Here is a 72,089-nt window from a genome sequence, read left to right as displayed (position 1 = left end):
CCCCAGTTTTCCCACATGTTCTCCAACTTTTATTATTTTCCTTTTTTGTCATATTAGCCAATCTGATAGGCATGAGGTGATACCTCAAGAGTTGTTTTTATTTGCATTTCTCTAATCAAAAGTGATTTAGAACACTTCTTTTTATGCCTAAAGATACTTTGATTTCTTCATCTGAAAAATGCCTATTCATATCATTTATGTTAATTTAAATGACTAGAGAATAGCATTGTTACCATTGAGTAGGCAACCAGAATAACGTGATTAAAAGTAGGTCATAGGGGAGGCCAGGTAGCACAGTGAGTAAGAGCACTGGCTCCAGTGTCAAGAAGACCTGGAGATCGAATCCCGGGCTCAGACACTAAGCACTCCACCCAGAAACACCTGACCGTGTAACCTTGAGCAAGTTACTTAACCCCAACTGCTTAGGGGCGTCCAGGTGGCTTAGCGGGTAAGAGCACCGCCTCCAGTGTCCAGGATGACCTGGATCAAAATCCGGGCTGAGATACCACACCCAGAAATAACTGGCCGTGTAACCTTGAGCAAGTTACTTAACCCCGATTGCTTAAAAAAAAAAAAAGTAGGTCATGATCCAAGTATCTCCTTATATGTTCCTTTGTGATCATTTGTTAGATTCCTAGATATAGTGAAGGTTTTTCATATTTGAACTTTCCATCTGCCCCAAGCCTAGTACGTTGAGCTGTAAAGAGTAGATATTTAATAAATAGTCCTTGAAATGAATGATATAATGAGCTCCTCAAGACAGAACAAATGGGCGCTTCTATACAGTAAGGTCTCAACTTCGAGTGTCTTCTAATAATTTGAAACTTTCTACTTATTTCTCAAAATACATAGTGTAGAGAAGAAAGAGCACTGGATTTACTCAGAAGACCTGGATTCTAGTACCAGCTCTAACACTTTGCTGTGGCCCCTTTGAGGTGAAGGGCAAATCATTCAATCTTTTTGACTCTCAATTTTCTCGTCTATAAAATTGGGATAATGTTTTCACTAGCTACCTGAGAGTTGTTATTTTTTGGGGGTGGGGGAATTGTAAGTCAGGAAATGCTGTATAAACTTGAGTTATTATCTGACCATGCTGCTTCCTTGCTCAATAAATTGCAGTAGCTCCCTAGAGAATAGCATACCTAAGGGTAATACCCTTAGCAACAAATACATACTTCTCTGTTTAGCATTTAAAAGTCCTCTACAACCTATCTCTACCATGCCAGCATGACTTTCAAGGCTTATTGTACATTACTCCTCTTCACATACAGTCTAATCTAGAAACTGGCCTTGCTGTTCACATGCACACACACACACACACACACACACACACACACCATTCTGTTTCCTATTTTTTTGTCATTTCAGTGGCCTGTACCTGTGACTGAAATGCAGTCCTTCTTTAACTCTGCCTTTTAGAATTCTTGCTTTCTTCAAAGCTCAACTGAAATGTTAATTCCTATATAAGACTTTTCCTGATTCATCAGATGCTAACAACCCTCTTCCAAAATATCATTGTGTTTGTTTTGTATATAGCTACATATGTATTTATTTTTTATATAGCTACATGTTTTTATTTTCTATAGAGCTATATATAAATATATTTTTCTATATTGCTACATATGTATTGGTTTTCTATAGAGCTACATATGTACTCTACTTTTGCTCCTTGAGGACAGGGAATCTCATCTATGTTTTCTATCAGCACTGAGGGCCTTGCAAATAATAGGCATGTGCTTGTTGATCAATTTTTTCTAGTTCATTTATAAACTCTTTAAGAATCACAATCTAAAAGCTGAAAGGAACCAGCAAATGTTGTCTAATCTAACCAATTCATTTTGCAGATGAGGAAACTGAGACCCAAAGATATTGTAAGCATGATCAAACATGTAAACATGATCAAAATCACACAGAAAGGTAATATCAAAGTTAGCCTAAGGCTTTTTATTCTGCTTCCTTTATAACCCTTGCAACTTTTCACTTAGTATTATTTTTGCACAAGATAATCAATACCAAGTGAATAGGGGAATAAATGAAGGAAGGGAGCAATGGCAATTTTTTTTGGAGGGGGAAAGCAGGGCAATTGGGTTAAGTGACTTGCCCAAGGTCACAGGGCTAGTATTTTGTGTTGTGTCTGAGGCTGGATTTGAACTCAGGTCCTCTTGACTCCAGGGCCAGTGCTCTATTCACTGCATCACCTAGCCACCCTGAGCAACGGCAATTTTAAAAGAAAAGCTATATTGTCTAGAATACTTCAAGCAGGAGTGAATTTGATCATAGAAAATATATTGCTACTAAGCACATTGAGTGAATATATTTACAACTGTGCCAAATATCTATGCTGTTGTATTTCTTGTACTTTCAAAACTAAATGCAAAATCTTTTAGAAAAATCAATAATTACTCAAAGATTTCAAGAGCAAAGTATAAATGCTCTCAGCAAGTAACATACTTTATAAATGTGACAGAACTAAGATGCTGTAGGAAAAAAATGGCCATAATATTTACTTTATGTCTCTTTTAGCCAATTTATCAACACTTATGTTAAATCTTTCTCCTGTTATAGCAATCACTAGTGCCCATAATTATTAGTCAAGCATAGCTTATGGGCTTCCAGCAGGAGGCTCTTCTTGGAAACCACAGGACCCTTCAAATATATGTGAAAACACTCAGCTACTGATTAAATCTGCATTCATCTAATAACTATCTTTCTCCTGAGGGGGAACAAATCTATCTCTTGGTCTCAATTTTAGCAAGTTTCAGTCAGAATGGTGAGTTGGTAGTATCCTATCTTGTTCCTACTGTGTAACAATTCCCAAGCAAGAGTCAAGAGACTGTTGCCAAGGAGACAAGTGAGGCAACGAAAAGAGAACTATGGTGGTGATGGTCAGAGCAGTGGTTTGTCATGCTTCTACATAAATTCTCCCCATTTTTCTCCCCTTTTTCTATCCGAAAGAGAGGGCCTGATTGTCAGCTAAACATTATCTAGCTAAGTTTCATGACATGGATCAGCAGGCTGACCACAAGGATATTACTAATTTCAGAGTTGAAAATTACTTTGAAAGACATTTAGTCTACCTTAAACCTTTATGAGAATCTTATCTGGAAAAACTCCCAAAAAGGTCATCCAACCTTGGTTTGAAGACCTCCAGTGGGGAGGGAAACCCACTACTTTCCAAAGGCAGTTGACTTCACCTCCAGATAGTTCCAATTGTTTGGAAGGTTTTCCTTGCACAGAGTCATAATCTGTCTCCGAGTAACATCTACACAAGGCTTCTAGCTCTGGTGAAGAAGGTAGAGAGTTGGACTTAGAGTCAGGAAGATAAATTCAAATCCCATCTTAGATATTTACTGTGTGGCTCTGGACAAATCCTTAACCTCCCTTTGCCTCAGTTTCCTCAGCTATAAAATAGGGGTGAAAATAGAACCTACCTAACAATGTCTGGAACTAGTAGACACTTAATAATTACTTGTTTCCTTCCTTCCTACCTTTCTTCCTTGCTCTCATCCTTTGCAGAAAAACAAAGCCCATCTCTGTTCCACATGACTTTTAAATACTAGAAAACAGACACCATTTTCTCCCTAAATTTTTTCTTCCACAAGCTAAATGTTTCTAGTTTAATTAGCCTATCTTTCTATGACATGCTGTCCAGTCTGTCCACTATGCTGGTTATTCTCCTCTGGATACATTCCCAAAGATCACTTTTAGGAAGGACATTATTTTGCCTAGAATGTATTATTTTTTCCAAGCAACAGAACCGCTCAAAGACTGTTCATTTAGTTGTACGGGTGTTGCAATCTGTTAGGAGAAAATGCCTAAAGTGATGAAAACATGACTCTTTGAAATAATGAAATAGATGTAAATTCTTGTACTTCAGATAAAACAAGTCAACTGATTCATTGAGTATAAGTTTAAGATGAAGAAGATGTGGTCTGACAAAATCATGTGTAAAAGACAGGGCCTTTAATTGACTTACACAAGCTCAATGATCCAGCAGTGTAGTGAGCAAAACAACAACAACAATGGCATTTTGGGGGGTCCATTTCTTGGAATGGAAGGAGAAGGAGAAAAGGAAGAAAATAATCATTTATTAAGTACTTACCATGTGCCAAGCACTATGCAAAGTACTTTACAAATATTATCTCATTTGATCCTCACAACCTTGAAAGATAGGTACTATTATTTCTCCACTTTACAATTGGGAAAACTAAGGCAGACAGAGGCTAAATTATTTCTCCAACATCAGACATCAAGTAATTGTCTAAGGCTGGATTTGATTATAAGGTCTTCCTGACTCCAATCCCAGTGCACTATTCATTGGGCCACCTTGTTACTTGGTGATTTTACCAATTGTTATTGCTATTGTTGTTCAGTCATTTCAATCATGTCCAACTCTTTGTGACCTCATTTGGCAAGGACAGTGCAATGGTTTGCCACTTCCATCTTTGCTCATTTTACAGATGGGGAAACTGGGGCAAACATGGTTAAGTGACTTGCCCAGGATCACACAGCTAGTATCTGTTACTTTACATTTTATCTAACCCTCTCAAAATGCTTACTTAATGACCCTGAAAGCTTGGTAGTGGTGGAAAGGAAAGTATAAGATGTGAAAAGTAGGAGATAACTAAGTCAAAAATTAAGTAAATCTCACTTCAAGGCTAGATAAAGACCCAGGAGGGTGATATGGAAGTGTCACACTAAGTGACAGCTATAGACCCCTTGTCCATGGTCCTTACTGCTCATAGAAAGTCATACCTGTGGGTTGATGTAAAATAAACAGAACAAGAAATTTATATAATTACCACAATAATAAAATGTAAAATAACTGAAAGAGTTCAGGACTGAGTGGTAATGTGGTAACCAATCATGATTTAAAAAAATATTTTAAAGGTTTATAGGTCATTTGGCCATCAAGGATGGCAGGCTAGACATTTTCTCCAGTCCTCACTAACCCTCAAAAGAAAAACAAAGGAGAATTATTTTCCAAAGGTAGAGCAACCACAGCTCTCTCCATAGGACGTACAATTGAAAGTCTCAGCAAAGTAATAGTCTTCTTAATTAAAAGTGGAGAAGAGTAATCTCCAGCATTCGCTCAGCACCAGCACCACCACCACTCTGCTTATAGCCTGACCAAATGGCTTAGGCTCTGACACCCACTCAGCAACTTTGTTTTGATGCCATTTCTGCTGGTATATGCCACCACCATACCCTAAAATTCTGTTGTTACAGGTAATGAACCTCAACTCTACATAGCCATGAGTAAAGAAGTGTAAGGTTTTATAGGAGGGAGTGACCATGCTCTGATCAGGGTAGCAATATTTAACCTGGGGTATCTCCTAGTTTAGAGAACCCCAAAGCAGCATAAACTTTCCTTAGATTAAATACTTCACTCTCCCCAAATATAAGAAAATGTGATACTCTGAAAATGCAACTAGAAGACTAAAATATGGAAGAAACTTGGGCAGGATACCAACATAATGGGGCTACACCACACCTGAAGGAAAGGGGACTTGAGGCATTCTCTATCTACCAAGAAGCTACATGGAGCAGGGACTTAGGTTAGTGAAAAGTGAATTTCCTAAAGTGGCAGGAAGCTGAGACCCAGCATTAAAGTCAAAGAAGTCAGAGATTGAAAGGAAGTATAAGGAGGAAAGACTAAAATCACTAAAGATCTAAGGAGAAATCAAATTCCATTAAAAACTTAAAGGCATAAGTGAATAAATCAATAGGAAAGATGCTCCAATTAAACATGAGTAACAAGACATCTAAAAATTGCAAATGTTTCTAAACAAATATTATGAAAGAAATTAAATAAACTCTCATTTAATCATATAATTCTGTATATTCACAAAGAGCATGGAAACAGACAGATGTCCCAAAATGGTATAAGAGAGAAGTAAGAATCTTTTTTTTGTTTTTTTGTTTTTGCTTTTTGGAGGGCAGTTGGGGTTAAGTGACTTGCCCAAGGTCAGATGGCTATTTTTTGTGTTAAGTGTCTGAGGCTGGCTTTGAACTCAGGTTCTCCTGACTCCAGGCCCAGTGCTCTATTCACTGCACCACCTAGCCACCCCAAGAGAAATAAGAATCTTAAGAGAAAAAATTTAGACAAAAACAAATGGCAAAATTTATGACCTGCACAGAAAATAATAACAGAATAGAAAGACATATCCATAGTGATGAGTCTCTTTAAAGAAGCAAAAGAGAAAATAACAAATTGGGAATAAAAAAAATATTGCAAACTTTCTTAATCACAAGCACAGAATGTGATGCAGTTTCAATCAAGGCCAATGCATTTTTCTTGATAATTTATCTTTTTCACAGACAAGCTGAACTAGTGGGTACTAGTCATTGATGAGAGACAGAGACAGAGAGTCAGAGACAGAGACAGAATCACATAGACACTGGTATCATACAATATCTTCTCTTTCATTATTTGCTTCTTAAAGATTTGACAAAATCACACTTTAAAACAGAGACAGCTTATTTATTCTTCCAAGTCATTTTCATGAGAAACAAGTCAAACTTTTTAATACACTGAAATGTACAGAGCAGGGTTGGCAAACTAAACCATAAGGAAGAATTATTGGCAAGAGCAGTGTTGGGTACTGGATGCCAGTTTGAATTTCCCTTCTCCTGAGAGAGGATGTTATATGTGAAAGCAAAAACTTTCAAACCATGTTCTTCCAGTAAACCAATTCCCATCTGATTAAGCCCATCAATTAAGTTCACAAACTTTACAGCTAACAACACATTTCTTCCCTATGGGAGTTATTTTCAGTAGAACATCCTCCCTTGATGTATTCAGCTTCCCTCTTTCATTTCCTCTAGTTTCAATCCCATCTACTCCTGCAATTCTCCTGCCATCCTTCTTGCTGAAAGACTCTGAAGGATCATTCCTTTTGCTGTTCACTCATGGGCTAGATGCAGGAATATTGCACATTCCCATTTATTTTCCACCTTCTTTCTCTACATTTATTGCGGTCTCCTAAACCACACTTTGATCCCACCAAATACATTGATTCACTGTAAGGGTTGGGGAATTTATTTCACATTTCTTCAGTTCCACTCCTCTTCTATCACTTCTATTTCTTTAAATTCTACTTAGGTCTTAATACCCTTGTGTGCTTTTTACACCTCTGCAAGATGCCTCTTTAAAATTGTGTGTGTCTCGATAATTTCTAGTCATGGAGTAATTCATTTCCATATTCACTCTTTCCTTTTGCACTTATACTTTCTTACATTTCTGTTGTTTGAAGTGTTTGCAAATTGTCATGTCTGTATTTGGTGTTTTGTGTTTGTTTTTTGCAGGAATTCATGAAGTGTCTCTTTTTATTGAATGTTCATCTTTTTTTATTAAAGATTGGGCTTTGCAGGTTTGCAGATTTGTTTTTGTTTTGCATTATCTTTTGCTTCTTTTCTGCCAGTTTTCCTTCTAATTAAGTATTTTTGTGTTTCAAGTTTGTTATTTTCTCTTTCACTTCTTTGTAGAAACATTGCCATAGATTCAGTTTTTTCGAATATTCCATATTTCTGATGGAATGAATTCTGACTTTTATTTAATTCTAATTTATTCTCACATAGATTTCATTTCCCTGTTTTTTTTTTGTGTTGTGTTTTATGTTGCTTTTTGGAGGGGGGAAGGCAGGGCAATTTGGGTTAAATGACTTGCCCAAGGTGACACAGCTAATGTTAAGTGTCTGAGGCCTCATTTGAACTCAGGTCCTCCTGACTACAGGGCTGGTGCTCAATTCACTATGCCACTTAGCTGCCACTTCATTTCCCTTTTAAAGCATTGTGAAATGTCTTATTGTTGCTGCATTCTTTCTTGGAAATCCACAGAACACTGTGTCTCATCACACATTATTTTCTTTGTCTTTTAATACTTTTTTTTAAGCAATTGGGGTTAAGTAACTTGCTCAAGGTGACATGGCCAGGTGTTTCTGGGTGGGTGCTAAGTGTCTGAGCCCGGGATTCGATCTCCAGGTCTTCTCAACACTGGAGCCGGTGCTCTTACTTGCTGTGCTACCTGGCTGCCCCTCTTTTAATACTTATTAAGAGAACTTATACTCTCTTTAAGGACAGTACTCATCCTTTTATTCTAATTTTAAGATATTCTCTGTAGATTTATCTGTTTTCACTTTATGTTTTTAATGAACTCATTTTCCTGTTATCTCTGTTGTTTCAGTTTTTCTTTTCTCCCTTTATATTCTCCCATAATTCACGTTATGACTCCTCCTCCTTTAATGGGGTTGGACTATAAAGCTGCCTCACCCACTTCCCATATTGGGGTTTCAGATCTCCCTGCCTTATCACTCTATTAAATAGATTAATGTGGGACAAGATGATTGAATTCATCTTTTTCTTCAGGCTTGGGCAGCCATCTACACTCCTTAGCCTCTTCCCATTCCCCTAGTTCTTTTCCAGGTTCTCATCTTTTTTCTCCCTTTGGCTCTCACCTTTTCCTTATTTGGAAACTTGTTGCTTTTATATCAGAGTTGGAGAGAGGTGATGGAAGATTTTTGGATTGATTCCTTGTATTATAGCATGCTTCTTGCTGCTGCCATCGCCATCCCCAACTCCTCATGGGGCTAGGCAGAATCATCCCTGACTGGGAAGAATCAATATCTTCCTTATTGGTTTTCATGCACGTTCTTGCTGATCCTCTTATCTGTCTGAGTTCATCTTTTCTTTTCATGGATCATCATTCAGATTCCCTAAGGCTGGGTGTATGCCAACGTTTCTTCCTTGACCCTCTTTTCTTCTCTCTAGGAAACACGATATGTTCCCCTGGATTTAGCCATCATCTCAGTGCAGATGATACCTTAATATCATATAACCCTAATCTCTCTCTTGAGCTCCACAGTCCTTTATCACAAATTGCCTCATATATTTCAGACTGTATGTCTTTTTAAAGTAAAACTTTATTGAAATGCATTTTATATCACTCAAATTTCTCATATATACATTTCCCTTCGTACTACTGGAGAGTGATTTCTTAATACATATATATATATGTATGTATGTATGCATGTCTTCTTTTCTTTCATTACTATGTATCTCCCACTATCTTGCCATTAAGGAAATTAAAGGAAAAGAATGAAGCCCTCAATAAATAGATTCAGAGTCTTGCAAAACAAATTCATATATTGACCTTATGCAAAAAATATCTGTCTCTTTTTGCATTTTAAATTTACAACATCTCTGACAGGAAATAATAATAATAAAAGTTAACATTTATAATATTTAACACTTACTAAGTACCAGGAACTGTGCTAAGCATTTTACAATCATTATCTCATTTATTATCTCATATATTAGCTTTCATCTCAGTTATTAGCCCTTTTATAGATGAAGAAACTGAGGCAAATATAGGCTAAATGACTTGCCCAGGGTCACACAACTAACAAGTATCTGAAGCTAGATTTGAACTTAGGTCTTCCTGATTCCAGGCCCAGAACTCTACCAGCAAATTCATAATATAAAAGGAAGTAGATTTGTATTGGGTCTTCATTCTTTTGGAATCATGGTGTATCATTACATTGATCATAGTTCAAAAATCTTTCAAAGTTGTTTTTCTCTGTAATGTTATCATTGTAGAAATTATTCTCTTGTCTCTGCTCACTTAACTATGCATACATTCATAGAGACCTCCTCAGTTTCTTCTGAAACTGTTCATTTCATAATTTCTTATGGTACAGTAATATTCTATTACATTCATATACCACAATTAGTTACTCCATTCTCCAATAGGAAAATAAACCCTTTAGTTTCTAGTTCTTTGTCACTGTACACACAAAAAAGAGCTACTATAAATGTAGGCATATATAGGTTCTTTTACTTTCTCAGTTATATTCTTTGCAGCGTGGACCTAGTAATGGTATCTCTGAGTTAATTGTGTATATAGTTTGGTAACTTTGGAAGCATAGTTAAAAATTACTCTCCAGAATGACTTTTCCACATTACAGCTCTACCACCGAAGCACAGAATTGTTTTTCTGTAGTCCCTCTAACAGCTGGCATTTTCCTCTTTTATCATCTTTGCTAATCTAATAGGTGTGAGGTGGGACCTCAAAGTTGCTTTAATTTACATTTCTCTACTTAGTAGTTATTTAGAATATTTTTTCCTAATTCGCCCCTATTGCTTGAAAGCAACTTCTCTTTATTTCCTCCTTATAAAATCTCTAGTTTCCTTTAAATCTCAGATCATATTGTATTGTTTTTTTTAATTTTTCAAATGCTTTATTAACTCCTGATTTGCATCATTCATTTCCACCAGATTTTGAGTTACAAATTTTCTCCCCGTTTTTCCCCTACCCCCCGCCTCAAAATAGGAATCCCACAGGATATCCACTCCTCCAATCTGCTCTCTCCCATACCCCTTTCGACTTACCAGTGGATCTCTATGCCCCAGTGCCTGTATATCTTATTTCCCAATTACATGTAAAATAGTATTAATAATAGTGTATATATATATATATATGTATTTAGACATTTGATTTTAAAACTTTGAATTCCAGATTCATTCCCTTCCTCCCTTCTCACCCACCCTTACTAGGAAGATAAGTAGTTATGTATAGGTTGTACATGTGGGGCTAATGCAAAACAATAACATAGTAGATATATTGTAAAAGACTGGCAATATTTCCCTCCCTCCTATCCCACCTCCCACTTGTTCTATTCTCTACTTTGATCCTGCCCCTTTTCAAAAGTGGGTGTTTCTAACTTCCCTCCCTCCCAGCCTGCCCCTCTTCCATCATCACCCCCTCTCATCCCCTTCCCCCCTACTCTCCTATAAGGTGAGATATCCTATTTAGTGTGTATTTCATTCCCTCCTCAATCCAAATTCAATGGGAATAAGGTTGACCCATTCCCTTTTGCCTTCCTATTCTTCCCCTCCATTGTAACCATTTTCCCTTGCCTCTTCTATATGAGATAGTTTACTCCATTCTGTCTCTCCCCATCTCCTTTCATTATATTCTTCTCTCACCTCTTAATTTCACATTTAAGTATCATCTCTTCCTGTTAAATTGGTCCTGTGCCCTCTATCTATGTATACCTGTAAACATGTATACACACATTCACATATGTATTCATATGCCCATATACCCTCCTATACAGACACACACACTCATATATATTCCCTTCAACTACTGAGTATAAGTTACAATTATTACAATTATTGTTTTTCAATGTAGGAATGTTAATAGTTCAACTTTGATAAGTTCTTTATGAATTCTTTTCCCTCTTTACCTTCTCATGCTTCTCTTGCTTCTTGTATATGAATATCAAATTTTCTATTCAACTCTGGTTTTTTCAACAAGAATGCTTGAAAGTCCTCTATTCCACTGAATGACCATATTTTCCCCTGAAACATGATATTCAGTTTTGCTGGGTAGGTGACTCTTGGTTTTAATCCTGGCTCCTTTGACCTGCAGAATATCATATTACAAGCCCTTTGATCCCTCAGTGTAGAAGCTGCCAGATCCTGGGTTATCCTGATTCTGTTTCCACGCTATGCAAATTGTTTCTTCCCGGCTGCTTGTAATACTCTCTCCTTAATCTGGGAATTCCAGAACATGGCTATAATATTCCTAGGAGTTTTCTTTTGGGGATCTTTTTTCAGGAGGTGATCGGTGGATTCTTTCAACTTCTATTTTGCCTTCTGGTTTTAAAATATCAGGGCAGTTTTCTTTGAAAACTTCCTGGAGGATGATTTCTAGGTTCTTACTTTGATCATGGCTTTCAGGTAGTCCAATAATTTTTAAATTATCTCTCCTGGATCTATTTTCCAGGTCAGTGGTTTTTCCCATGAGATATTTCACATTGCCTTCTATTCTTTCATTTGTTTGGATCTGTTTAACAGCATCTTGATTTCTCATGAAGTCATTAGCTTCCATTTGCTCCAATCTAATTCTCAAGCAATGATTCTCCTCATTGAGCTTTTGAGATTCTTTTTCCATCTGGCAAATTCAGCTTTTTAAGGCATTCTTCTCCTCATTGCCTTTTTAAACCTCTTTTGCCATTTGAGTTAGTCTATTTTTTTTAAGGTGTTACTTTCCTCAGTCAGGCTGTTGACTCTCATTTTCATAATTTTCTTGCATCATTCTCATTTCTCTTCCCAATTTTTCCTCCACTTCTCTTATCTGCTTCTGAAGGTCCTCTATGGCCTGTAACCAGCTTGTATTTTCCTTTGAATCTTATGGTGCAGGAGTTCTGACTTCACTGTCTTCCTCCTTGTTCCATATTTTGCTCCTTTTTGTCCCCAAAATAGGAGTCTAATGTTGGAATCTTCTGTCTGCTTTGTTTCCTTTGCCTGGTCATGTCACCCCTCAGCCCCTCAGTGACTTGACCCCTGGGCTTTTTGCCACAGTAGGACTCTGGCACCAGACAGGGGAGCTTTTGTCCCAAACGCTGGGGTTTTCTCAGCTGCTGGAGGTATTAGATGGATGCCCTCTCTGAGGCCTCTACAAGCTATGGCAAGCTGGACACCCACCCCAGGATCTCCACCCTAGACTGCAATCCAGATCCAAGTAGGTTAAAGCAAGAGCGACCCCTCAGACTGGTGGTTGGTCCCCTACACTCTGCAGGCCAGGAGCTGAAGCTGCCAAGTGGTGCTGGCTGGCTGTGCCAGCTCAGCAGCTTCTCTCCCTGGGGGCAAAAGCCACACCCTCCCACTTAGTGGTTCCCAAAATCCAGACTGCACTGACCTCTCACTTTGTCCTTCACATCTATATGTTGATAAATCTGGAAATGGCCACAGCTGCTGCTGATCTGGAGTCCCTCCACCTGTCGGCTGGTCAGGCCTGCCCTAGGGCTAAAGCCTCTGTGAGGGGCCGGGCTGAGCTCCCAGAGCACTGTGCTGGCTGATTCCTGCCGGCCTGCTGGGCTTTGCTCAGTGGGAGGTTAGCTTCTCTGTGTCATTTTGTGGGTTCTGTAGCTCCAAAGTTTGTTTAGAGTCCCTTTTTTACATGAATTGGGGAAGGTGGAAGCCGGAGCAGTGGGGAGGTCCTGCTTCTACTCTGCCATCTTGAGTTCAACCCCGAGGTATCCAGATTCTATTTTTTATATTAAACCTTTCTAAATTTCCTCTTAGACAGTTCCTAGTGTCTCATTCTTCCCCAAACCTTTTTGCAATAATTTTGTATATAATTATATTTGAAGAGGCTTTTACCCTGGTAGAAAGTAAGCTTCCTGAGCATATAAATTATTTCATTCTTTAAATAAACCATTTCCAGCAAAGTTACTGGCAAATCTAAGGCTCTTAACAAGTTCCTATTATTTTATCATTCTCCTTACATACACACACACACACATTTATTAACTTCTTCAGGAAAGTTTCTATATATTCGATTTCTTTTGTATCTTTAGTACTGTCAGCACAATCTTTGGCACCTAGAAGATGTTCACTTAATACCTAATTGGGTAATTGGGTAATTTTCTTCTATCATTTGGGGTTTGTGTTATGTCTCCTGACCTAGCATGTAAGTTTCTAAATGATAAAGGTCATGATTTCATTTTCTTTTGTAGCTTCCCCAAATACCCAAGAGAGTTGCTCAGACACAAATGATAACTGACAAGTTTTGTTTGCTTGATTTTGCAGAAAATCCAAAAGGTTCTTAAATTATAGCATGCAGGATTTGGGTATGATAGGAGGAAAAAGTAGCATGACCCATTGAATAGAAGAGTCAGAAAACCCTGGAGGCAACTCATGCATATATTACCTATGTAACCCTAGGCTAATCACTTATATTATCTAACATATATTAGCTGTGTAACCCTAGGCTAATCACTTAGACCATATTGATCATGATCATGACATAATAAAGAGAGAAGTTCAACACTTGAATTAGTAACTACCTACAGATGTGGAATTTCTTCCTAAAATCTCTCTGGCTACTTAGGTTTTTCAATGGATCCAGTACTTAAACTATGAGAACTCTCTCCACCAATAAAGGCAAGAACCCATCTATGAACTCTGATCTTGTACAATTCTTGTTCATAGCTAATCACAAATGCTTCATTAAAGAACTACTCAATACATTAGTAACCTTCTTCTGGTTCTCTTAAGATCTCACAACATTAGCTAAACCATATATGTGTGTATCTGTTAGACTTGGCTCTCTCCATGTGACCAGTCTGTCACCATTTTCAACTATGAATGACCTTAATGATATCTTTCATGTTACTTCTTGTGTGACATCATAGCTAATATTACACCCCCATACCTCTTTTTTTCCATTATTCTTTGGGTAGTGTAAAGTCTTGATTCCTTTAAGATTGCATTGTTTGATGGCCATATAACACCAGCAGGAGATTATTGATGTTGAAAAGATGGGTTTTGGTAGCAGGGAGAAGCTTGTGATCGTTGGATGTGCCATGCAATTTCCCAACTGCTATATAGCCCAATTTTCTCCTGCTATTTGTCTTAGATATTAGCTCATTGTCAAAAAAGCAGTCAGTCCAATATCTATGTACAGATAGATTAACTCAGTAAACTAGCAATCCAACTTCATTTCAAAATGTCGTCTATGTGCATTCTTCATTCATTTGGTTCTTCCTGTGTATATTGCTTATACAATCACTTTTGAATGACCATCTCTTGAAGGAACATGAATAATACCCTGGGCTTTGATGCAATCAGCAAAATATCAATTGAAAATAGGACCACCTGTAGAATTTGATGATTCATATATAATTCTTTTCCATGTGGACTTACATCAGTCTCTATGACATTGGCAAACACCTTTAGACAACAGTTCCCTCCCTGTTTTTTGCTTCACTTGATACTAATAATCAGAGGAAATTTTGAACAAAGTTACCACTTTGCTTCTATATGGCAAGTTCTTATCTTGGGTTTATTTAACTTTATTTTATTAATTAACAAATATATTTTTTTTCTTTTCCTTCTCCTTTCCCTTTCCCTTCCCAGGGGGGAGGGGAATGACCAAAACTTTGTTAGAAATATACATGGTTGAGCAAAATAAATTTCAACACTGGCCACATTCTAAAAAAATATTCCCTTATGTTCACACTCAGTCCATTGCCTATCTGAAAGCAGGGAGACAAGACACTTCATTGAAACTGTAGTTGGTCGTGGCATCGATCAGAGTTCTTAAGTCTTTCAATGTTATTTGTCTTTACAATGTCATTTAAATTGTACTCATGGTTTTGCTGTCTTAACTTTCTAACATTTCATATACATCTCATGTTTCTCCAAAACTATCTCTTATAATTCAATAGTATTCCATGTATTCATATGTCATAATTTGTTCAACCTTTCTTTAATTGATGGGCACCATTTCTCAGTTTTCAATTCTTTGCCGACCTAAAAAGAGCTGCTATCAATATTTGTGTGTATGTGTGTGTTTTATTTTTCCACAGTCCCTCCAGAATTTGTCATTTTCCTTTTTTCCACCTTTGTCAATCTGGTGAGGGCAAGGTAGATTCTCAAAGTTGCTTAAATCTGCATTCTCTAATTATTCATGATTCAGGCAATATTTCCCATCTGTTGGTAGCTTGGATGTTTTTCCCTTGGAAAACTGAGTCTTTATATCCTTTAATCACTTGGAAGTTGGCTCTAATTCTTATAAATTTGAATCAGTCCCCTATGTATCTTGGAAATGAGACCTTTATCAGATAAATGTACCACAAATATTTTTCCCCATTTACCTGCTTCACTTCCAATTGTAGCTTCATTGGTTTTATTTGTATGAATACTTTTAAATTATGCATACTATTTTGTCTTGTGTGATCCTCTTTATCCTTTGGTTTGTCATGGCTTCAAGTCAGGAAAACTTGAATTCAAATTTGGCCTCGAACATTTACCACTTTTGTAAGCTTGGACAAATCATTTAATTTCTGTCTGCCTCAGTTTCTTCAGCTGTAAAATTGGAGCAATGATATCATCTACTACACAGGATTAATAAGGATCAAAGGAAATAATACTTGTGAAAGTACTTAGCACAGAGTCTGGCACACAGTAAGTACTTAATAACTGTTTTTCCCCCTTCTAATTTGTTTAGAATGTCACCCTTTTATATCTAAGCCATGTACCTGTTTGGAGTTTGCCTACATATGTGATATGTGATAATGATCAACATCTAATAGCCAAACTGTTTTCTCATTTTCTCAATAGATTTTGATGAATAATAGATCCTTACCCCAGTAGCTGGGGTCATTGTGTTTATGCAACACTAGGCTACTGTGCTTTTATGCTCCTGTATACTGTTTATTTAATCTATTCAACTGATTGACCTGTTTCTTAAACAAAACCAAATAATTTTTGTTATTGCTTTGTAACATAATTTAAGATTTGGGACTGCTAAGACCCATTCCTTCTCACTTCCTTTCATCATTTTCTTTGAGATCTTTGACTTCTTGTTTCTCTAGGTAAATTCCATTATTGTTTTTTCTAGTTTATAAAGTAATTTTCTGGTAGTTCGAGTACTATTCACTGAATGATTAAATAAGTTTATGTAGTATTGTAATTTTTATTATATTCAACCTAATCATGAACAGCTAATATATTTCTAATTAATTTTCTGTTTTTTAAATTTCTGTAAAGCATGATTTATTATTTTATTTATATAGTTCCTATGCTTATCTTGACAGTGTAATGTTAATGAAATAGGAAGATCTTCCCTGTCCTAAGCCTAACACATGGAGCCTGGGTCACATGGAGGTCAATGTGGGAGGAGCTTACACAAAGAGGAGAGAGAGAGAGAGAGAGAGAGAGAGAGAGAGAGAGAGAGAGAGAGAGAGAGAGAGAGAGAGAGAGAGAGAGAGAGAGAGGACAGAATAGAGAGCAGAGAGAAAGAAGCAGCTTGAGAGGGGCGGAGCGAGGAATTTGCCTAAGGGAATTTGTTTGTGAGGAGGTCTGACAGAAAGAAGGCTTGGGATGTGATGAGTACCTTCTTAAATCTTACCTCCTGATATCCTAATGATATTTCAAATAAATATTTTGGTTTTGCATTTGAGGAAGATAATTTATTATATTTTGTGAACCTACCCTGAAAATATGCATGCATACTCATAGTGGCTGCTATTGGTATTGCATTGGTTTTATAGATAGGTAGACTGAAGTATTTTATATAATTTCAAATGGAATTTCTCATTCTATCTCTTCCTCCTGTATACTCCTGGTAGTACATAGAAATATTGATAATTTATATGAGCTTGTTTTATATCTTGCAACTTTGCTATAGTTCTTAATCATTTCACTTAATCTTTAGTTGACTCACTAGGGTTCTCCAAGTAAATAATACTTTCATTTACATAAAATATAATACCTTTGTTTCTTTGTCTATGCTTATTCTCTCAATTTCTTTTTTCTTTTGTTAATGCTTTAATTAGCATTTTTATCACTATGTCAAATAATAATGGTCATAATGGACACCTTTGCTTTACCCCTAATATGACAGGAAAGTTTTCTACTTTATCCCCATTATATGAAAAGCTTGCATTTGGCTTTAGACAGGTGCTATCCATCATATTAAGGAAATGTTAATTTATTCCTATTTTCTAGGTTTTTAAAATCAAAAATAGATATATTGTAGATTATCAAAAGTTATTTCTGCTTCTGTTAATGAGATTTTATTTGCTGTTTTTGTTATTAATATGGTCTATTAGGTTAATAGTTTTCTTGCTATTGAACTAACCCTGCATCCTTAGTATAATTCAACCAGATTATACTTCATAATCTTTGTGATATGTTGCTAGTCTCATTAATAATATTTTATGCAAAATTTTTTCATTATTATTAATTAGTGAAGTTAGTCTATGGTTTGGTTTGACTTCTTAGTTTAGGTTTCAAGACCTTATTTCTATAATAGGAGAATTTGGTAGAATTTGGTAGTACACTTTTTCTTACTTTTCAAACAGATTAACAAATACTGGAAAATTGTTTTTGAATATTTGAAACAAGTCGCTTATAAATCTATCAGGTCCCAATTTTTTAACCCTTCTTTGGGATCTAATTTATGTTCAATTAGTTTTATTGCTCAATTTATTTTTCTGAGATTGGGTTGAGTCTTCTATTTTTTGTTCTATTAAGTTGAATATTTTACACTGTTTTTAATATTCATCCATTTCATTTAAATTGTCAGTATAATTGGTATAGAAATGGACAAAATGGTTTCTAATGATTTCTTTAATTTCTTCAGCATTCATTGTGAATTTCACCCTTTTATTTATGAGAGTGATAATTTAGTTTTCCTATTTCTCTTTTTAGATTAAATTAGCTAATGGCTTCCTATTTTATTATTTTTCCCATTAAAAGTTTCTAATTGTATTTATTAATTCAACAGACTTTTTGCTCCCAATTTTGTTCATCTCTTCATTGATTTTAAATGATTTCTATATTGGCATCTAATTAAAAATTTTAACTTATTGGTTTTACAATTTTTTAGTTACATGTCCAGTTTATTCATTGGTTCTTTATTTTGTTGATAAAAATGTTTAAAGATAAATTTTCCTCTAACTTTGGATTTTTCCCGGAAAACTCTGATATGTTGTTTCATTGTTATCACTCTTTCCAATTAAATTATCTTTGTTTCTATGATTTGCTCTTTGAACTATGAATTCTTTAGGATTAAGCCCATCACAACTATGTGTTATACTCTATTGGGTCAATTTTTTCATAATCAGTAAATGGATAAGGATATTACATTCCATATATAGATCAATGAATATCTGTGTACATGCATTTGAGATTTTAGGCTTATGTGTCAAATGATAAGGAAATGGGACCTACTACTATACTAGGAATGAGGTAGCAGTGATAGTGAACCATGTTAAACTTTACTGTGTGATTAAGAGTACAATGTTTTTTTTTACAGAAAAAAAGTTATAGATGTAAGCAATAGAAAATTTGTCATTTAAATGTGTGTGTTATCAGTAAATTACTAACTAGATAAGAGCATGTTGCTTGAGAAGTTCTTCTGCCAATGCAAAGGTTTCCTGTAAATTCTATGTTCTATTCTAGGTGTTCTTTTTACTTTCATTATGCAATCAACAATGTACAATTTGCAATTATTCTCACCTTAAAGATGTTTTTTTTAATCCTTTATTCAGGTTGCCTGTATAACCTGTTGGTTTTTTAGATTGGGTCTCCCTATGACTCCTAGGCTGGAAGAGCAGAATATCCCTTCAGCCATTCATGGCCCCAATTCCACTATTGATTGTAACAGGATCTTCAACTTACTCAAACCTTGGCTAGTCCATCCCTCCTTAGGGAGAATTGTGGCTCCAACTATTATTGATGAGGACACCCTACTAACTTAGTGTCTTAATAATAGCACCTACCTCCAATAGTTGTTGTGAGCATCAAATGAGATAATATCTGTAAATGCCTAGCACAGAATGGGGGCCATATAAATGCTAGTCATTGTTGTTGTTGTTAATTATTATCCTACTGCATCTCAGAACTCCCCATTTTGAGCAATCCACCAGCCTCCATCTTCTCTGAGCAGGGATTGCAGGCATGCATCACTATACTTGTACCATTTATATAACTTATAACCACTTAAACTCTGTTGTTGCTGCTGTTGCTGTGTTTTCTTTGGTTTCTAGCTATACTATGTATGTATAGTAAGAAGCCTATATGTGTGTATATATGTCTGTGTGTATACACATATATACACACACATGTACACACATGTATACACACACATATACATATGCAATCATTACAGTTTCCAGGTAAGCAAGATATGACTTGCTCGAATCTTAGTCGAACAGCATGTAAGATATAGAGTACAAACTCAAAAAAGGCATATAAAGCCACAGCATAGACAAATATATTGATTACTATTCCAACAAGGGGCTGTTACCACCTACTAAGACTTGAAAACCAAGAGGGAGTAATCAAGGGAGGGGAACCAATCAATAGGCTTGGATTTGATTAGTATCGGATTTGGATTTGCTTCAATTTTTCTTCCTTGCTTTCTGCACAGTATTAGTATGTTCTTCAATTTCTTTAGTGTAGTCAGAGATCTAGGTGCAGAATTTGGAGTAGAACTAGATTAGAATATAAATTCACTAGATTAGAACATAAATAGGCCCCTCAAGCTCACCCCTATCCCCATAAAGGCCAGAATAGTATCTAGGACTGTGCAGTTTTGAAGAACGGTTTGTCATAGGACCAGGAGTTCCGAGGAGGTATCTTTGAAGGCTGTGATGAATTCATTGGTGAATTTTCCAGAAGCTTTGCTTAGGGCATCAATTCCATGAATACTCTCATCAGGACTATAGTTAGTAGTTCCCAGTCATCCATGAAAATAATCAATATGTGATAACTCTTTGAGTGAGGAAACAGCCTTTCTGTTTCAGATCCTGTCAACAATATTTTCAGATGCAGTCCCCAAGGACTATAACCCCACAATAAGCAGTGCCATGCCATTTGAGGATACCATTTATAGTCCATTTTCCCCTCCTATTAGATAGTAGCTGCCTTTTATCAACAACTCCCAGCCCCACGGAAAATTGTTTGTATTAAATTCAGAAAAAAAAAAACATATTGACTAAGAAGCTCTGTGAGCCACTGCAAAGGGACCCCTGTCAACAGCATGGGATAATGGATGTCATCAAGGCCTGCATTCTTAAAGCAGGTAATGGTGTAATCATACTTACTGTAACCAACTTTTAGGCCTGTTGGTACAGAGTAAAGTCACATTAATGGAAAATCCCCAATATTCCCCATAAATTAATATTTAGATTTCCCAAAGATCACAGGTTTTATAACAGAAAACATTTGCTCCCAACCTAGCATGGGCCCAATAGAAGTCTGGAATCTGCCAGGATATCTCAACCTAGGATATCCCTCAAGCCTATGTGAGAGGACTTGGTGTATGGACCTAATACTTGGGGACTTTATATTATTTCTGGTCAAACCCCTAAAGAAGTTTAGGTCAAATTAGTTGAGTAAAACTAAAAGGTAAAGAGAAACTGAGAGTTCCAATGAACAATTAATGAAAAAAACAAAGCACCAGATAAATAGACCTAGACCAACAGCAGCAAGGATGGTTAAGAGTTCTATGGCTGGGCTCAGGAAATTCAAGTAGCTAAGGATGACAAAATTCAAAAGAGCACATAAAGTCTTGGACAAATCCAACAACAAGAGGGTAGTCAGAATGAGTCTTACCAGGTTTTGATGCAGGCAAAATAGGAATATTCAGGGAAAGTTGTTACAAAAAAATAAAAATAATTAAAATAAAAAAGCAAAAAAAAAAGTGGGGGCAGCTAGGTGGTGCAGTGCATAGAGCACCAGCCCTGGAGTCAGAAGGACCTGAGTTCAAATCCAGCCTCAGACACTTAACACTTACTAGCCATGTGACCTTGGGCAAATCACTTAACCCCAATTGCCCTGCCTTTGCTCCTCCAAAAAGCAAAAATAAATAAATAAATTAGAATTGGCAAGTGGAAGTTCATGACTCTATGAGATCAAGAATCAGTCAAACAAAATCAAAATAATGAAAAAAAATAGAAGAAATTGTAAAATGCCTCTTTGGAAAAACAACTGACCTAGGAAATAGATCCAGGAGAGATAATTTAAAAATTATTGGACTACCTGAAAACCATGATGAAAAAAAAGAGCCTGGACAGCATCTTTCAAGAAATTACCAAGGAAAACGGCCCTGGTATCTTAGAACAAGAGGGTAAAATAGTCATTGAAAGATTCCATTGATTACCTCCTTAAAAAGATCCCAAAATGAAAACTCCAAGGAATATTGTAGTTAAATTCCAGAATTATCAGGTAAAGGAGAAAATACTTGAAGCAGCCAGAACAAAAACAATTTAGATATTGTTCAGCCACAGTCAGGATTACATAGAATTTAGCAGCTTCTACATTAAGGGTTTGGAATAGGATATTCCAGAAGGCAAAGGAGCTTGGATTACAACCAAGAATCAACTACCCAGCAAAATTGAGAATTATCTTTCAGGGTAAAAGATGAATATTCAATGAAACAGGAGACTTTCAATCATTCCTGGTGAAAAACCAAAGTTGAACAGAAAATTCGGTCTTCAAATTCAAGACTCAAGAGAAGCACAAAAAGGTAAACAGGAAAGGAAAAAAAGAATATGTTATCCAATAAGGTTAAATTGTTTACACCTCTATGTACTTGTTGATACTTAAAACTCTTGAGAGCTGTATCTTTATTAGGGCATTTAGAAGGGGAATACATAGAGAGCTGAGTGTGGGGATAAGTTGACTTTGATGTGATGATATAAAAAGAATTAAGGGGTGAAAAAAAGAATTTTACTGGGAGAAGAGGAAAAGGGGAGGCAGAACAGGGTAAATTACATCACATGAAAAGGCTCAAAAGACCTATTACAGTAGAGAAAATAATGGGAGGGGGTGAGAATTATTTGAACTTTACTCTCATCAGATTTGGGAATAACAAAGAGAGACTAAGATACCATTCAGATGAGCATAGAGATCTATCTTGCCCTATAGAAAAGTAGGAGGAGAAAGGGGAAAGCAAAGGGAGGGTGCTAATAAAATGTAGGGTAGATTGAAGGAGGTAGTGGTCAGAAGCAAAAGAATGGTGAGGAGGGAAAGGGTGAAAGGAGAGAGAAAAGTATAAATGGGGCAAGGCAGATAGGATCAAGAGAAAGACACAGTAGTAATAATAACTGTGATGGAGTCTGAAGGCAGATCAAAGCATCCAATTTTCCCTTTTTGTATTTTTGGGATTTTTCCTCTCATGGTTTTTCTCTTTTGGTCTGGTTCTTCTTTCACAACATGACTAATGTGGAAATATGTTTAATATGATTGCTTGCCATCCTGGGGAGGTTGGAGGGGAGAGAGAAAAAAAGTGAATATTGAAAACTGTCTTTATATGTAATTGGAAAAAAAATAAAATACTATTAAGTGCAAAAAGGAAAGAAATGATGAACAGATGGACTTCAGAAAAGCCTGGAAAGATTTACATGAACTGCATCTGAGTGAAGTGAGTGGAACCAGGAGAACATCGTACACAGCAACAGCAACATTGCGTAATGATTAACTATAATAGACTCAGGACTTCTCAGCAATACAATGATACAAAACAGTTTCAAAAAGACTCAAGATAGAAAATATTAACCACATCCAGAGAAAAAACTATGGAGTCTGAAGGCAGATAGAAGCATTCAATTTTCACTACTTTTGTTTTTTCTTTCTTGTAGGTTTTCCCTTTTGTTATGACTCTTCTTTCACAATATGACTACATTTAACATAATTCTACATGTATAACCTATATCAGATTTCTTGCTGTCTTGGGGAGCTTTTAGCAGAGGGAAGGAGAGAGGGAGAAAATTTTGGAATGCAAAATTTTTAAAATATGATTATTGAAAACTATTTTTATATGTAATTGGAAAAATACTACTAAGAGAAAAAGAAATGACGAGCAGGGCATTCTCAGAAAAAAAAAACATGGAGAAATTTACATGAACTGATGTAAAGTAAAATGACCAGAGCCAGGAGAACATTGTACACAGTAATAGCAATATTGTATGATGATCTATTATGAATAACTTAGCTATTCTCAGTAATATAATGATCCAAGACAATTCTGTAGGACTTGTGATAAAAGGTGCTGTTCATCTCAAGAAAGAACTGGTAGAGCCTGAATGTAGGCTCTTTTTAAAAATAAAAAAAAAAAAAAACTTTATTTTCTTGGAGTTTTTTTTTGTCTGTGACTTCATTCACAGAATGACTTACATGGAAATGTGTTTTGCATGACTATACAGGTATAATGTGTCAAATTGCTTGGCTTCTCAATTTAGGGGGCAGAGGGGAAGGAGAGAATTTGGAACTCAAAATTTGAAAAAAAATGAATGTTAAAATTGTTTTTACATGTAATTGGGGAAAAAACAAAATATTAAATAAAATTGGGGGGGGGGAATATTTTTTAAATGACTGAAATGTCCCTACCCTTTAACCCAGAGACTTTGCTACATGGCTTATATTCCAAGCAGGTCAACAACTAAAAACAAAGGATGAATAATTGTCAAAATGTGTATAGTAACACTTTCGTAGTAGCAAAGGACTGGAAACAAAGTTTCTGCCCATCAATTGGAAGATGAATAAACAGATTAAATTATGTTAATGTAAAGTAATACTACTATTCTACAAGAAATGATGAATATGATTTATACATAGAAGCATGAAAATACATATATGAACTGATGGCAAGTAAAGAAAGTAAATTGCAAAAGTGAAGAAGGAAATTGATTTACCAAGTGACTACAGTGTAAATATAAGGAAGATCAATAAAATAATTTAACTAAATTTGGTGCAATCTTAGTGCCCAGGATTGGCTCCAAGGAAATAGGGAAAGGCATCTCCCTTACTGTCTTTGCTGAGCTATGGACTATGGGCATGCAACATATGGTGCCAAACTTTCTTTTTAACTATTAAATTGAACTATTCCTAAACCTTATACATCTCCCAAACACTGTCATGGTCTATTACGAAATATACACTATGAGGCAGTCTCCTGTTGGGACAGGAGAATGGGCTTAGTCATGAGGGATCAGATATACTGCTCTGATACCAAATCATCACCTCCCAAATCCTCCCTGAATATACTCTGTCTAGACTTCTGGTTAGTGACGGATTAAGCCATGAGTTTCTCAAATCACAGCTACCAATCTTTCAAAAGGCACAAGAACCAAGACCACACACACACACACACACACACACACACACACAACCACCACCACCACCAAGAAGACCAACAGCAGAAATGCTAGACCACTATAATTGAGCTATTACAGACTCCTAAGAGTCCCACCTTTCATTGAGCTCTCTGTGTTACAGAGATGACCAGTGTGGCCAACATAAACCAACTCTGAAGGAAGAGCAGCCCTAATTCAATTCATTCTGGTTCTCTGTGTAGTTTCCCATGTTACTTTCCAGAGCATAGCAGGATCTTTTACTTATGTTTAGGTAACCTAAAACATTTTTTTTTGCATTTTCTCACTCCTACCTGCAGTATTTTATGACCTATATAATATGTTTGATATTTTAATGAATAATATAGAAAATGTTTGTACAACAGACCATCTCTTTCTCTACCTTCTCCAATGACTCTCATTAAGATTTATTTCTTAAGGTCATGGACCCTTCTCACAGAGAAATGAAACCTACAAATTCTTTCAACATAATATTTTTAAATGCTCAAAATTAAATAGATAGGCAATCAACTAAATTGAAATAATTATCAATGATATTGAAATAAAGTTATCAAAATAAATATTTTTTAAAGTTCATGGAAAGCAGATTAAGAATCCCTTTTTGAATGGTTGTCACACAGCTTCTTAAGTCAGACCACATAGGGAGTTGCTACTGTCAAAATGTTATATGTTTGCAGCTACTAACTAGCTATTTTTAGGCCACAGTTAGATCTGCAATTGTCATATCAGATGGATGGCTGAAGCAAGGATGTCCTTGATTTTTGCCCATATTGCTTGAACTGATTATATAAGTAAGAAAGAGATGGGCTGTTGTACAAACATTTCCTATATTACTCCTTAAATACCAAACATATTGGACAGGTCATAAAATGCTTGGAAATAGAATTGGGAAAATTAAAATAACTAAGATCCTCAAGTCAAACTTGGAAACTCATCTCTCTTAGCTTCTCCATGCCAAAGTAACTTTTCCTTTCATGTTCAGGACCAAATGTGGTATCTTGAAATGATTTATTCTGTCTTGACCCCTGTTGGGATCTTTTATTCACCTTCTCTATACTGCCTTCTGAACTAAGCTTCTATCTTTCCCATTCTATTTCTTGCCTACCACATGAGAGGTATTTGAGCAAAAATTATATGACTGATCGAATTGTGCAGAATTGTATGAATGTCCCATTTTACTCTGCTTGTAGACTATAAGTGGCCTCTTATGCTTGACAAATACCAATACCAGACACAGTCATATTCTGCTACAAATTCATTGCCAATCTCCTATAGAAATATGGGAGACTGAGCTCTGTTATGAAGGATGCAATATATATCAAATCATCACTACTCTAATCTACTCTGGATGCACACTGTACAGACCTCTAGCTAGTGAAGGACTCAGCCATGGATGCCACAGAATCCCAGCCCTACAAGATAGAAGCTAGGTACCAATCTTTCAAAAGACACAGTACATCAATGCAAATATTATACCAATGGAGAGAGTTTCCATACCAGACATTCCCCATGCTGATGAAATCGCAGGTCTGAACCACATATAACTGTATCTGCGCACATACATACATATACATAAATATGTGTATATGTACATATGTGCAAATCATAATAATTTGAAAGAGCTGTGATGTCATCAATGTCCATACTCCATACAATGGCCAAACAACTCATTCAAGGAATCTTTTCCCATGCCCATACCCTTTCATATATCTTCTAAGAGGTTCTACCCCACATTCTAGGGGCTTACCTCTATATCTCTTGGTGTTTTGTGGATACCAACAGAACGTGTGGGCTGAGTCCATCAGTTCCCCCTTGCTCCTGCTACATGGCTGATTCACCTTTTTTCTGATCATTTATCACAGTGGTATGTAATAATAATAATAACTGATACTTACAGTGTATTTCAACATTTGTTAAATGTTTTCATGCATTGTCTCATTTAGTTCTCTCAAAATTCTTTTAAAGTAGGTGTTATTATCACTACCATTTTGCAGATGAGGAAAATAAAGCTCAGAGAAGATAAATAAGCTGTCCACATTATATAGCTGGTAATTGTGTGAGGCAGAATTCAAACCCAGATCTTCTTGAATCTGGATCTAGTGTGTAATCCACTACCACTATTGTATGTTTATCAGTGTTTATGGTATATACATATATACAACATATGTAAGTTCATGTATTTTTAAAGGTATGAATAATGAAAATTAAGGGAGTTTCAACTACCAAAATAAGAATAGGAAAAGCAGCCATCTGAAACGCAGCATGATTACACTTCACTGGATAAATTTACTTCAGTTTCAAAGGTATAAATGGTTAAGAGCTACAGAAAACAAAGATCTTAATGCCTGTCTACTATTCCCAGTTGCTGTTAGCTTGTGTAATTGAAGAGGGGATACTTTCTGGTTGTTTGTCTTTCAATGTCCTTGAAAAAGCTGTCTTTTTGAAATATGCTTCATCTTTTTTTCTTTAAACCTTTACCATCCTTTCTATACAGGATGATTCAGTAAACAAAACAGAATCAACTATTAAGCTAAATCTTTCCAATTCAGTAAACCATTTGAAAGCAATTTAAATACAATTACATCTAACTCTGGTTAATTCAAAATTCAGGGGACTCACAAAAAGCAAGTTTCAAATTTATGCCATATCTAATCTTAACTGCAAATGAGCAGGGAGTGGTGTTTGTCAAATTGATTTCTTCAAGTTCAACCTGACTGGCCCTGATTACTTGATAACAAGGGGGAAGCAAATCATTAAAGTTCCATTTATTGGCAGATTTTTCTTCAGACAGAAGATTGGGGAAGATTCTAAGGTTACTAACTCTGTGTCAATATGGGCAATGAAGTTGGAGCTGCTGAGTGGGATTTGTCCAGACTGTTTCCTAGTCAAAAGAGTAAAATTTGTTGTAAAATAAGTCATATCTGATTCTTTGTGACCCCATTTGAGGTTTTCTTGGCAAAGATAATGGAGTGGTCATTTCCATCTCCAGATCATTTTACAGATGAGGAAATTGAGGCAAACAGGGTTAAGTGATTTGCCCAGGGTCACACAGCTAGAAAGTATCTGAGGCAGAATTTGAATTCAGGTCTTCCTGACTCCAGGCCCAGAGTGGGTACAGTGTTCTATCATGAATTAAATTCAGTTTTATTCAACTAATTTCAAATAACCTTTGGTTGGGGTTCTAGCAAAGGAACCTGGACTATAGCACTAGAATATACTTACAAATCTTTGAGAAGCTACTTTCTTTGTTACTGACACCTCCCAGTGAACAATTTAGTTTCCACCTTCCCCTTCTGATAATACCTTCCCCTGTACATATAAAAAATAATTAAAGAAAGTGGTTTAATATGAAGAGTGTAGCTGAATCATTTGCACATTTCTACTGTGGTAGCCTGCCATTTTCTAAGAGAAAGAAAAGCTACATGTTTTTACTTCATTCTTCTGGAACTAATACTTTCCCTTGTATTTGATCTGAGTTGTGTTACCTTTCAGTATTATCTTTGTTTAAACTATTAAAGTTATTAGAGGAAGGGAGGAATTACCATTTATTAAGGACTTAATAAATAGCCAGGAACTGTGCTGCTATACAAATATTATCTCATTTGATCTTCACAACAGTTCTGTGAGGTAAATGCTATTATCTGCATTTTACAGTTGAGGAAATTGAAGGAGATGCAAGTTAAGTGACTTGCCCAGGGTCACACAGCTAGTATGTAAGATTTGAACTCAGGTCTTCATGACTCCAGGCCTAGTGCTCTATTCACTGGCTGCCTGTATGACACTATTTTCATGTTGCTACTTTCTTTGCCCTGGGTCAGTTCACATAATTCTTTCTCTGGGAAAGTTTCCAGTTCAACACAGCATCACCCACTCTTCCTCTTGTTGATAAATATTAAGGATGGGTCCAAAATTATTTTTCTCCCTCTAGGATACTTCATTGTATGATCATTAAATCACAGTATTGTAGGTTTAGAGATGGAAGGAAGCTTAAAGACCATCAAGTCCAATTCTCTCATTTTAGAGAATGAGGAAACTGGGAGCCAAAAAGATTATGCCTCACTCAGAATCATGCAGTTAGCAAGCATCCATGGTAGGATTCAAACCCAAGTCTTTCCAACTTCAGGTCCAGCACTCTCTCCACTATACTGTGCTCTCTCTCAATGATCCCTACATCAGTAGAGGTGGAAGGTTTCAGTGTTTTGTATTCATGTTCCCCAAACTTGAGCAGGCCTTATATTCTTAAGATTTCCTCCACCATTAATTAGCTTGACTGACTTTCCTGAACCTATTTGATATATTGTCTAAGTTATCTCCCAGTGCATTTAAGTACTACCTACATACCCTTATATTCACCATGTATGTACAGATAAGGAAATGGAAATGAAGATATGGGCACCATGGCCAGTAGTTATGGCAGAATTGCTAGCTGGCTCAGCACTCAGGCAGAGAGCAGCAGAAGGATCACAGGCGGGCTGCCCTGCAGCATCATTTTAGGGGAGAACATAGCTAATACTACTGAAGATATTGAATGCTACTGAATATATATGAAGAATGAAGTAACCTTGCTACCAGTGCTGGTGTGTTTCCAACTTTTGTACCACAAGGCGGCTTAAATGACTCATAAAGTTAAAGCAAGACCCAGGTGAATCTATGAAACATGGTAGGAGAGCACCAGAATTCTCTAGGTCTCTTGAGAAAATTCCCTCAATGTGAGTCAGCAGGGTGATGTGGCTAGCAAAAACTAAACAAATAAACTCCTTGGGCTGCATTAAGAAAGTTAGAGTTTATAGGAACAAGAAGATAATATCCCCACTGTCTTCTGCCCTGATCAGACCTCATCTGGAGTAGTGTGTTCAGTTCTGAGTACATTTTAAGAAAGAGTGAGGCAACCAGGATTGTAAAGGACCTTGAGTCAATGGCATATAAGGAATGATTGAAGGGACTGATGATGATTAGCCTGGAGAAAAAAAGATCTGCTGGGGACCTAGGAGTGGAAAGAAGATGACATAAAACAAGTACTCAAGTATTTGAGAATTCCCCAGATCAATCAGCCTAGGAAATGAGGGTAGATTGGCAGCACCCATTCTTGATGACGTTATGCTGCTCTTTCCGCCGCTATCTTTGTAAGATGCTTATTAACTCATTCTTTTAAAAATCCACTTGAATTTTGCTAGGAATAGAAAACCAGTTTACCGAATATTAGGATATTTTCCATTATTTATGTCTGCATTATCTTTCAAGTTTTCCACGATCTTTCAGAGATTATTGGCAATGGTTCAGCAATGACATGCTATCCTGAGATATAAGGTATTTGGGTTAAATGACCAGAACACATCAAAGGCAGGAAGGGATGTGCCCTCTCCGGGGATATCCTAGTAAATGTTTAACAACCAGCTTTCTGGAGTGGAATTATGTGGCATTTCTTCTGGAATTATGAGCTAAACACATTTTAAAAATTTAATCTGCATTATTAACATTTACTCAATTACTTCCTTGAGTCTCAAAATCAACAGGACAATAAATCAAGCACTGATTGACAGTGTTTGCCAATTTCTAAGTTATAAATACACTGAAAATTTAACAATTAGTTTGGAGCCAGGTTGAGTTGGCTGCAGTACAGTCCAGTCTTTTACTCTCTGTTTACTTTTCTTTGAGTACAGAGGAGAATAGAACCCAGGCCTTTTGACACTAAAACTCATATATTTTTACTAAACCATGTTATCAAAACCAATTTTCATTATTAACCTTTCCCAAGTTCTACAATAAAGAACTCCTAGCTCTCACATCTCTTTCTCTTTTTTACTAATAGCCAAATTTTACTTTCAGGCACTTGCCTTGTGTTTCTGGAGAGGGCTGTTTGAGCCAGCTTTGAGTCAGCTTCTCTTCCATCTGTGGTTACTCAATCTCCATCTCTAATGTTGAGATTCATCTTTAAAAAACAACAACCCTCCCCCTTACTCACTACCACACAGGCCTTCTGAATGAATTCTCCTTTCTGAACTTCTCTCAGCAATGGCCCAGATTAAGTCATTCATGGAAGCTTCTTTTTAATTATGTCATTCACAGAAGCATTAGGCTCTTTTCAGAAGAAAACATGAAGTTCTTTTCCAAACATAGGGCCCCATATTATGTCAAATGGCTCTAAAATGATCTGATTTTTTTCACCAACATGCGCAGCTTGAAGCCGTCTACAAAAGTACTTGACTCCTGAATATGGAGAAACCTGCTTAACAATAGTTTCCTAGACCTACTTGAACTTCCAGGAGCCAAGATGGCAGAATAAACCATAAGTGCTCTTATTCCCTCCCCTTTGTTGACTTTGAAAAACCCAGAGAATATTGCCCCAGGAAAAGTCCTGGAACAGTGGAACCAGCAGAAGGGGTACAGCAGTCTTTTAACCTGGGAGGCTAGGGAGATAGACAGGAAGGGTCTCTCTTGCTGTGGTTGAAGGGGTCCAATGCAGTATGAGAGGCATCCAGCAAGCCCTACCTCAGTGGAAAAGCAGGAGATCCTGAGCCCCAGACGGTGGAGTCAGCAAGTGTCAATACCAGGACCCCAGGTATGCCTTTGCATAGCTAGGGAAATCAGCATGGGTAGGAGTCCACCAGTGACTGAGTCTGTGCTTTAATGAAGCCCTAGGAAAGGTTGAGACTTCCAGTGACCAGACCACCCCTTCTCCACACTTCAGTCTGTGAGTTTCAGTGTAACCCCAGGGAAACCCAGAAAAACATCACCTGGCCTCAGCCTCAGTCTCAGCACACACCAGCCAGCTTCAGGTCAGCACCAGGTGAGCTGCAGAATGATATAGCTTCTAACTGACAGAACCAGAGGCCACAGAACACAAAGCCTGTAACCAGGTCCTTAACTCGCAGCACAAGAAGCATGGGACAGAGCCCCCTGTGCCCTAGAAGTAGAGATCCACTTTAAAAACCAGGAAATAGGCAATCACAATGGGCAAAAAGTAAATTGGAACAGCAAAGAACATAGTATCTTACTATGGAAACAGGGAAGATCAAAATAAAAATTCAGAAGAGGACAGCATTGACATAATATCCACATCTGAAACCTCAAAGGGGGATATGAACTGGTCTCAAGACCAAAAAGTATTCTTGGAAGATTTCAAGAAGGATTTTAGAAACCAAATTAGAGAGGTAGAAGAAAAATTGACCAACTATTTTAAAAACACAATTGACAAAATGGGAAAAAAATAATTTCCTACTTGCTACCCCCATTTCACATTTTATGGTAGGAAATGTTTTTGGTTCTTCATCTACAGAAGCAGTTTTTCTCCCACTGCTAGTTTGTAATCTCTTTTTTTTTTTTTTTTGGTACATGGGGCAAGGGAGCACAGGAATATAGGGGGAAAACCAAGGCTAAAGGAGAAGAAATTTGCTCAAGATCATGTAATATATCAGTTGGGAAGAGAACTCAGGTCTTCTGATTACATTTCCAGTGTTCTTCCCATTAGACCCCTGAGAAATGCCTGAGACCCTCCATATCCTATATGGTAATTGACATGCTGTGACTATTAAATGAAATGAAGGAAGTTTATACAAGTTCCCAAATTGCATGCCAAAAGAGGGATGTTCTGTAATTAGGATAGAAGTTTTCTCATTGCCTGAGCTAGGAATAAAGTGACCTCCAAATGAATGAAATCAACTCCTAATGAAACCCTTAAAATTATTCTGATGTGTATAGACTCATGGGAGGGAAGAAAGCATTGAAAGATGTTCTAGGACATTGATTCACCTTCAGGCAACATCATTTAGGTGCAATAACCTTGCTCAATTGGGTGGGAGAATGTTATAATATTAATAATTCTATTTATGAACTTAAAAATTATAATGTAATAATATTTACCCTTCAGGATATAACCCCTATGGAAAAGGGATTCAATTATATCCATGATTCATTGCACTGGAAACTGAAAAGTGATTGAACTAGTAAGAGGTGTCCAAACAGAAGTTTCTGTTAGCCCATGGCTGTGTCTGTTAGCTGAATGGGATAAGAGTAGAAAACCAGAGTGGCTTCTACCTAGAAGAAGAAATTTAGAATTAATAAGTTAGACAGTCTGGGGGAAGAAACAATGTAGTGAGGAATTTCAGTCACCAATTTACTTATCTATCAATCTATTTATTAATTTATTAATAAATAAATCAACATATATAATAATGATAATAAATTAATAAACAATAATAATAAGTAACACATAGAACATGTTTGCAAAGCATTTTCTTTCCAACAAAATAGCAATGTAGGAAGCACATGCATTATTTTCCCCATTTCACAGATGAGGATTTTCCCCATTTTTTTCCCCATTTCACAAAAGAGATAGGGGTAGGCATGATTTGTCCAGGATTACAAAGCTAGTAAATGTTGGAATTGGCATTCAAATCCAGGTCATTTTCTGAGACTAAACCCAGTTCTCTTTCACTATTCCATGAGACTCATAAGAAGATAATCATTAAGAACATAACCATCCTTTTCTTCCCTAGATTTAAATCAAAGTTGCTTTAACCTTTCCTCACAAGTTCTAATTTCAACCCTTTAATTATATGTACCTAGCTACTTTTTTTTAAAACTCTCATAAGCCTCTCCACTTTCCCACTTAGGCTCTTATCATTTTCAGGAAAAGGCCCTGGACTGATACAATCAACATACTTTCACTCCAAATGTTTTGTCTACGAGTGTGGAATACAGCCAAGTCCCACGTGAAGCCACATTGGCTTCAAGTATCACACCTCAGAACCTTGGGTTCATTCCCACTGGGTTAAGCAGCTACCTAACAACTAAGCTGTACCTCAGGGAAGATTTCATCATGATAACCCTATTTCCCTCTGCACAAAGCAATATGAAGTCAAATACTCTTTGAACTGGAAGGGACTTTAAAAGATCATCCAATCTGGATGAAGAAAATGAGGCCACATAGGAAATATGTCTTATACAAGGTTGCATGTCTTGGCAGAGAGTCATCCTGCTTGTTTGGTATGACAGTAAGAAAGCTTATAGAATTATGGGATCCCAGAATTAAAAATACCCTAGAGGGCAGTGAATCTAATAGTACCTATTCTTCTATTTAATATTGCTTGACAAGCACTCATCCAACTTTCAGATTAAGAACTCTTCTAGTATTGAAGAACATAGCACTTCTTCAAGCAGCCCGCTTCATTTTCAGACAGCTTAAATTTCAGGAAATATTTGTTTTTCAAAAAAAAAAATCCACCATCAACAAAAATAAAAACTTGTCTTATACAACAGTAGACAGCACAATGTATCTGGACTCAGAAAGACCTGTGTTCAAATCCAGTCTCAGAAATTCACTATCTCTGTGATGCAGAGCAAATTACTTAATCTCTGCCTCAGTTCCTTGTCTATAAAATGGGGGTAATAATAGGTTTTTTCTCAGGGTTATTATGAGGATCAAGCAAGATATTCCTAAGGCTTTGCAAACTTTAGACAGCTATTATTAAATGCTACTGTTTTTTGTGGTTGCTGTTGTTATCATTATTTTTATTCAATTCCATGATTCTAGTTCTACTTTCTGGAACCAAACAGAGCAAGCCAAGTATCTCTTCCATGTGTCAGAACTTCAAAGGCCTGAAGAGAACAATCATGTTGCTGCCTCACCCCCCACCGCGCCCCAGACTTCCCTTCCCAGGTCCTTAAATTGAACTTGTGACCTGTCATGGAATGTTCTCCAAGCCCCTGAACACCTTTCTTGACAAGTCTCCCAAGTTGTCAATTCCCTTCCTAAAATATGAGTCTACAATCATTTTGCCTATGTGATTCATTCTGCATTCAATCAAATTGATTTAGGATTTGCTTTTGTACCATTGTTTTGTTTCTATATTTTGCTTTGGGTATGTCCTAGCTTTCCAGCTAAAGGATGACTTCTTTTGAAGTCAGGACCCAACAATATAGTTCTTTGTATCCCTCACACCTAACAGGAATTCAAAAAGTACTTTTTAAAAAATCAAAGGACATTCAAGCAAAAAGAATATTTAGAAATTACCAATCCCCTCATTTTATATATCCTTCCAAATCTAAATGTAGGATCTTATGACTTGAATGAGATCACTGAGATAATTGGCAGCAGAATTTATTCCAAGTCTAGTGGAGTCCTTTCATTACACTACGATAGTTGTGAAGGAATGAATGACTAAAATTGGGGAACTCTCTTTACTTATTATTCATTTTATTTTGTTATTCAATTAAGAAGGATTTTTTTTTCTCTCCTCATCTTAAATTTTGTATTTAATATCCACAGCCAAACAAAACAAATACCAACATCATCTCTGTCCAACTCTTACATTAATAAAATTATCTTTTAAGTCAAGATGTGAGATATCATTTGTTAACTTCCAATGTGGAAAGTCCATCCACTAATGTAGATCATCAACTCATCTGGAGTTTGGTCATTTGGTCTTAAAAAGGTTTTTTGGGCACTGTGAAGGTAAGTCATGTACCAGTCAGGCCACACAGCCAATATGTGTCAAAGGCTAGCCTTCTGCACTATACCATACTCTTTCTCATGTACATTATCTACAAATAAGTAAGATTTGGTCTTTGTGGCTTTGTGGTTGCATCTATTCAGTTGTTATCCCATTTGGAGTTTTCTCAGCAAAGATCCTAGAGTGGTTTGCCATTTCCTTCTCTAATTCACTTTACAGATGAAGAAACTGAGACAGAGTTAAGTGACTTGCTTAGGGTCAGGCAACTAGAAAGTTTCTGAGGTCATATTTGTACTCAGGAAGGTAAGTTTTCCTGACCTCAGGCCCAATTTTCCACTGTGCCACCTAGCACCCAAGCAGGAAGGTAGAAGAATTATAGGTTTTTCCCCCTCTCTTCAATCATCTAAAGGTTAAAATAAATTATTTAGTCTAGAAGCTTGATGCTATAGCTTAAAAGCAATTCTCAAATACTATTCCGAGAATCCCCATTTCTTTCTCACATTAAAATAAAAGCTAAACAGCTAAAAATTTAAAATTCCTAAAGCTAAACAAATGTTTCATTAGTGCATTTAGTACCTAAATTCCACAGTTAAGAAAGTTTTCCTAAGCACTTTCTCTGAGTCTTCAAAATTCCACTTCAGATGTTGACTTGAAGACGACTGCCAAATATCTAAAATGACATAATGGAAAATAACACCGCTGCCACCACCACTGTCATTTCAACTTAGAAGCAATACTAAATCCTTTTTCCTTTTACTGTTTCAAGAAGTACATGCCATATTGTCAAATGATGAAGCTTTCTTTTCATAAAAAGTATGTTATTTCTTTCAGTCCCCTGTCCTACTATAAATTGAAGGAAGCCATCAAGCTTAAGTGAATTTCTCTGAACCCTTTCACCCAAACAGCTGCTACTGTTGAGCTCACTGAATTGGAAGACTAGAGAGGAGAATTGACATCTCTATTAGTGATCTGCCCCTCAAGGTTAAAAGCTGCTTTCATTGATTTGGACTAATCTGACATCTCTGAGATGTCATCATTCAAATAACCTATAGACTGACAAGCACAAATTAGTTAAACCCCAACTTGGTCATCATATGACAGTTTTTTTTAAATAACTCTCTTTTTAAAATTAATTTGTCACTGATAAAATAAATCTAACTATATTTTCTTTTGTTATTAAATATATAAATCTCTAAAATATAAGGGGATATTTAAACTAAAATATTTAGAGAAAATTAGTCTAGGACATAAACAAGGATGATATGCAAATTTGTGAAGATTTCATTCTTTTTCTGAGAGTAGGATTGAAATAAGGTAAACTATTACTTTACAAGTAGCTATATAAAAATGTTAGCAATGGAATTGGGGGGGTTGGATTTGTGACTTCATTAGCATAGACAACTATGTGTGAAGAAACTCAACCTACAAATAGCAATAAGTTGAGAAAAAGAAATTAAAGGAATAATAATAGGTGAAATAGAGCAAATTTATCTCTACATGTGGATAATGTAATAGTTCACTAGAAAACACCAGAGAATCCACAAACAAGCTGAAACTATAGATTCTTTAAAGTAGAAGAAACAAAATAGATCCACAAAAAAACCTGTGTTAAATTTTAACAAAACCAGAAGGAAGAGATAGAAAGAAAATATCTGGAAGTCAAACTATAAGACTTGAAAAATATTTATACAAATACAACTATAAACAATCATGTATAATATATGTTGTGTAATATACTGTAAATGTTTATAATATGATATAATATAGCATATTAAATAAATGTTTTATATGTTTTTTCCATATATGTGTTTTCTGTGTGTATGTATATGTATATTCCTAACCATACAAGCTCATACATCTTTGAAGGTAGGAAGGTAAGGTATTAAAGATAGAATCTCTGCAAGTAAGGAGATCTCTCATTGTATGAATTCTGGGAAATATTGGCCCAAGAAGATGTGTTATATCCTCTCATCTGAAGATAAATTGCTGAGCAACACACAGAGAGAAAGATGTTTGAGTTGGAAGGATCAGAGCTGATAAAAGAATGAGTAATGGAAGAGATAATTTGAGGAACACATTTTGAATAAGGACTAAAACTGGATTATTAGGGCATCTGGCAAAAGATTCAATCTGCCTTAGTCTATTCAGACCCCAAAGAATGGGTGTTACTAGAACAGAGTGAAAGCTGCTCAAGTTTTTTGTGATTCCAGATCTGCTTAAGGAGGTAATGTGTTTTAACTTCCCCATCTACTCCTGCCTGCCTAAGGGACTTTTATTCGAGATTTATCTGTTTTATAAGTTGTTCATAATTTCTGATTATGCAGTACTTTTTAATGTTATAATGTAAGAAAAACAGAAATCAATGAAATTTTGTTTGTTAAAAAAGGAAGATTTTTTTTTATGTTGATTTAAACATTGATGTCCTGTAACTTCCTGTAATGGCAACCACACTGGCATACCCAGGATAACTACTGCACAGGTTCTTAGATTTTCTTTTACTAGGAAAGAGAGCTGTTTAAGGGGTCAACAATCTTTTTAAATTACATTTACTAGCTCAGGGGAAAAGTCAGCTCCCTGAACTTCAGAGAAAATGCAAAGAAAATACAAGCAGAGAAATAAAGACCAACACAGGGTTCTGACTGCCTGAATCAACTATACACTTTACATTTATCCCTGGATTGAGATAGCCTTTACATCTGAGCAGTCTGGGAGCTCTGAACACATGACCACTCAGAATCTCCACCAAAATCCTTCCCATAAGCGATCCCCCAAAGCAAAATACCAACTCAAAGAATATATACACTTCTCAGAGCCAGAAGGCATCACAACCCTGTGACTCAGTGCCTAATTAGAAATTAGCAAAAGGTGTAAAAGCCTTCCTAAAAGCAAGCCTCCCCTCAGCAAGCTTCCCTTAATGTACTCCATGTGAGGCTTATTAATGGGCTGAAAAGATCTTGTATCCCATTAACATTACACTTCCCACCAGTGGTTCTACTTCTTCTTTCTTATTCTACACAGAATGTGTCATCCTTCCACAGATGAGGGATGCACATTTAAATGCATTTGACTTCCTTCTTCTTTTTGCCAGGCTAAATAACACTAGGTCCTTCATCAATTTCTAATATGGCATAGGTTCCAGATTACTCATCTTGGTCATTCACTCCCCAATGCATTTCATTTTGCCAGTGCCACTTTTAAAATATGGAATCAATTGGAGTAGGGGGTAGGGGAGAGATGGGGAGAAAATCTGTAACTAAAAATCTTGTGGAAATTAATGTTGAAAACTAAAAATACATAAATTTTAAAAAGTAAAATATGGAATAAAGAATTGAGCTTAGTACTCCAGAGGTGATCTAGCTAAAAAAGAGTACAAAAGGACTATTAGGATCTCGGGAGTCAAGGTGGCAGAGTAGTAACAGGACCGCCACACAGCTCCGGCTCTCACCTCCTCCAATACATGTAAAAGGGGACTCTGAACAAACTCTGGAGTTACAGAACCCACAAAATGACACAGAGAAGCTAACCTCCCACTGGGGATAGCCCTGTAGGCTGGCAGGAATTGGCCAACGCAGTGCTCTGGGAGCCCGGCCCAGCTCCACGCGGAGGTTTTGGCCCTGACCAGCCTGACCAGCCACCAGCTGGAGGGACTCAAGATCACCAGCAGCTGTGGTGATCCAGAATTATCAACACATAGATGCTAAGGACAAAGTGAGAGGTCAGTGCAGTGAGGACTTTGGGATGCAGTAGTTGGGAGTGTGTCAGCTTTTGACCCTGGATTGAGAAGCCGTTGAGGGTTGTGACAAAGCTGCTGCCATGTGGCAGCTTCAGCTCCTGACCTGAAGACTGTAGGGGGACCAAATGACCAGACTGAGCGGTAATCACTGTTGCTTTAACCTGCTTGGATCTGAAGTTCAATCTAGGGTGGAGGTCCTGGGGTGTGTGACCAGCTTGCCAGAGCATGTGGAGGCCTCAGAGAGAGCACCATACTAATACCTCCAGCAGCTGAGAAAACCACAGCTTTTGGTATGAAGCTCCCCTGTCTGGTAGCAGAGTCCTACTGTGGCAAAAAGCCCAGGGGTCAAGTGACTGAGGGGAAACATGACCAGGCAAAGGAAACAAAGCAGATAGAAAATTCCAACATTAGACTCCTATTTTAGGGACAAAACAGATCAAAACATGGAACAGAAGAAAGACAGTGAAGTGAGAATTCCTGCACCAAAAGATTCACAGGAAAATATGAGCTGGTTACAGGCCATAGAAGACCTTAAGAAGCAGATAAGAGAAGTAGAGGAAAAATTGGGAAGAGAAATGAGAATGATGCAAGAAAATTACTAAATGAGAGTCAACAGCCTGACTGAGGAAAATAACACCTTGAAAAACAGACTAACTCAAATGGCAAAAGAGGCTCAAAAAGGCAATGAGGAGAAGAATGCCTTAAAAAGCCGAATTTGCTAGATGGAAGAAGCATCTCAAAAGCTCACTGAGGAGAATCATTCCTTAAGAATTAGATTGGAGCAAATGGAAGCTAATGACTTTATGAGAAATCAAGATGCTTTTAAACAGATCCAAACAAATGAGAGAATAGAAGGCAATGTGAAATATCTCATGGAAAATACCACTGACCTGAAAAATAGATCCAGGAGAGACAATTTAAAAATTATTGGACTACCTGAAAGCCATGATCAAAGAAAGAACCTAGAAATAATCCTCCAAGAAATTCTCAAGGAAAACTGCCCTGATGTTTTAGAACCAGAGGGTAAAAGAGAGGTTGAAAGATCACCTCCTGAAAAAGATCCCAAAAAGAAAACTACTAGGAATATTATAGCCAGGTTCTGAAATTCCCAGATCTAGGAGAGAATATTACAAGCAGCCAAGAAGAAACAATTTGAATATTGTGGAAACACAATCAGGATAACTCAGGATCTCACAACTTCTACACTGAGGAATCGAAGGGCTTGGATTATGATATTCTGGAGGGCAAAGGAGCTGGGATTAAAACCAAGAGTCACCTACCCAGAAAAACTGAGTATCATGTTTCAGGGGAAAATATGGTCATTCAGTGGAAGAGAGGACTTTCAAGCATTCTTGATGAAAAAAACAGATTTGAATAGAAAATTTCACAGATACAAGAAGCAAGAGAAGCATGAGAAGGTAAAGAGGGAAAAGAAATAATAAGGAACTTATCAAAATTGAACTATTAACATTCCTACATGGAAAAGCAATAATTGTAACTGATGAAACTTTTCTCAGTATGAAAATACTTGAATGGAATATATATATATATATATATATATATATATATATATATATATATGGGTATACAGATGTATGAATACATATGTGAATGTGTGTATATATGTATACAGGTATAAATAGATAGAGGGCACAGGACCAATTTAATAGGAAGGTATGATACTTAAAAGGTGAAATTAAGAGGTGAGAGAGGAATATAATGAAAGGAGATGGGGAGAGACAGAATGGGGTAAACTATCTCATATAGAAGGGGCAAGGGAAAATGGTTACAATGGAGGAGAAGAATAGGAAGGCAAAAGGGAATGGGTCAACCTTGTTCTCATTGAATTTGGCTCAGGGAGGGAATGACATACACACTAAATAGGGTATCTCACCCTACAGGAGAGTAGGGGGGAAGGGGATGAGAGGGGGGATGATGGAAGGGAGGGCAGGCTGGGGGGGGGAGGGAAGTTGGAAGCACCCACTTTTGAAAAGGGACAGGATCAAAGTAGAGAATAGAGCAAGTGGGAGGTGGGATAGGAGGGAGGGAAACAGAATCAGCTTTTCACAATATGTCTATTATTATAATGTTTTGCATTAGCTACACATGTACAACCTATACTGAACTGCTTATCTTCCCATTAAGAGTGGGTGACAAGGGAGGAAGGGAATGAATCTGGAATTCAAAGTTTTAAAATCCAATGTTTAAAATATATTTATGATATACATATATATATACACACACACTATTATTAATACTATTTTACATGTAATTGGGAAATAAGATATACAGGCACTGGGGCATAGAGATCCACCATGCCTTACTGGAAAAGTTGAAGGGGGTATGGGAGAATATATGTGACAGGGCAGATTGGAGGAGTGGATATCCTGTGGGACTGCTACTTTGGGGTAGTGGGTAGGGGAAAAACGGGGAGAAAATGTGTAACTCAAAATCTGGTAGAAATGAATGATGTAAATCAGAAGTTAATAAAGCATTTGGAAAATAAATAAAAATAACAAAAAATAACAAAAGAACTATTAGCTTTTTTGTTGTGTTCTCCCATATGTAGCTATTAATTTAGCCCAGGTTTGTATTTGCTTTTGGGGCTGCTACCTTATCTGGGATCCCCTGATAAGTTTTCACTAAGTTAATGGTACACCCACTCCCATGTCCATTTCATAAAAACTGATGTCAAGCCACATCCCTTTACCTCTGTCCTGTATTTGTTTAGTTGTTTTATTTTGAACCTAAACATAGGACTTTTTCCTAAAAAAAGGTTTTGAACCTAAACATAGGACTTAAATTTTCCTATAAAATTGCATATTTTAAGTTCTGGTTCTATCTTTCCAGTGTGTCCAGACTCTTTTTTGAAATTTTATTCTATTCTTCTACCCCATAGCTATCCCTCCAGCTTTGACACATGGGCATTAGGTGGCACATTGACACATTGGATAGAGTGCTGGACCTGGAGTCAGAAAAACCTATTTTCAAATACTGCCTCATACACTTACTAACTGTGTCTTTAGCAAGTTACTTATCCTCTTGTCCTCATTTGTAAAGTTGGGATAATAATAGTGCAAGAAGTACAAAAAATCTTAAAGGGTTGCTATGAGAATCAAATGAGATATTTGAAAAGCACTTTGTAAACCTAAAAGCACTATATAACTGCTATCCATTATTATATCTTCATGATAGGTTTTTATTTTCTTTTTAATGTTATGTTAGATACAAGAATAGAACTCTTTAACGAGCCATGATAGATCTCCCCTCCATTTTAAATCATTCCATTAATATTTTAGAAAGTTGTTCAACCAACTATTTATTCTCCCAAATATATTATTATCCAGACCACATTTCTCTCTTGAACACAAGAATATCATGTGACAGTTTGCCAACTGCATTGCTGAATTAAAGAAATATTACATGTGTCTGATATATCAGTCAAGTAACTGTCCAAAAACATATATTTAGTATGTCATGAGATGCTCTCTTTTCCATCTTTTCTTGATATTTTCTCAAAATATGAACTCATCAGGGAGTCTCTTCTGAATTTTTAGATAATTTCCCCAATAAAATTTTTTTTTGTTTTAAATTGTATTTTGTTTTCCTCTATAAATTCATATGAAGAAATTTTTATTATTCATTTTATAAGGCTTTGAGTTACAATTTTTTCTCCCTATCTGCCTCCCCTCCCTTCCCTTGAAAATAGTAGGCAGTTTGATATAGTTTATACATATGCTATCATGTAAAACATAGTGCCATATTTATCTAAGTTATGGAAGAAGAAAGAGATCAAAAGGAAAAAAATCCTAGAGAAAGAATAAATTAAGTTGAAAAAATATGCTTCAATCTGCATTCAGTGTTTATCAGTTCTTTATTTGGAAATGGATAGCATTTTCCTTCATGAGTCCTTTGTATTGTTTTGGATCACTGTATTTCTGAGAAGAGCTAAGTATTATCTTCCTATTCAGGGATGTAAACAGTTTAGCTCTCTTGAATCCCTTATATTTTCTTTTCCCTTTTTACCCATATATGCTTCTCTTGGGTCTTGCTATTAGTCAAATTTTTGGCTTAGTTCTGGTCTTCTCCTTATGAAGGATTGAAATCCATCTGTTTCATTGAATGACAATTTTTCCTTGATGCATTATGATACTTGGTTGTAGTCCTGTGTCCTTTGACCTCCAATGTTCCATGATTCCCAATTCTTTAATTTTTCAGCTGCCAAGAACTGTGTGATCCTGATTGTGACTCCCTGCCATTTGAATTGTTCCTTTCTGGTCATTTATATTATTTTTCCTTGACCAAATAGTTCTCAAATTTGACCATAATGTTTCTTGTGGTTTTTATTTTGAGATCCCTTTTCTCAAGTGACTGGTGGATTCATTTGATGCCATTTTGCCCAGTGGTTGCAATAAGTCAGAGCAGTTTTCCTTGATAATTTCTTGAAAGAGGCTGTCTAGGTCCTCCTCTTGATTATGACTTTCAGGTAGTCCAGTGATTATGATATTGTCTCTCATGAATCAATTTTTTTAGTTCTGTTTTTCTTCCCATGAGGAATTTCAAATTTTCCTCCATTGTTTTTATTATTTTGAATTTGATTGATTCACGATATCTCATAGAGTCATTAATTTCCACTTGCCTGATTCTAACTTTCAGGGTGTTATTTCTCTCAATTATCTTTTGTACTTTTTTCCCCATTTGACCAATTGCATTTTTTAAGGAATTGTTTTCTTCAGAAAATTTTTGTATCTCCTTTTCCATTTGGCTAATGAAACTTTTTAAGTTTTCCAAGCTGTTGACTCTTTTTTCATAATTATCTTGCATCACTCTCATTTCTTTTCTCAATTTTTTCTTCTGCCTCTCATATGAATTTTAAGCTCCTTTTTGAGCTCTTCCATTAATTCTTTCTGGGATTGCAACCACTTCCTGTTTTGCTTTGGTTTTTGCCCACAGGTATTTTGACATTGTTGTCTTCTTCCACCATAATAATTTTCTATGGTCAAATTCTTTCTAGTTTTTTCTCATCCTTTTTGGGGCCTTCTTATTTTCTTTTAAATTTGACCTCTGTTGCCAGGGTGGAACAGGCTGTCTTAGGCTTCTTGTGCCAGAGTCTGCAAGCCAAGGCTATTACCTGGTTCTGTGCTGATATTGCCCTGAGGCCTCTGGGAGACCCTCATGTCTGGCTGTCTTGAGGAGGAAATGAGGGTTGGCTTATGCTGTTGGGTGCCATAGGAGACTGGCAGATTACCTAGTGCTGAGCTGGGGTCCTAGTGGTTGCTGTCTGGTATGCCCCTCATCTTTTAATCAAAATGATCTGTGTCTTTTTTATTACAATTTTATCATGAGATTTTCTTTTTTTTTAATTAAGCTTTTATTGATTTTTAATACAACCATAATTTCCTTCAGGAACCCTCTGCCTGCCTCTCCCAGAGAGACTTTCTATATAACAAACAGCATTTTTAAAGGAAAAAGAAAAGTGAAAATCAGTAGAACTGATCAATACATTGAAAATGTGTGAAAATATATTCAATGAACTATACTCGTGGATCTTCCATCTCTGCAAATGTGTGAGGTGGGATTTTCTTCTCAGATCTCTTCTTTTGAGATATGCTTGTTCTTTATTATTTTGCAAAATACAATTTTTTTGATTGTTCTTTCCATTTACAGTTATATTTGTTGTATGTATTGTTTGCTTTGCTATGCTTACTTCATTTTGCATCAGTTCATGCAGATTTTCCATGCTTCTCTGTATTCACCACATTAGTTATTTCTTAAAGCACAGTGATATTCAGTTACATTCACTAACTCCAATTTCTTTAGCCATTCCCCAATCAATGGTATCTACTCTCTGTAAAATTCTTTGTTGTTACAAAAAGTCCTGCTGTAAATATATGGGAACTTTCTTCTTATTGGTGGTTTCTTTGCAGTCTAAGTCTAGTAGTAGAAGGAACAGGTCAAAGAATATGGGCATTTTTTTTTTTTTGGTTTTTGGAGCAGGGGAGGGCAGGGGAATTGGGGTTAAGTGACCTGGCCGAGGTCACACGGCTACTGTTATGTGTCTGAGACTGGATTTGAACTCAGGTCTTCCTGACTCCAGGGCTGGTGCTCTATTCATTGTGCCACCTAGGTGCCCCAGAATATGGGCATTTTAATCAATTTATTTTCATAGTATGAAATTTCTTTGCAAAATGATCATAATGATTCATAGCTTTAACAATAATGTGCTGGTGTGCTTATCTTCCCAAAACCTTCCCAGTGTTGACTAATCCCATCTTTTGTAATCTTTCCCAACTTTCAGAGTGTGAGAAGAAACTTCAGGACTGTTTTGATTTGCATTTCTCTTTTAGTGATTTGGAGCATTCTTTAATATGGTTATTACTAGTTTGTAATTCTTAAGACTGCTTATATGTATCTATTGGGGAATGTGTATACATATGTATATATGTACATATACATATCTATATCTATATATACACCATACATATATGTACATATACCAAATGTGCATATATATGAAAATTGTTAATATATCATGGACACAAAACATTTTTCTGATAAATGTGATACAAAAATTCCTACCTCCCACGTAGTCACTTCCCTTCTTCATGATACATTATTTTTAAAAAATAAGCCACAAGTTTTATTGCAATGTGGCCAATTTTGTGGGGGTGTGGAATTTTATCTCCAAAACAATGATTTGCTTAAGGCACTTTTCATACAAAAAATGTCATTATAACTACATCGTTCAAAATATCTTTAGTGCTGCAAGACTCACAGGTTAAACACATAACTCCTACTCCTGTTCTGTAATGTACATTTAATGGAAAATATAAAGGCATTAAAAACTACTTTGTTTAGGAAGATCTTTAGATAACAGGAATGAACATTGAGGTACTACAATAATTTGATGACAATCATGACAATTTAATTGGCATACCTTTGTGAGGGGGACATTATTACATAAAAGTGCTTTCAATGAATAGTTAAACATATAAATATACATATATACATAAATATTCATGCAAATGTGGTATACTAATATTTTGTGTGTACAGAAGCTTTTAAGTTTTGTGTAATCAAAGTTATCTATTTTATCTTCTTTAATTGCCTCTATCCCTTATTTGCCCCTCCTTGGAGCAGCTAGGTGGTGCAATGAATAGAGCATTGGCCGTAGAGTCAGGAGGACCTGACTTCAAATCTGGCCTCGGACACTTGACACACTTACTAGTTGTGTGACCTTGGGCAAGTCCCTTAATTCCAATTGCCTTGCCTTCCCCCCTCAAAAAAAAAGGAAACCTCTCCTAGAAGAGAGATTTCTGAGAGCCAAGATGGTGGAGTAAGCAGTAAAGCATCATAATTCTCCTATATTCACCTCCAAACAACCACAAAATAGCTCTCCAAAAAAAAAAATCCTGGAACAGCAGAACCAGCAAAAAAAGACAGGGTGAAATAATCTTTGATGCCAAGAAACTTAGGTTGGCAAGAAAGGTCTGTCTCACTCAGGTAAAAAGAGAACATAGACCAGGAAAGGAAGCATCCTAGCATGCCAGCAGCAAGTTGCACCTCAGCATATCAGCCATAGATCCTAAGCCCCACTGCAGTGGAGTATGCAAATGCCAACATCAGCCCTACCAACACACACATGCCTCAGGATAGCCAGGGAATAGGCAGACTCCATACTTGAGGTCCACCATGTGCTTTAGCATAACCCTGGGCAAACAGGCAGTCACCACCTGCCAGACGGTCACGTGCTTCAGTGTAGCCCAAGGGAAATGCAGAAAAACCCTACCGATGTCAACACATGTCAGACACCAACACTAGGAATCCAGCACAGCACTAGGTAAGCTGCCAGAACCTTATAGCATCCAGCAGCACCAGCCACCTCACATGTCACTCCCTCAACACAGCACCAGATACACAGGTCCCCCAGGGACCCCAGGGCAACATCAGTGCAGCACTAGGTAAGTAGTCAGGGCCTGAAGACTCTGGCACAAGAAGCCTGAGACAGAGTCCCTTCTATCCTGGGGACAGAGTTTAAATTTGAAAGAAGGGGAAAAGTCCTCTTCCCTCAAAAAAAAGGTGAACAAAAAACATTTTTTAAAAACTGACCATAAAAAGTCCTTATAGTGACAGGGGAAACCAAGACATAAACTCAGAAAAGACAACAATGTCAAAATGCCTGTGGACAAAACACCAAAAAAATACAAGAAGGGGTCTCAAGCCCAGAAAGAACTCATGGAAGAGCTCAAAAAGGACCTTAAAATTCATATAAGAGAAGTAGATTTAAAATTAGGGGAAAATGAGAGTGAAGCAAGAGAATTATGAAAAAAAAAAAAAGAGTCAACAGATTGGAAAATTGCTTAAAAAGTAGAATTGTCCAAAAGGAAAAGGAAGAACAAAAGTTAACTGAGGAAAACAATACCTTAAAAGATAGAATTGGGCAATTGAAAGTTAATGATTCTATGAGACATCAAGAATCAATCAAACATGGAGCCAAAATGGTGGAGTAAAGATAGGGACTCACTTGAGCTCTCCCCCGAAACCCTCCAAATACCTTTTTAAAAGATTCTAAACAAATTCAGCAGCAGGATCCACAAAAATAGGGAGTGAAATAAATTTCCAGCCCAAGACAAGCTGGAAGGTCCACAGAAAAGGTCTGTTGCACTAGAGTGAAAGGAGTACAGTCCAGCATAGGGAACTCCAGAACAGACTGGGCCCCAGCAAAACCAGAGAAAGCCTCATGGCAACTGAATCACTGGCAGCAATGGTCGTTTCCAGACCTCTCGGCCTACAGACACCAAAGACAACTTAGAAGGTTGGCAGGAAAGGTCTGTCACAACTGCATGAGTCCAGCACAGGCTGCATCAGCACAGCCCTAGTCCCAGAACACCAGAAGAAGACCTTGGGAGTGACTTAGTCAGCAGTGACAGTAGCTGTTTCCAGGGTTCTCAGACTACAGACAGTAAGGGGGTCACACAACTGGTCAGAAGAAGATTAGAGGAATCTTTCACTAGCCCTAAGGCAGGACTCTTGCTTTGCTTATATTTGGATCCAGGTCATAGTCCAGGGTGGCAGTACTAGGGTAAGGAGGAACACTAACATAGCAGAATTTGTGACCATGGTATGGGGGGACCCTCCTCACAGAAAAGAGTGCTTGTGGCCACTCATAAGCTAGAGAACAGGCCAGCAGAGTAATAAACACCTCTCCTTAGATCATACCACCTTGGAAGAATTGAGAACTGACAGGTCCCTAGAAGTAGTTCTGAAAACAGCTGCACAAAATGCCTGAATCTTTGGACAGTGTGCCTTCTACCCTGGAAGCAGAGCCCTACTTTATTAAAAAGTTAAAAGTCAAGTAATAGGCTAGGAAAATGAGCAAACAACAGAAAAAAGAAAACTCTGACAATAGAAAGTTCCTATGGTGACAAGGAAGATCAAAACAGATGCTCATAAGACAGCAAAGCCAAAGCTATTAAATCCAAAGACTCCAAGAAAAATACAAATCTGTGTCAGGCCATGGAATTGCTCAAAAAGGATTTTCAAAATCAAGTAAAAGAGGTGACAGTGATGCCAGAAAATCATGAAAAATAAGTTAACAGTTTGGTAAATGAGACACACACACACACACACACACACACACACACAAACTGAAGAAAATATCACCTTACAAAACAGACTAGGCCAAATGGTAAAAGAGGACCAAAAAGCCAATGAGAAGAAGAATGCATTAAAAAGCAGATTGAGCCAAATGGAATAGGAGGTACAGAGACTCAATGAAGAAAATAATTCCTTAAAAAATTAGAATACAGCAAATGGAAGCTAATGACTTTATGAGGAATCAAGAAACAATAAAACAAAACCAAAAGAATGAAAAAATGTAAGATAATGTGAAATATCTCATTAGATAAAGAACTTACCAACCGGGATGGTACGGCATGCAGGGGCAGTCTGGGAGGAGCTTGTTCAATGAGGGGGGCAAGTCGTCCCACCAACCACAAGGGCCACTACCAGGCCTATCACCAAAGGGCTGGGACTGGAAAGAGCAGGGTAAGAATCAAATGCAGAGCCCTTGATACTCCTGGGACTACCACTCCATAGCCCAGAAATTTAAAAAGCCCCTATCAGGACCTTCAAGGATCAGGAGGGCAGAGTGAATCACGGCTGCTTCAACCCTTCCCTTCCCCCAGAAAACATAGTAATTATTGCCCCCGGGCAAAATCCTAAACAGTAAAGGCTTGGGAACCCTAGAGGAAGGGCGTGGATAGGGCCCTGCCACAAAATGGGAAGAAAGCAGACTACAAAGACTTTGGAGTCCTACTATCCTCAGAGGGAGGAACCAAACTCAGAGGGAGACAATGTTGACTCCACACTGACAGCTGAAACATCAACAGGGAACAGGTCTCAAGTACAGAAAGCTCTCCTAGATGAGTTCAAAAGGAACTTTGAAAACCAAATGAGAGAGATAGAAGACAAAATGAATAATTCTTTTAAAATCAAAATTGCAGAATTAGAAAAACATTATAATGAAGAAAACAGCTCCTTAAAAAGAAAAATGTGTGATACAGAAAAGGAGCTCCAGAACTAACCAAGGAAAATAATTTGCTAAAAACTAGAATCAACCAAATTGAAGCAAATAACTCTATGAGGAACTAAGAATTAGTCAAACTAAACAACAAGAATGAAAAATTAGAAAAAGAGGTAAAATATCTCAATGGAAAAATAACGGACCTGGAAAACAGATCCAGGAGAGATAATATGAGAAATATAGGTCTACCAGAAAATCATGATGAAAAAATGGACAACATTCTCCAAGAGCTCATTAAGGAAAACTGTTCTGAGATACTAGAACCTGAGAGTAAAATAGAAATTGAAAGAATCCAATGGACACCTCCTGAAAGAGATCCCAAACTGAAAAGTCCTCGAAATGTTGTGGCCAAACTCAAGAACTACCAGGTAAAAGAGAAAATACTTCAAGTGTCCAGAAAGAAACAATTCAAATATTGAGGAACCACAGTGGGGATCACACAGGATTTGGCAGCCTCTACACTAAAAGATTGGAGGCAGTGGAATACAATTTTCCACAAAGCAAAAGAGCTCGGTTTACAACCAAGGATCACCTACCCAGCGAGACTGAACATATTCTTCCAGGCAAAGAGATGGTCATTCAATGATATAATAGATTCCCAGACCTTCCTGATGAAAAAGCCAGAGCTCAATGGAAAATTCAACCTCCCATTATGAGATGCAAAAATGACACAGAAAGGTAAACAAGGAAAACACAGACACACACACACACACACACACACACACACACACACCCTGTTATTTAATGAACAAAATGTTTATAGAAAAGTAGAGGGTATGAGTATAAATTACACAAAATAATTTTTAAAAAATCTTATTAAGGGCTACAAAGGGACTGCAATGGAAGAAGAGGAATGAATGAAGTGGAAAGGGTATACTATGCTACACAAAGAGACATAAAAACAATATAGCAGAGGAAAATAAGGGAGCAAGATGAGTATTATATGAGCTTTTCCCTCATTGGTTCTGTTGCAAGGAGGGAATAACACAACCAGTTAAGCATAGGACTCTATGGAGAAGAGACGCAAAACATATCATAATAGAGGGAAAGAGGGGAGGGAGAGGAGTTTTGCATGAGATTTGTTCCTGTCACTCTTAGTCCAAAGAAGAAATAACAAACTTCATTAAGTATAAAAATATCCTATAGGAGCAGGAGGGGGAAAGGGCTATGGAAAGGGGAGGGTGGTTAGTAGCAAAGGAAGAAGTAAGGGGAAAGGGGAGAAAAAGGGAGGGGGGCAGATAAGGGAATACTGAGGGAGGCAGTGGTCAAAAGGAAAACTATTAAGGAGGGGAAGGGAGAGGGGGAGAAAAAATATAAGCATTAACATAGGAGGGAATAGGATGGAGGGAAACAAACAGATAATAATCATAACTGTGAATGTGAATGGAATGAACTCTCCCATAAAACAGAGGTGGATAGCAGAAAGGATTAAAAATCATAATCCTACAATATGCTGTTTACAAGAAACACATCTGAAACAGAGTGATACACACCGGGTAAAAGGTAAAGGGCTGGAGTAAAATATATCATGCCTCAGCTAAGCAAAAAAGCAGGGGTAGCAATCCTTATCTCAGATAAAGCAAAAGCAAAAATTGATCTAATTAAAAGAGATAAGGAAGGAAACTATATCCTGCTAAAAGGCACCAGAGAATAAAGCAATATCATAATTTAACATATATGCAACAAGTGGTATAGCATCCAAATTCCTAGAGGAGAAGGTAAGGGAATTAGAGGAAGAAATAGATAGCAAAACTATACTAGTGGGAGACCCTAATTTCCCCCTCTCTGAACTTGATAAATCCAACCTGAAAATAAACAAGAAAGAAGTTAAGGAGGTGAGTAGAATTTTAGAGAGGGTAGGTATGATAGATCTCTGGAGAAAACTGAATGGGTATAAAAAGGAGTATACCTTCCTCTCAGCAGTACATGGCATATTCACAAAAACTGACCATGTACCAGGAAATAAAAACCTCACAATTCTGTGCAGAAAGGCAGAAATAATAAATGCATCATTCTCAGATCACGATGCAATAAAAATCATATGCAATAAAGGGCCATGGAAAGACAAACTAAAAACTAATTGGAAACTAAACAATTTAATTCTAAAGAATGAGTGGGTCAAACAAGAAATCATAGAAACAATCAGTAACTTCATTCAAGAGAATGACAATAATGAGACAACATAGCAAAATTTGTGGGATGGAGCAAAGGCAGTTATTAGGGGAAGTTTTATATCCCTGAGTGCATACATGAATAAATTAGGGAAAAGAGAGGTCAATGAATTTGGCATGCAATTGAAAAAGCTAGGGGAAAAAAATTGAAAATCTCCAATTAAATACTAAATTTCAAGTACTGAAAACCAAAGGAGAGATTAATAAAATTGAAATTAAGAAAACTACTGAATTAATAAATAAAACTAAGAGCTGGTTTTATGGAAAAAACCAATAAAATCGATAGACTCTTAGTTAACATGATAAAAAAGAAAGAATAAAATCAAATTATGAGTATCAAAAATGAAAAGGGTGAACCTACCACCAATGATGAGGAAATTAAAACAATAATTAGGAATTATTTTGCCCAGTTGTATGCACATAAATTTGACAATTTTAGCGAAATGGATGAATATTTACAAAAATATAAGCTTCCCAAATTAACTGAAGAAGAAGGAAATTACTTTAATAACCCCATCTCAGAAAAAGAAATCGAACAAGTCATCAGTGAACTCCGTAGGAAAAAATCTCCAGGGCCAGATGGATTTACTAGTGAAATCTATCAAACAATTAAAGAACAATTGATTCCAATACTCTACAAACTATTTGGGAAAATTAGTGAAGAAAGAGTCCTACCAAATTCTTTTTATGACACAAATATGATACTGATACCTAAATCAAGAAGAGATAAAACAGAGAAAGAAAATTATAGACCAATCTCCCTCTTGAATATAGATGCAAAAATTTTAAATAAAATATTAGCAAAAAGACTACAGCAACTTATCACAAGAATAATACACTTTGATTAGGTAGGATTTATTCCAGGAATGCAAGGATGGCTTAATATTAGGAAAACCATCAGTATAATTGATCATATCAACAATAAAACTAGCAAAAACCACATGATTATCTCAATAGATGCAGAAAAGGTTTTTGACAAAATACAAGATCCCAGGGCGGCCAAGTGGCACAGTGAATAAGAGCACTTATTAGTCAGGAGACCCGGTATCGGTTCTGGCCTCAGACTCTTGGCACCCACACAAAATAACTGGCCATGTAACCTTGAGCAAGTTACTTAAACCCAATTGCTTAAAAAAAAATACAACATCCATTCCTATTAAAAACATTTAAAAGTATAGGAATAAATTGAGCCTTCCTTAAAATAATTGGTAGCATCTATTTAAAGCCACCAGCAAGTATATGTAATGGGGAGAAGCTAGAAGCATTTCCAAGAAGATCAGGGGGTGAAACAAGGATGTCCACTATCACCCTTCCTATTCAATCTGGTACTAGAAATGTTAGCAGTAGAAATTAGAGAAGAAAAAGAAATCAAAGGAATCAAATTAGACAAAGAAGAGACCAAGCTATCACTCTTTGCAGATGATATGATAATATACTTAGAGAATCCTAGAGGATCAAGTAAAAAACTACTTTAGACAATAAATAAATTTGGCAAAGTTGCAGGATATAAAATAGACCCACACAAATCCTTGGCATTCCTGGATATTTCTAATGAAATTCAACAGCAAGAGATAGAAAGAGGAATCCCATTTAAAGTTACTGTAGACAGTATAAAATATTTGGGTATCTACCTGCCAAAACAAACCCAAGACCTATATTAACACAACTACAGAACACTTTTCACACAAATAAAGTCAGATCTAACTAATTGGAAATACATCAATTGCTCGTGGCTGGGTAGAGCTAATATAATAAAAATGACAATTTTACCTAAATTAAATTATATATTTAGTGCCATACCAATAAGTTTACCAAAGAAACTACCTTATAGAGCTAGAAAAAATAGTAACAAAATTCATGTGGAAGAACAAAAGGTCCAGAATATCAAGGGAATTAATGAAAAGAAATGCTAGGGATGGTGGACTAGCTATACCAGATTTTAATGTGTACTATAAAGCAGCAGTTTTCAAAACTACTTGGTGCTGGCTGAGGAATAGAGTAGTGGATCAGTGGAATAGATTGGGTACATGAGACTAAGCAGTCGATGACTATAGTAATCTACTGTTTGATCAACCCAAAGACCCCAATTTTGGGGATATGATCTCACTATTTGACAAAAACCGCTGGGAAAACTGGAATATAGTATGGCAGAAACTGGGCAAAGACAATTATCTAACACCATATACCAAAATCAAGTCTAAATGGGTACATGATCTAGGTGTAAAGGCTGATACTGTAAGCAATCTGGGAAAGCAAGGAATAGTTTACCTGTCATATTTGTGGAGAGGGGAAGGCTTTATGACCAAAGAAGAATTAGAGGGCATTATAAAATGCAAAAATGGATAATTCTGATTACATTAAATTGAAAAACTTCTGTACAAACAAAGCCAATGTAGCCAGGATTAAGAAGGAAGTGGAAAATTGGGAAAGAATTTTTACAACGTATGTCACTGATAAAGGACTCATTTCTAAAATATACAAAGAATTGAGTAAAATCTATAAGAATACAAGTCATTCCCCATATGTACAAAAATATTTATAGCAGCTTTTTTGTGGTAGCAAAGAATTGGAAATTAAGGGGGTGCCCATTAATTGGGCAATGGCTGAACAAGTTGTGGTATATGTATATTATGGAATACTGCTGTGCAATAAGAAACGAGGAGCAGATGGACTTCATATTTACCTGCAGAGGCTTATACGAACTGATGCTGAGTGAGAAGAGTAGAGCCGGGAGGAATATGTACACAATTACAGACACAACATATATGTGATGACCAATTTTGATAAACTGGACTCTTATCAGCAATCCAGAGTCATAAGTCAACCCCAAAAGACTCATAATGGAGAGAGATGTTTATATCCAGAGAATGAAGTGAGTTTGAATCCAGATTGAAGCAAATTACCTGCTCTTTTTCTTTTTATTTGGTTTTGTTTCCTCTTTCCCATTCTTCATTCCATTTGATATAATCCTTCTTTATAAACTGACTACTGCCTAATGTGAAAGTATTTGCAGATATTATACTTGATTGTATGTTGCCATGTGGGGGGGATAAGGGGTGGGGAGGGAGAGATTTGAAACTTAAGGAATTGTGGTAATGAATCTTGTAAACTAAATGTAAACAAATTAATAAAGACCAAATAAAAAGAAAAAGAACTTACCTGAAGAATAGATCCAGGCTAGATAATCTAAAAATTATTGGACTACTTGAAAGCCATGATGCAAAATGCAAACTACCAGGAATATTATAACTGCCAGGTCAAAGAGAAAATATTGGAAGCAGAGGAAGAAAAAAATCAAGTATCATGGAGCCACAGTCAGGATAACATAAGATTTAGCAGCTTCTACCTTAAAGGATCAGAGGGCTTGGAATATGGTATTCTGGAAGGCAAAAGAGCTAGGAATACAACCAAGAATCACCTAATCAGCAAAAATTGGGGGAAAATGAACATTCAATGAGATATTTCATCAAGCAATCTTGATCAAAAGACCAGAGCTGAATGGGAAAATTGACTTTCAAATATGAGACTCAAGAGAAGCATGAAAAGGTAAACTGGAAAGGGAAATCATAAGGGACTTAATAAGGTTAAACTGTTTATATCCCTATCTGGGAAGATGATATTTGTAACTCATAAGTCCTTTCTCGCTATTAGGATAGTTAAAAGTTTATACAGACAGAGGGTACCGGTGTGAGTTGAATATGAAGGGATGATATCTAAAAAAATAAAATTAAGAGGTGAGAGAGGGATATAATGGGAGAAAGAGAAAGGGAGAGGCATAATGGGGTAAATTATCTCACATAAAAAAGGCAAGAAAAGGCTTTTACAGTGGAAAGGAAGGGAGGGGAAGTGAGGGAAAATGAGTGAATCTTATTCTCATCAAAATTGGCAGAAAAAGGGAATAACATACATACTCAATTGGGTAGAAAATATATTTTACCTTATAGGAAAGTAATAGGGGGAAGAAGATAAGAAAAGGTAGGGAGGGTGGTAGAATTGAGGGCATGTTAGGGGAGGGGAGAGTCAGAAGTAAGACATTTTTGAGGAGGGAGAGGGTGAAATGAGAGAGAGAATAGAATAAATGAGACAAGGAGATAGGATGGTGGGAGCAATAAAAAATAACTGTGAAAAAAACTGAAGCAAGTTTCTCTGATAAAGACCTCATTTCTCAAATGTATAGAGAACTGAATCAAATTTATAAAAATAAGAGCCATTCTCCAATTGATAAATGATTAAAAGATAAGATCAGTTTTCAGGTGAAGTAATCAAAGCTATCCATAGCCATATAAAAATACTCTAACTCACCATTGATTAGAGAAATGTAAATTAAAATAATTCTGAGGTACTGCTTCATACCTACTAAATTGGATAATGGGACAGACAAATGTTGGAGGGCATGTGTGGAAAATGAGACATGAATGCACTATTGGTAGAGTGCAAAATGATTCATCCATTCTATAGAGCAATTTGGAACTATGTCCAAAGGGCTACAAAACCATGCATATCCTTTGACCTAGCAATACCACTATTATGTCTGTATGCCAAAAGAGATTTTAATAAAATGAAAAGGTCCTATATGTACAAAAATATTTATAGCAGTTCATTTCTGGAGGCAAAGAATTAGAAATTGAGGGGATGCCCATCAATTGGGGAATGGATGAACAAGTTCTCATTTGTAATTTTGATGGAATACTGTTGCACTATAAGAAATGATGAATAGGATGGTCTCAAAACAACCTGGAAAGATTTGCATGAACTGCTGTAAAGTGAAATGAGGAGAACCAGGAAAGCATTGTACACAGTACCAGCATGATTGTGTGATCAATTGTGAATGACTCAGCTCTTCTCAGCAACACAACGATCCAAGACAAGTAGAAAGGACTCCTGAAGGAAAATGATATTGCCATCTAGATAAAGAATTGATTGACTCTGAATATAGATCAAAGAATAATTTTTTTGCTTACTTTATTCTTTTTTGCGTTTTTTTCCTTTTCATCTCTCTTCTTTCATAACTGTGACTAATAAGGAAATGTTTTACATGACAGCACATGTATAACCTATATCAAATTGCCTGTCATTTTAAAAAGAGAGGACAGAGGAAGAACAATTTGGAACTCAAAATCTTGTAAAAATGAATGCTAAAAATTGTCTTGATAAGTAATTGGGAAAAAATAAATACCATTAAAAAAAGAATACTTCTTCTAAAGCAATTTGGAGCTATGCCTCAAAAGCCATAAACTTTGTATGCCTTTTGATCCAGAGATACCACAAACAGATCAAAGAAAGAGGAAAAGGACAACATATGTATACCCCAACTGCCAATCAGTTTACCAAGGAAGAAACAGAAGCTTAACTATGAATTTCTCCTTTGAAATTCAAAACAATATAACTGCACCAAGAATTCTTACCTCCTTGATTCTTATTATTACTTAGTAAAAAAAAATAAACTAAATGCACAAAAGTTTAACAGCCTATTTGAATCTAGGGCCAATGACTCTTTCTCTTCCTTAAATAACCTGGGTGATACTGTCCCCCACAATGGTAAGGTATAATAGGGAGTTAGGAAGTCAGGTAAAGCTGGAATCATGTCCTGCATCTGACACATACATGGATAAGTTACCTAACTCCTCTGTTTCCTGTTAATTCCCTGAGACTATAAGTTTCAGGGAAGGCATTGTTCTGTATTGGTAGAGGAAGTTTCTTCATTGGGTGTCCCCTATACCACTGAAATTGCAGGTCCCATCCTCATGTTCACCCAGCATTGGAGCAGTGTAACTATTGATCCTATGAACTACCTGAGGCCAGATGATGTCTCAGTCTCAAAACTAATCAAGCTAGCTGCTACTTCTAGCCATGGTACTGATCTCTTTTCTAATAACAATTCTAACCATTACATATTTTTTTCTTAAGGGCTTATCATTTCTATCTGTTTTCTCCTGTGCTTGAGTCTTGGGAGATCTTAGATAACAGTCATTTTATTCCCTAGAGAAGCTTGTTTCAAGACATAGATAAAGAAAGAAATGACAGCCAACTGAACCAAACAGCTCCACAGGTGCCAATATATGTCAATATCTATCATCAGTCTTTGGCCCTGTCAAACAAGGGGCACAAAGATTCTCACCAAACAGGTGTATGTGATGTGGCAATAGAAGGAAAGGTCTCAAGAGTGTCAATGCTAAGTAAATTACCATATATTGCCTCCTTAGCAATCCCATTATAATATTAATTTGAAATTTTCTTCTGTCTTCTTTCTGTATAGGTCAGCTAGTAATGTTTGCCTTTGATGAATTAAATTATTTCTATAAAATTTCTATAAATGTCTATAAAATACTTAGAATACTGTTTGGGGGAAAGTGCTATAGTAGCATATCTTTATTTATCCTAAGTGGTAGAAAATAAGAAAATATCTTCCAATATAGTGAACTATCATTTAAGTGTATATGTCTTCCCCAAAAAGCAACAAACACAACTTCCACCCTGGCAAAGGCATATGCTGTGCACCTGATCATTTATTTTTCTGCTTTTTTGGAGGGGGAAAGGCAGGGCAATTGGGGTTAAGTAACTTGCCCAAGGTCACATGGCCAGTATCTGAGGCTGGATTTGAACTCAGGTCCTCCTGACTCCAGGCCAGTGCTCTATTCACTGTGACATCTAGCCACCCCCACCTGATCATTTTTAAAGGACAGAAATAAATGTACTACTTTTTCTTTAAAGATTGGTATTCTCCCAAAGGGCACACACAAAAACTTTTTATAGCAATCTTCCCTTTATTCTCTTAAAAAAAGAGTCTAAAAATAATCCCAGCTGCATAGTTAATAATTAAGGTACCTCCCAATCTCCATTTTTATAGGTCATTTATCAGGGGCCTAGGAGAGAATATTTTTAGAAGTGTTATAAGAAAAAAAATGTTAACAATAAAAACTCACATTTATATAGTGTGCTATAAGGTAAGTAGTATATAATCATTCCCATTTTGCAGATGATGAAACTGAGGCTCTTAGGTAGCAGAGATATACATACATACATACACATACACACACATGGTCACCCAGCTAACAAGTATCAGAGCCAGGATTTGAATGAAGATCATCATGTCTCTAGGTTCAAGAAAATTTCCACTATATTATACTACTTCCTGATAAAATATTGAATTTCAACCCACCATCTTTTTGCACATTGATTCATGCACAATCAAAAATAAAGTTTTCTTAGCTTCCCTCAACATCCCCCAAACATCAAGTAAAACTGCCCAGATGTTTCATGATTTCCTCCTTCATTGTTTGACGAATCTCATTGCCAAAGTAAAGGCAGTATTTCCTTGCACAAGTTAATTCTATGCAATGTTATATTTTACAAAAGGTACATATATCCTGAGCCTCACCATTGTAGCTTTGATTGAAATGCAGGTGACAGATTTTTAATTTTGTATAATTATACTGAGCATAATGAATATTGTGTGCTAAATAAAGAATGGGTCACCACAGCATATCCTCTTGAAAATGAGGAAGAAAACATGGAAAGGAGATATTCCATATCAGATACAGCTGTCAGAATGAGCACAGGGCCTTGAGCTTCTCCCTGAACCAAGATCTCATGCGTATATTGCTCAACATCTGACCTTCCTTTAGTCAACAAAGACTTACAAAGTACCTACTGTGTACCCTGCCCTATACTGAAATTTATGAGGGAAAAAAAAGAAAGTTATGAGGGATACAGATGTTCTCTGAAAATAAGCTTACAAATAAATTGGGAGACAAAAGTAGCACATGTAAAACAAGTGAAATAAGATGCTCGTGTCAAATGAACAGAAGCAATGAGAATAAGCAACAGTGGGCATCAGGGAAGGCAACACTGAGGAGTTGGGTCTTGTTCTCAGTATCAAGGGATGGAAAGGATTAAATTAGAATAAAAAAGGATAAATTATTTCTTCTACAGAGAACATCAGGATCAATGGTAAGAGTTGGGGATAAGCATAGCCATGGTGGCCAATAGTGAGATTTGTCTGACCAACGAAAGTCTTGTTTTCTGGAGAGTTATGGCTAAAAAGATATAGGGAGAGCAATTAATTGAAGACCTTGAAAGTTAGACAAGAGAGCCTAGATTTTATGTAACAGAGATAAACTCTGGGTTATTGAGAAGGCATTAAAAATGATGTTTTAAAAATATAACAGTACTGATAAAAGAAAAAGGGAAAAAATTATCACCTTAAACTGATTGCAATTATACTCCTAAAGAATTCCCCTTCTAAGCCTTCCAGCCTTTTGCCACTCTTTAATAGTATGGGAAATTCATTTATTCACTCATCAATTTGTTCAATGAACATTGATTAGGTGCCTACTATGTTTGGAGCATTGTCATTGCTCAGGACACAAAGATGAATGTGAATCTGCCTCTGTACTCAAGGAATTTGAAATCTAGTAGGGATAAAGCACACACGCTCATGATTGTAATAGAAATTATATGAATACAAGAGGTCTTTAATTCAATCATGGTAGGAAAATCCAAATGTAGGAAATACCTTTCATCATTGTAAATCCCAGCTTCTTGGTAATTTAGTAGATAAATGATTTTCCCAGAATCACACAGCTAGTAAATGCTAGAAGCAGGATTCAAATTCAAGGCTTCCTGTATACAAATATAGCAGTGTCATGCTGCCTCCACACAATGGAAATTAGAATATAATATTTGAACTAGAATAAATATAAACTAGTCTGACTGGAGGAATCAGGGGATGCTTCACAAAGAGAGTAATTTTTTTAAGCTTGAAGGAGTAGGATTTCAGCAGGTCAGAGTGGGGGAAGGGAATTCTAGGTGTCAAAAGTGGAAAGTGCAAAGGTGTAGAGAGAGGAAATACATGCTATATTTGGTGAAGATCATGTGACACAAATTCTCTAAAGTATGGAGTGGTATGGAGGAGCAGTGCAAAATAAGGCCAGAAAGTGGGACTGGTGTCAGATTGTTAAGGACCTTGAATGCCAGGATGGGAAATCTGGATTTACTGTAGTAATAGAGGGTTACAGGAGATTTTTGAGCAATGGAATAAAGTTATTAGAGTTGTGCTTTAGGAAGATTAGTCTGAAAGTAATAAATAGGATTAACTAGAAAGGGAGCCTGGCAGGGTAACTGATCAGGAGGTTATTGCAATAATCTAAGAAAACTTAATGAGGGCATGAAATAGAGTTAAAAAAGAAGCATCTATAGGACATGGAGCTGATAGGCAATGGTGATAATGAAAGCCTTGAGAAGGCATATATGGTGGGAGTGGGGGAGGTTAGTGCTATATTATCTAATGCTTCTGCTACTACCACATGCCTCTAGTATTTACCTTTTTTTCCTTAAACAAAAACACAGAGGTAAGTATAGGTGACCATGATTTTATATATAGTATTATACTACTAAACAAAATTGGATCTTCCAGCTTTTATCATTGCTCACTCCATATTTTCAAACACTTCATGAGCATGAGGTAGTACTAACAACCAGACAGAAAGAGAAGGCATTCTATAGAAAGCCTGCTGCCCCACGGGCCTCCAATCTTACACTCATCAATGGGAGGCTCTCTTCAAGGCGCTATTTAAATATGTGCTCAGTAAAGCCATTCTCTCTCCTCTGACTGCCCACTGAACATATATAATACAAACTCACAATTACTCTCCTTCCACACTACTGTACTCATAGTACCAAGCATAGCTTCCAAAGTCACCTCACACCAGCACACCTTCTCCCTCCTATCCCCACCTATACACTTGTAGGGATATACACTCAAGATGTCTACCTTATATTCATCATTGCCAGAACGAAAGGGGAAGGAGGAGAAGAAGGAAGAATAGGTAGGAGAAGAATGAGAAAAGGGTGAAAAAAGGAAGAAGAATGAGGTGGATAAAGTAGAAAAGGAAGAGGAGAAAGAAGAAAGAGACAGAAAAGGAAGAGAGGGAGGAGGAGGAAGGAGAAGAAAGAGAACAAGAGAAAGAGGAAGCCTTCCCACACAAGTGTCAATGCCTTTATTTGTGCCCCCTCAACCCCAGAGTACACCAAGCTCTGCCTCTTAAGAGCCTCAAAAAACCAGGAGGGGAAGAAAGAAAATTGTTCTTAATAAGTAGAAGCTAAAAGACCACAACCCGACTGTGAGGAAGAACTGAGTTGTGAGTTTTAACTTACTCAGATAGAAAGGAAGAAGACCCTAAAACGAGAGAGTGGCTGCAGCATTGGTGTGAGTACAAGGGTGTCAGACACACCCCAGCAGGGGTATTGCAACCATCAACACTCCTATGTGCTGCCCAAACCAGATTAAATTATAACTGAAAAAACATTTAACATTTAAAAAAATATAATAGAACATAGATTATGTCAATAGGTGGTTTTCTAAGTCAATACGAGGCCCACAGGGATCCTTTTGTATAGTTTAGCTGCCACAGCTTTTACTTGAGTTGGCAACTACTGGTATGTAAATAGTGAGCAGGCCTCAGAAGCTGGGTTTAAGCGTGACCTCTGACATATACTGGCTATGTGACTCTAGGGAACCCTTGAAGACTCTTCTAAGTCAATGCTTATGTCCATTGGGAGTGAGAATGTTCTCATCTAGAAATTCCCTAAATCAATCAAACCACAGGTCCACTCCCTATCCCTAAATTTGGGCCTTGACTCACAAAAATTTCAGGAGGTTTTTGTGCCTCATGGCATAACTTCTCAAGGAGACTTCTAACTAGAACTTCGCTTTCCTCTTCTCTATCTAAACATTAGATTGCTTCAGCTTAGCCAAATAAGCTGCTCAATAAAATTCTTCCTCTGGTCAAATAAAATAGCAAATGAGTATGAGCTGTCCCTGTGGTTGTTTTAGATCTCCTCCATGATTAGCTAAAGCAGGAGATGAGGGAAGTCCAACAATAGCGAGACATGATGGTGGTTTTTCTTGTACCCACCCTCTGAGTCCATCTCTCATTGCCTTATATTGTGATCCAGGTTGGTGGAAGCCTGCAGGCCCCATATAAATTGGAAGTGTAGGGAACTAGATTAGTTCAAGGCCATTCACAGACTTAAGGACCCCAGATATGCAACGTATTTCAATTCCTGAGTATCTGCAGGATGACAGTGGGACCCCAGACTCTCTTGAGTGGTAACACATTTCTGCATCAGCCTCCAAACAAATTAACTCTATGTCCATTTAGATTAAGGATAATCCAGGACTTGTACAGACTCTAGTCTAAAGTTTCTGTCTTAAAACCATAAGCATGAACAAAATATGAGCCTAAGATATCTCTTTTTTTCTAGGGTTTGACTGGAATTAAGCAAGTCTTTAGAGAGCTAAGACAAATTCCCATTCTCATTATCCAATTCTTTTCAATATTTGTCTTTTCAAGTCTTCTTACCCACCCATCACCTCCACATAATTCTATCCAGTGACTCTGGTCTCCTTGTTGTGACCTCCCTCTCCTGACTCCAGGCATTTTCACCAGCAGTCTCACATATGGAATACTCTCCCTCCTCATTTTCCCATCAGAGTTTCCTTCAACTCCCAGCTAAAATCCCACTGTCTATCGAAAACCTTTTTCTAATCCCTCTTAATTCTACTGTCTTCCCTCTGTTGATTATATCCTATTTATCTCATATATAGTTTGTACATAGTTATCTGCAATAAGCAGAAAAAATAAATTTCCCCAGTTGACAGGGACTGTCTTTTGCCTTTCTTTGTACCTCCAGTGCTTAGCACACTGTCTGGCACATGATAGGTACTCTATAAGTATTTACTGACTAACTCAATCAGCTTATCCCCTATGTACCTTATTGTTTGAGAGAGCTAAATGGACTCATGATGTCCCTGGAGAGATTGTGTGGCTGCCTAAGCTTCTAAATAATCCGTATAGAGGGATTGTGCAATTGCTTGATTTTTCCCAACATAATAGAGACATGTTGGTTTCCTCTAAATCCAAAAACTCTCTTTTTGAATTATGTATGCTTGTTTCTGGTTTCCTCCAGAAACAGACAGGTGGTATAGCATCCCTCCATCTCTTAACAAGGGATCCGTTGGGAACCACAGTTATCATCTCTCTGGCAAAGACTTGGGCAGCCTCAAAAACATAATTAAAGATAGTCACTCAGAGGTCACACATGAGTGGTAATGATTGGTAGTATTTTTTTTGCTCTCTGGCTGACTTAAGTCTGGGATCTTAGCCCAATTTTAGTATCAATCCATGGGCTGAGTTCTCAAATAAGTGCACAGAGCAGCCAGTTATTTCCCCTTCCAGAGATAAGAAACCCATTATCTATCTGCAGCAAGTAGCCAGTGTCATACTCCAGGGAGGTTAATAGTCCTCCTAGAATTCCATAACAACCAAAGGAAGATACTTCAGGCATATTTAGATATTACACACAGAGCAAATCAGACAAGCTTTCAAAATGTGAAGTGTCTTTTCCCCCTCATTACACAAGTGGCTGGAGTGTCATTTGAAAACTGTCATGGACCCTGTAAGATCTTCAACATTACATAATGAATTATGAATAAATCAGGATGAGATGCTAGATATAAAGAAAATAATATTCAACCAAACTGAAGACATGATGTTAAACTCCTCTTGCTCCTATTCAGAGGGCAAGAGTCATAAATTTTCCTGTGAAATGAATGATAATTAAAAGAACACAGAAGAACAATTACATATTTCTGAATATGGATATGATGCAATTAAATCACTATCAGAAAGCTTTGACCTTGAGTTATGTTTCCAATAAAAGTGGTGGATTGACCCCAAACTACCCATGCTCTCTCCCTCTGACCCATTCTGACTAACGGCATGCATTTGCAAAATGAACAATTGAAATTAAGAGTATTGTCTGCAAAATAACTCAAAGAATCATGGAGCTGTAAGGTGTCTTAAGGCCATGTAGTTGCCCCATTTTGCAGATGAAGAAAATGAGGCATATAGGTTAGAGGTGGTATGGTGTCATTGATAGACTCTTGGCCTTGGACTCAGATCTTGCCTCTGTACTAGCTGTGTAACCATGGACAAGTCATTTACCTTGTTTCTGTCTCAGTTACCTCACCTGTGAAATGGGGATAATAACTTGAAGTAAGGATAACCTAGAAATGTTAGTGAATATGAAATAGTAATGCAGAGTGGGAGCAATCTAGAAGTATTGATAACTTGACTACCTACCTCACAGGGCTGTTCTGAAGATCAAGTGAGATAATATATGCAAATCACTTTCCAAATTTCAGAGCACTCTCTAGATGTTGATGATGACATTGATGATGGTAATGGTATAGGTATGATGTAACTTGGCCCAAGATCACCCATACAACACATGAGAGAAGCAGGATAAGAGCCAACTGACCCAAAGAGAGAGAGAACGCATACAAGTTCATAGAATAACGGGAGTGACTAGAGTCAGAGGAAGTTAGTCTGAAGATGTTTATAGGAAAGCCTACTGGGCAATTTAAAATTCCTTTGAATATCTGTCTTCAAATGGCTTTGGAAGAAATTGCATGAAAAAAAGTTCATTGAAATCATTCTTTCACTTGACAGAGGAATGTACTTGGTTGATGCTGCTAGACATATGGAGCTACATGCCTAAGGGCTCAGTGACAATGTTTTAACTGACATTCCACAGGAATATCCATGAACAAGCCAAGGGAATGGGTTTCACGGCCATTCCCTTCACCTGATGATGAAGCTATGGTTGTTCTGTCCAACAATGGCCCTACACCCCCTAGCATAACCACAGTTTCTCAGAGCTTGGAAATGGGTAGCTGGGTTTGGGTATCCTTGCTTTTGTCAGCAAAGTACAGGAATCAGGATTACAGGGCTTTGGCCAGTCATTAGTAGGTGCTCATTGGTTATTTATGGTTTTGTTTTTAAAGTTTTATTGATGTGTTTTGTTTTTACATTTGTAGTATTTCCAGATTACCTTTACTCCATGAAAGCCCTTTTTTAACTAAGTAAAACAATTAAGCAAAACTAGCAATATAGTGATCTCATTTGAGAGTAAGTGCATGAAACATTCAACATCTGTTGCATTCCCCTCCCCAAATTTTCAATTTTAAAGTGTTTTTAATGAAAAGAAATCTATTTTCTCCCCCTTCTGCCCCTCATCTTATTGGTTTTTTTAGAAAATAGAAGAGAGGCAGCTAAGTGGCACAGTGAATAGAGCACCGGCCCTGGAGTCAGGAGGATTGGGTTCTAATCTGGCCTCAGACACTTAATACTTATTAGCCATGTGACCTTGGGCAAGTCACTTAACCCCAATTGCCCTGCCTTCCCCCACAAAAAGGCAAAAAGAAAAGAAAAGAAAGAAAAGAGAAAAGAAAAACATTGTTACAAATATGAATAGTCAAGCAAAACAAATTCCCTCATTGGCTGTATTGTTGTTGTCTTTGAGTCATTTCAGTCATGTCTGAATCTTCATGACCCCATTTGGGATTTTCTTGATAGTATCTGAGGCTAGATTTGAGTTCATGAAAATTAGTCTTCCTGATTCCAAGCTGAGTGCTCCATCGACTGCACCACCTAACTGCCCAAAGTAATAGCTTTAAATAATTTTTATTGTTGTTGTTTCCAACTCTTTATGGTCCCATTTGGGGTTTTCTTGGCAAAAATACTGGAGTGACTCGTCATTTCCTCGTTTAGCTCATTTTACAGATGAGGAAACTGAGGCAAACAGGGTTAAGTGACTTACCCAGGGTCACACAATTACTGACTGAGGCCAGATTTGAACTCATAAGGATGAATCTTCTTGATTGCAAGTCCAGCACTCTATCCACTGAATCACATAGCTGCCCCCTAAATGCCTTTGTTGTTAAGACATATTAGTCATGTCTGACTCTCTGTGACCTCTTTTGGGGTTTTCTTAGCAAAGATAATGGAGTGGTTTACCATTTCCTTCTCCAGCTCATTTTACAGATGAGGAACTGAGTCAAACTGGGTTAAGTGACTTGCCCAAGGTCAGACAGGTGGTATCTGAGGGTGGATTTTAACTTAAGAAGATGAGTTTTCCTGACTCCAGGCCCAGCACTCTATCTACCAAACCACCTAGCTACCCACCACTGACTGTATGTAAAAATATAAATGCCTTATTCTACACCTTAAATTCATCATTGTTCTGTAAGAAGATGGATAGTATGTTTTCATCATCCATTCTCTGGAATCATGGATGATTATTGTGTTGATGACTGTTCTTAAAGATTTCAAAGTTCTTTGTCTTTATTGGTGTTGTTGTTATAGAAATTGTTGTGTTAGTTCCACTTCATTCTTCATCAGTTCATAAAGGTCTTCAAAATTATTCATTTTCATCCTATCAGTGTTACAGTATAAATTGTTCTGGATCTTCTCACTGTACTCTGCATTTGTTCATGTAAGTGGTTTTTGAAATAATTTATTTTCTCATTTTTTTCAGCAAAATAATATTCCATCATATTCATATACCACAATTTATTCAGACATTCTTCAATTGATGGGCATCCCCTTAGTTTACAGATTTTTTTTTGGAGGGGAGTGCCACCACACACAAGAAAAGTTGTTATATTTTTGCATATATGGGAGCTTTTCCTCTTTCTTTGACTTATTTTGGGCCTAGTAGCACTACAGCTGATTAAAAAATCATATACCATTTAGTGACTTTTGTGAATAATTTCAAATTGCCTTCCAAAACAGTTGTACCCATTCATAGAATTATCAACAGTGCATCAAGTCTACTTCCTCAGAGCCTTTCCAACATTTATCTCTTTCCTTTTTTTTCTTCTCTGTCATTCTGATGGGTGGGAGGTAGAATCCCAGAAGTGTTTTTATTTACATTTCTTTAAGTATAAGTGATTCTAGAACATATTTTCATAAGGCTATATGGCTTGTGCTTCTCCCCCTGAGAACTTCCTGTTCATACCTTTAGACCATTTATCAATTTGGTTTTTCTCTGCCTCTATTTTTGACTTTCCATTTATTTAAAAAAAATCTCTCTGTTTCTTTAAGACCCAGCTCAGGGTCCACCATTTCTGTGATGTCTCCTTGGACCCCTGCCCTCCAGTTGGAAGTGATCCTTCTCCCCCCAATCTCTCCCAGCACTTTTATGGGAACTATCCTTCATATTTCTCACTTTAGTTATATTATAGCTAATTGTAAATATGCCTTTCCACTTCCATCACACCCATTAGATTTTAAGTTCCCTGGGAGTAAGAACTGTTATTTCACCTCTTTCTGTCCTTAGTGCCTAACACTCTTTTCATAGTATGTGTTCAATCAATATTTGCTAAACAAATTGTTCTGAAAAGCATACCCAAGACAGAAGTAAACACAGTGCATTATAGTATTTTGTATGTATATATTTTCTCTGTATTCTTGAAATCAATGATACTCTCTAGATATATAAAACCAATAATTTGCATTTATAGAATGCTTCCTCACACAAATCCTGTGAGGCAGGTAACACAAGCATTTTAATACTTGTACTTAAAACCATAATTAGGAATACTGGCATCTAGGGTCTATTAAATGGGGATAGGGGAAGGGGTGATTCTAAAATATGACCACTCCTATGTGTAGTTAAGGTAGGCTAGATGCAGCCATTATGAAGTTTAGGATACTAAGGAATTGGAGGCCAAAACAGAACATTGCCACAACACGTGTAGGGATTTTGTCTAATGTTTTATCTTCATCTTTTTACCTTTTTTGTGATGTAGGAAATAATCCCAAGTGTTTGAAGCCGGTAAAGGTTAAGATGGAAAAGAAGATTTGAGCCAGGTAAACTTCCTGAAAAGAAGGAAGTTCTCTGAAATCCATAGAAGACAGCAACAAGGTTATGGTAAGGATAGAGTGGACTTTACTATTACTCTGTCATCTTCCTTCAGTTTTTCTCTAGTTTTTCCATTTCCTCATTTCTGTACCCACTTCCAGTTTACCACTCCCCTTCTTTCCTCAAACTCCTCTGTTTTCCCTAGTCCTTCATTTCCTTTCTCATTACCTGCAACAATTAGCTTTCTTAATACAGACATAGAATTACCCCCTTCCCTTCCCATAACATCTGACCTTAAATTTTATCACATTTAACCTTGGATTGTACTGGGTTGTGTAGGAATAAGAATAAGTTGCTAAGGGAGATTGTGTAGTCACTTTCCCTTGAGATCTTTAAAGCTGAGAGATGTCTTTTTGAATGGCACAGTTTAAGTTGAATTCTGCTTTGAATCAGGATCAATGAAGAAGTCTATATACCTGAGGGAGTCTAGAATTTTTCATTAAGTATTTCTTTCTTCATCAGCAAGTCTAACCTTAAAGTATTTCCCATGTGGTAAGACCTGGCAGAGCTTACACTCTGCTAGCAAAGCCTTGGAGAGTCAAATCAGCAATTAATTAGAATCAGAATAGCGCTTTACTATAGCACCCTGTGATTTACTATATATTGTTGTCCAAGAACCACAAAATTTTGAAGAGATTCACCACCAGGTGAAGGGGAACTGTCAAAGGCAAGGGGAACTGTCAAAGGCAAGGGGAACTGTCAAAGGCACTGTTAAAGATCATCTTGTAACTCATAGGATCATGGGCTTAGAACTGGAAAGGATCTTAGAGGTCAAAAATGAAGCCAAAATGCCTCTTTCTACATATGAGGAAAAATGAGGTCTAGAAATGTTAATTGACTTGCCCGAGGTCACACAAGTAGTAAGAGAGAAAGTCAGGCTTTTCACTCAGCTAGTATTTGAGATGGCACTCAAATCGAGGTTTTCCTGACCCCAAACCCAGAACTCTACTTACTACAATACACTACCTCTGAAAGTTACAGAAAGGAAACAACTCATGTTGGTGGATGAGGTTCAATTTCATAGATGGAATCACAAATTCTTAAAATACTGAGTAAATGCTCCTCCTAATAAAACCATTATAATTCCCTATTATTCATTTGCATGGATGTAATTTCCTGTTCCTATGCCCCGATGCCTTAGTGATGAACACAATTTTAAGCACATTGAAATAACAAAAAAGGAAAAAGACTTAGATCAAAAGAGTCTCTGATCAGCTCTAAAACTAAAATGGAAAGCATCTCCCCTTTTAATGAATGCTTTCTGATGATTTGAATAATAGATGCAGTCAAGAGTCACCAGTTTCATTCTGTACTCCATCACAGTAAGCTTGTCAATTCTCTGTCAACTTCAGTTTCTCTCTTTGTAATAGCAGGAGAGGAGCCTTTATTTGTCACTTTACAAAAATTATTAGAAATAAATATTTGCTTACAGAATGCCTCATCATGCATTCACTTTTGTTCATCAAGCAATATTTGTTGAACATTTACTCCCTTTGAGGATATAGTTCTACTTCTCAGTCTGTAGGAGAAACATCAGATACCAAAGTAAATAAAAGTCATGAAAGCTTATGATAGGGATCTCACCTTGTGAGGAGGATTAAAAGGGACAGCAGAACTCAAGGTTGTCAAGTCTACCTTCAATACCCTAACTAGCTTTGTTATATATTAAGTCAAATCACCATCCCCATCCTCAGTTTCCTTATCTCTTCTAAAAGAAATAGACTAGAATAGTAAGTAGTAGACCTTTGGGGTTCACCTATAAAATGCAGAGACATTTATGGTGACTTATGAAACTTGGCAATTGGGTTTTCAAGTAGATGAAGAAAGCCTACTATCCAGATCATATGTTTGTTCACTCATTCAGCAAGTATTAATTACCTACTGTGTGTCTGCAGTGTGCTAGGAATTAAGGATACAAAGACAAAAACAAAATACTCATTTCCCTCAAGGAGCTTATACTCTAATAGAGGAAAACAATATGAATATAAGTAAATACAAATGTAATTAATTACTAAGTGATACATTAGCAACTAGGGACAGGGGGACTCAACAAATGTCTTTAATAGAAGTTGAAACTTAAAATTTACCCTGATAGAAGCTAGGAATTCTTAAAAAGCAGGGGCAAGAAAAGAAGGACCTCAAGGGGAAGGGGAAAAACTGCAAATACTTGGAGGAAGGAGATATAATGTTGGGTATGGAAATCACCAAGTAGACTAGTGGGGAGGAAATGTGAAGGAGAGAATTGTGGTACAAACCTGAAATGGCTGAACAAGTTGAGGTATGGGATCATGATGGAATATTACTCTGCTATAAGAAATGATGAGCTCAATGTTCTTAGAAAAACATGGATAGGCTTGAACAAAATAATGAAGAGTGAAATGAAAGAGTGAACCAAAAAAACATTGTATATAGTGTATTCATTGTATACAACATGAAAATCAAGAACACCTTTGAAATTTTTTTCAAGTTTGAGAAGTTATGCTACTTTGAAAGCCTCAAGCGGCTCAGGCAAAGTTGGCCAAACAGGTTGCCATAGATACCACCAAGGTATGTAATAATAGTGTTTTAAGAACAAAGTTAAGTGGCTAAGTCATTTTGACTAGTATAATTACCCAAATTAACTACAACGAATATATGAAGGAAGATACTATCTGCATCCAAAGAAACAAAAGTATGTCTAGAATGGTTTTACATGCATACATATGTATATATGTATATAGATTATATGTATATATTATTCATGTACATACATATGTGTGTATATACATATATGTGTATATATACCTACATACACACTTATATACATATATATGTATAAGTATATATATATATATATATATATATATATATGAGTCTAATGGTAGCCATCTCAAGGGGGAGGGAAAAAGGGAAAAAAGAAAGTTAGATGATAATTTTATTATATATTTAAAAAGAATAGCAAGTTGTATATAATAGATTTTCAGTTTCATGTACAGTCATCTTTTTTCCTTTCCTTTTCTACTATATTATGGAAATGCTCATTTTATTTCTTAAGTTCAGAATAAAATTTTTTTTAAATTTACAGGTAAGCTGAAGACAGACTGTGCAGGTATTTAAAGGCTGAACAAAGACATTTCATTTTATTCAATCAATAGGGAGCCAATCTAGGTCCTTCAGCAGGGAAACAAGATCAGAACTATGCATTAGCAATATCAGAGTGGATAGAGCCCTGGGCCTGGAGTCAAGAAGATCTGAGCTCAAATCTGGCATTTACTAGACATTTACTAGCTTTGTGACCCTGTGTAATGGGAATGCAAATTTAAGATCTTCCCTGCCCCTAGGCCCTTTGGTAGGCTTAAGTGCACCTGAGCCTGGGGCAGGAGGCTTGTTTTTCAGGAGATACTTTGTGATTGGGCAGTGGGTCAAGAGGGTTGTTACATTCTCTGAACCAGGAGAAGGCTATATAATCCTTGACTTGAGGCTTTGTTTTGGGGCTCACTTTGAGAAGTGTTATATGATTTGACCAGACAAGACTCTGGGCAGCTGTTGAGAGCCCCCTGGCTTTGAAAACCCAGATGTTCATGCTTCCCTCTCTGGCAACTGACTAGGTATAGATGTAATGGTTGGACAGTTGGAGGCCTGTCTGCTTGATCTGTTTGTTTCTCTGTCTTCTTGCAATTTCTACTTGTAATTTCTGCTTGTAATCTCTGTATACTCTGAAGT

This window comes from Petaurus breviceps, unplaced genomic scaffold (assembly GCF_028583685.1).
Source record: "Petaurus breviceps papuanus isolate PSGF00001 unplaced genomic scaffold, PetGlider_PUasm1.0 76, whole genome shotgun sequence".
Taxonomy (NCBI): domain Eukaryota; kingdom Metazoa; phylum Chordata; class Mammalia; order Diprotodontia; family Petauridae; genus Petaurus; species Petaurus breviceps.
Note: the sequence above shows the minus strand (reverse complement) of the source record.